Source organism: Cupressus sempervirens, chromosome 3, assembly GCF_028749045.1.
Source record: "Cupressus sempervirens isolate cs-2001-9-10 chromosome 3, ASM2874904v1, whole genome shotgun sequence".
Lineage (NCBI taxonomy): Eukaryota > Viridiplantae > Streptophyta > Pinopsida > Cupressales > Cupressaceae > Cupressus > Cupressus sempervirens.
In genome coordinates this window covers 90,817,107-90,889,195 of record NC_143120.1, presented here as the reverse complement: position 1 = coordinate 90,889,195, position 72,089 = coordinate 90,817,107, and the positions used below count along the sequence as shown (strand labels likewise).

General features: G+C 33.9%; 1 protein-coding gene across 1 annotated transcript; it reads right to left on the bottom strand.

Moving 5' to 3' along the window:
- Nucleotides 1–56,574: 56,574 nt before the first annotated feature.
- LOC149564923 (putative inactive purple acid phosphatase 16) lies at nt 56,575–59,766 on the bottom strand. Its single transcript, XM_089816247.1, has 5 exons — nt 59,496–59,766; nt 58,213–58,434; nt 57,421–57,703; nt 57,043–57,217; nt 56,575–56,799 (listed from the first exon to the last, which is right to left on the bottom strand). Exons 1-5 carry the CDS (start codon nt 59,764–59,766, stop codon nt 56,575–56,577), a joined length of 1,176 nt encoding a protein of 391 aa, XP_089672373.1.
- Nucleotides 59,767–72,089: the final 12,323 nt, after the last annotated feature.

The window sequence follows — 72,089 nt, the reverse complement described above, 5'->3', positions numbered from 1 at the left end:
CAAGTCACAGTCACTTGGTTAGGCAATCACAATGTTTACAAGAATCTTTTGGAGGTCTAAATGTGATAGATATTTCAAACCATGAGATGAATAATGGGAAGTGTTAGTCATGTTTCCATATGCGAGGGGAAGAAGTTCCAAAACAAGTTTTGCTAAGGTTTTGATTAGATCCTAGTCAGCATTGTCATTCCTACTGTGAAACCCTTGAATATAGGCACAAAATTTTCTTTTAGGTGTATGGAGAGCTTAGGAACCTAAGACCCACAAAATCCTTTAGGTTTTCCAAAAGGGCATTTGAATCCATAGTTTTTTCTCCACCTTTTTTAGAGAAGTTTTGTGTTATAGTCCAAAAACCCAAGGAGCAGGGCTAATTCAACTAGGCTTATTTTTTACAATTTAGGAGTAGATGAAAAGAGCTTGAGGAAAAATTGTGGGATTTGTCTCCAAAAACCTAGATAAGATCTAACACTTCATGTATGAGCCCCTCACTCCATTTAGTTGAGGAAATGAACAAGATGAACCAAGAATTGAAGTTGAAAAACTAGCTTGTAGAGGCATTTTGTGTATGATGAAGCAAAAATCCTTGGTGTAACTAGGTAGTGAGAATTTGGAGGATATGATGGAGGTCCTATAGAGGTTAGGGTACTAAATTTAACCCAAATAGGCTAAGAAAAAGCTTGAGAAAGTCTTGGAGAAGATATGGACTAAGCAAGTAAAATATCTAGTCTTACATCATTTATGAAAGGTAGTGGAATAGGATAGTTGGTCTAATCATGTTGTGATGTAGGAAATAGGGTACATCACACATGTATATTGATTATTATACCTCCCACATACACTAAGGAAGGAAAATGGACTTTCAAGTATAACTCTCAAAAGAACCCAAATAATATTAATGCAACCCAAATGAATTGAGGGGTGATAATGCTAGATCCAAGGTTCTATGAAAGATATATTTAAACGGTTTCATTCTTTCAATTTTCTTGTTGTATTATTATGGTTATTGTGTTCAATAGTATTTGTTATGGTGCTTCTTTTAATGTGTATTGATTTCTTATATGAAAAGGATTGATTAATTAAGATACAAATGAATGTAGAAGCATAAACAACAATCCAACACATGAAAGGATCAAATTTGAAACATGTATTGAAGTACTATGGAGTGAAAAAGAGAGTAATGTACTCACTTTGAGGATTAAAGAGTGAAGCCAATTCAGATCTTAAGAAATATTAATAGATTGCAAAAGAAACTAGATCTAGGCTAAATATGGGCACTCAAGACTTGAAACTATGGACCCTAAAATTTTGGAGGTCATAGGTCGAGGTTGAGGTCAAGCTACAGATTCAAGGCCAAACTAGGAAGGATCAAGGTCGAGGTTAACCTGGACCCAAATTGCACAAAATTTTGGGAAACCCAAAATTTGGTGGAAAGTAAAACCCTAGCTTCACAAATCAACAAATACAACTTTGAAAACATGTAGATATGCACTTGAATATCATAAAAAGGAAATATATTTGGGGGGAGTATCTTGCCTCTATCAAGCCCTAATTCAAGAATTAATCTTACATGTCCAATCTCTATGGAAGGATTTAGATCTATTATCCACAAAGATGTATGAATTCTTGTGTGTAGATGTATACTGTAGAATGATAATGTAGGATGTCTCCACAAATGCAATAGATCTACATGTGCCAAATCATGTAACCATGGATGTAAGTATTCTCCAATATTTGAATGGATGAATGAGGATGCAACGGTGATCAAGATCCCCTTCCCTAATAACCTACCCCAATATCTTCAATAAAGAAAGATGATAGATCTTGTGAGGGAAATACGTGAATGAGGGGCTCTAATTAATCCTTACATTCTTGGCTTGAACTCCTTAGATGGACCTTGAAAATTTTGTTACAAATGATGAGATGAATCTTGTTCTCAAATAACATGGGTGACTAGCTTATAGTTAGAATTGATTGATCTAGCAAATAAAGTGAGAAAATGTCCTTTTATACCAAATTTAAGATTGAATCTAGAAAGGGGGTCGACTACATTCGGATGGGAAATAATGGAAAACTCCAATGGAATCCCAAAATCTTGAGAAAACTCTCCTCGGGTATAATAGGAACTCAACCTATACCCCATGGTAGAAGGGATGATTTTGACCTCTACCAGGTTAAGGACCAACCTCATCCTTTTCCCACGTGGGTTTTATCCTTGAAATATACTCCAAGCTCTCAGGGGTAGAGAAAGAATAGTTGAGAATGGGTAGAAACTTGAGAAAATATAACATTACAAGCATAAATGCATCGATGTTATAGGAAATTGCCAAAAGGAGGGATAAAAGGTCTTACAAAGTTCAAGTGTACACATTTTATGATGATACACATGCAAGCTAGACATCAACTCTACTTTTGCTCCACTTTTTTTCATTATGGAGGATCAACACTTGATTCAACTTCAAGCAAGTGAAGAGAGACAAGAGTTAAAAGAAAAGTGGTTTGGAATGATACACCCTCTATTGATTTTAATTTGATATGTTTTTAGTTTATGCAAAAACACTAGGTAAAAAATATGCAATTGAACATTAATAAGCATAAACAAAGAGTGATAGATTTGATAAGACAATACAAAGCACAAATCTAGAAAGAAGAGTCTAAGAAGAATTTAAGAGAAAGAATGTTATTGTTCTCTAAATTTAAAATGTTTATTAAATAGAAAATATTTTATTAAGATATATAGGTAGAATGTCAAGATAAAATTTCTATATAAATTAGTTAAATACAAATTGTTTCAAATAAAAAAGTAGTGTTAATTTTTTATGCTAGAATTCTCATTCAAATACTAATGATGGAAAATTTCATGAATGTGAGACTAAGATTCATAAAATAAGTGTATACACCTAAAAACATTCATGTCAATTAATGTTAACAATTTTACAACTCCTCCCCCCTTCTAAAATGCTAATGTTGACCAGTCTCAAGGAATTCAGGTGACAACCATGTTCACTTTCTTGACTATTCATTTATTGCTATGCAACTTGAAAAGGATACGTAAAAAACATTAGTCATGTAATGCCTACCCCTAGCTGACTTTTCTTGTCATATTGTTAGATTCTTTTAGGCTTGTTTTATGTTTATGTTTATGATTATTGGTACTTGGTTATCAGATTAGATTAAATGTATTTCATACTTAGTTGAATTATGTGATGAGTTATTTAGTTATTTTAGGACTATTTCAATGATGATATACGTGTTCATTTAGTGACTTTCAATTATTTCATGATGTTAGTTAGATGAATGATTTTTATGCAGTTTCTATGGTCACTTATCCCATACTCGCATGTGTATGATGTTCTTGTTTGTTTTACTTTATGATTGATGTTCTTGATGTGGTTGAGGGAGTGAGTCATAGTCACCTACTAGTCGGGATCTACATGATGTACCACTCCCCACCATTGCCTATTTAGTTTAGATTATATATGTATGTACATGCGTAGATTTTATGCAAATTGCAGGTACTAGGTATCAACTTCTCTGAATTGTCAGGATGAGTTTACCCTATCACAATATCTCAATGGTATAGGTGGGGAGATAATTCTCGAGTCCAAACCTTAAGCCAATTGTCCTAGAAAGTAGGACAAGTATTTGAGTTGTTTACTTGTTTGAATTCATCAAATGATGTGAATTTGTGATTTTGATTCTGGAGTTTGATTATGTTCTTTGTCTTGCAGTTGGGTTTTCATATTTAGTCTTGTGGGTCTATGATGAGTTTCAATTATAATTAAATCATAATTAAAAGAAAATTTATTATTTAATTTAATGAAATTTTTATAAAGAAAATTCAATATTTAATTAATCAAGAAATTAATTAAATTTAAAATTTTTTATTAAAGTTCTAATGTTGGCGTATTTATATTTATTTAATTTAATAATGATTTATTTAGGAGTTTTATTTTATTAAATAAAATCTAAATAATATTATTAGTTAAATTAATAAATATTATATTTAAAAGTGTCTCATGATTTAATAAGAGAGAAGGCATTAATTGAATAAAGTTTATTTTAATTAAATTGCATAAAGCTTGTGCATGAAATGAAAATAATAAAATAATAAAAGAAAAGAGACTTTTTTGCGTGATTGCACAATCAGAACGCTGATTTGGGGGGAAAAACTCTTTATCAGGAAATTAGAGCTCATTTCTCCATAGACATGTTTGGAGAGAGCCGATTTTCGAGATGAGGGTTTTCAAAAGAGAAGGAAAACTCTTGCGTGTTTTGTACGTTTGTTGTTTAGCATCAGATCCAAGAAGGATCTCATGAGTTTTGTGTAGTAGTTCTTGATTTAAAAATATTTGTTTTCTCCATGTCTAAATGAAATTGTTTTCAGAATTTCAATTTGGGTTTGAAACCCTTGTTTCTGAATCTATTGTTCTTTATTTTTTATGACAACTATGAATGAATTTCATCTTTTTGAAACCCTTTTATTTTAACTTTTTTATAGGTAATGGGTCGAAGCCTAGATTATTTATTATTATTCTTAAGATTAATTTTTATTATGTGTTAATGTCGAGTAGATTCAACCCTAAGACCTCCCCGATGAGAGGCTCACAATTTACCATTGTGTCGTAGGCTCTTGCCTTTTTTGAAATCCTTGTGTTGAAATGTATTGTTCTTGAACATTTGTGAATGAATTTATCATCTGAAACCCTCGTTTGATTAATTTGGTAATTCATAGATTGAATCAATTTAGAAAATTATGTTCTGGATAGTTTTTGGAAAGTTTCCTTTTTTAGCAAGTTTTCATTTTTAGAAAGTTTCTATTTTTAGTAGGTTTTTGTTTTTGGAAAGTTTTCATTTTAGTAGGTTTCCATTTTTGGAAAGTTTCTTTTTTTAGTAGATTTCTGTTTTTGGAAAGTTTGCATTTTTAGCATGTTTCCATTTCAAGAAAGTTTCCATTGTTAGCAAGTTTCCATTTCGAGAAATTTTCCATTTTTAGCAGGTTTCCATTTTGAAAAGATTTTTTTGTTTTGGAAAGTTTTTGTTTTTAGCAAGTTTCCATTTTTGGAAATTTTCTATTTTTAGCAACTTTCCATTTTTGGAAACTTTATGTTTTTAATAGGTTTCCATTTTTGGAAAGTTTCTATTTTTAGCAAGTTTTAATTTTTGAAAGTTCCCTTTTTTAGCAGGTGTTCGTATTTAGCAAGTTTCTATTTTTGAAAAGTTTCCATTTTTAGCAATTTTTGTTTTGAGAAAGCTTCCATTTTTAGTAGGTTTCCATTTCGGGAAAGTTTTTCCAAAGTTTAATAAATATAAGTTATTTTGGTAATAATTGATAATTATTATTATTAATAATTTTAATAATTATTGTTAAAAAATTTAATTTAATTATTTGAAATTTTGTTTTATTACTTTATTATTTAAATATAATTTTAAAGTAAATTGAAAATAAAAAATAATAATTGGGAGAATTAATGTTTTCTTTTATAAACTTGGATGTGTTTATATAGTCCAGATATATGAAAATGATTTGTAATACTAGAGAAATTTTATTATTCAAAACCTTAGTAAATCTGATACTTTGGTAATGAAAACTAAAACCCTAGTTGCAATCGAAAGGCCCTATCAAACTATGATACTTAAAATGAAAATGAAAACTTGAAAACCTATAGTGAAAATTGAATTTATGTGTTTTCAAAACTAAATGAATTATGTAATTTACTTTTATATGTACTTTATGTGATGAGGGGTTTACTGACATTGGTTTTAGGTTTTGAGTTAGTACTTTGACTAGTCAAGATGTTTACCAGAGGCTTAGGAGTTTTTTTCAACGATGATGTTATTTATATGATCTTTTATACTTGACTATGGTAATGTGTCATGTGTGTTCTATGATGAGTTTCATCAGATGTTTTGTTGTGGTTTCCAGTTTCTTGTGTAAATTGAGGTGAATAGTATGACTTTCTAGTATAACTTTTGAGTCTTCGATTAGTTATTTTTTGGATTGCTTTCTAGTTGCTTGTTTAGGATTGAGGTGATTATGTAATTTGTTTTTGGTATGGCATGTGATGTCATGGGTTGGTATATGTGTACTTGATTTTGGATCAGTCTTGTTACGATGATTGTATTAGTGAAATTTGTTATTTTGATCAATGATAATTTAGTACTTTCTAGTTGCTTGTTTAAAAATTGATGTGTGGTTTATGATCGTATGAGGCCTTTTGCTTTTGTTGAGCTTAGGGTAGGTTATTTGTATGCCATGTTGGGAAGTGGCTTGCAATGGAGGCTGGAGCCCTAAAGAGGCTATTTAGGTAACCCATTGCAAGTTGTTTTAATAAGTGATAACATTTCATTAAATGGGTTTTAAATAAATTAATAAGATATTGGTACCAGATAAAGTCACTAAGGGGGCGGAGTCCTGAGGGACTGCCAGGGTAACCTTAGAGTTGACTCGTTAGTATGCCTTGTCTGTATGAAAGGATATTGATGCCACATAGAGACACTAGGGGGCCGAAGTCTAGCAAGGCTACCAGGGTTACCTTAGAGTTGGCTCATGTGATGACACTTGCTCACTTACATAGTAGATTTCCTATGTGTCTTGTTGCATTTATGATTAGATGATATCACTAAGGGGGCAGAGTCCTGAGGGACTACCAGGGTAACCTTAGAGTTGACTGGTTAGTATGCCTTATTTGTATGAAAGGCTATTGATGCCACATAGAGACACTAGGGGGCCGAAGTCCAGCGAGGCTGCTAGGGTTACCTTAGAGGTTTCTCATGTGATGACACTTGCTCACTTACATAGTAGATTTCCTATGTGTCTTGTTGCCTCTAGGATTAGATGATACTTATGTCTTGATACCCTTTGAGATAGTTTGCTTTCAGGTGTTTCCCTGACTTAGATGTTGGTTTTGACTTGTGGATTGATTTCCCATATGGGACTTGAGTTTATCTCCTCAACATAGTGGGAGTGGGCCATTAGGTTCCATGACGTCGTCTGGTAGTGCATTTTTCTTATACCGTTGAGATCTAACTATTGGATGTCATTGCTCGATGTATCTGTGTAGTTGATCCTTTCTTTCTGAACTTGTATTTCTATTAGATGATTATTCTCTATTGTATTGTACTTGATTATCAAAGATCTTATGAGATATCATATATTATTGATGATGTATATTCTTTGAGCATATCATATCGTATGACTTATACAATGGATGATTAAGCATTCTTTATTATTGCCAAGTGGCATCTTATATAATTGTATATTATTTAAATGGATCTATACTTGTAATAATTATATGATGTGGATTTTGGTTGTGTTAGATAAATAATATTATTAAACTTAAATGTGATTCTACATCATGGGACCCTTTAGAGATGTAATTTGTTTATTATGGTTGTATGTATATGAGTTATCACTTCCATTATTTTATCTCTTGTTGTTATTACTTTCTCTATATTATATTTGTTGTTTATTATCTTTCAAAAAAAATTGTTTGACAAACTTAGTGAAACTTTAGGGTTTCCTGGCAGGGTGTTACAAGTCATATTTTTAATATCCTTAAGTCTTCAGACTCCTTATATTCGCATTGATATTCTTAAGGAAATTTAAGATGTGACCTTGTGATTCATGCTTGTTCACATGATCACAAGCAGTTATTGCCTAAGTGTCAAAGGGGTGATGACGGTGCGACACAGTCTTCTTAGTAGTCAATGCAACTTCATAAGACAAAGTGCTAACATTTAAATGGAGGTTACAAGGTCTAAAATGATGAAGGCTTCTTGTGCACATGTTCACAAGGTTAAATACTAAACCCTAGTTGCAAGTTGCGAATAGGCGACAGGTGAATGTGTCATGGTAGCCCAAGCCAACTCCAGTCCTCTTCATCATATCATCATAGGGGTTAGTTTCAAAGGAGTCACTTATTGAGTGAAAGCAGATCAAATGAATCGACATCATTCCATCGAAATAAGCTTCAGAGTTAAGTTGCAAAGTTGTGAAGTCAACATCTCAGTTAGAATTTAATGCCTTCGCATCATCGCATGTAATTAAGAGGGAACCATGGTCAGAGTTGCAAAGTGGCGATTCCTTTTGTTCACACTTTCACATGGGTTTTGGAGCTAATCATGGTTTGGGTTACGAAGAAGTGATGCATATGGAGTACACCATCATAGGGTTAGCATTGGGATCAATGATTCAAGTTGTGATGGTTTGATGTTAGTCAATTTGATGGTTTCACTCATCCATCACGATTAGTGGAAAAGAGCAGAGGATAGTTGTGATGTTGCAATGCAACATCAAGCAGTTAAAGAGGCAATCTTCACACGATTGCAGGTATCAAAGATGCAATTAGGATTAAGGTCATGAAGACGCGAATGGAAATGCTAGGAGTTAAGGTTCTCAATGATCATAGGGTCGTAGAAATTTGATGCCAATTTGCGATAGGGCAACAAAGGCAAGATAGGCAATTTGCATCATCGTACACTTAGAAGACTGTTAGGTCTAAACTGTGACAACAGCGTGAAATGATCATTTTTGTGTTGTTGCAGTGTCACCATAGTTAAAGAGATAAAATGAAACAAGGTGCAATGCAATGATAAGCATGAAATATGAGGTGTCACAATTTCACATAGCCAAACAATTAAAGAGAAATGTAGGTTGAAAATTTGCGATCAGAGGCAGTCAGTAGGTCAACATACGATAGAGGACGGGCGAGGTGGAAAAATATTTCATGGACATTGGTCAACGTGGCAAGTTAGATGGTTGACTCCTTTTGACTTGATGATTTTGCTGACTTGGCATGTTTGTGGACATGGCATTGAGAAGTTCCTTAATGGCGAGTAGGTCCTTGATTGCTTACAACCACTTTATGAATGTTCCCCATGCCTGGTAAATGCAATTTCTTCCTCTTGCTACTTGCTTATCCGTCTACCCGATCAAAATGATTATGGTCATCATTTATGTCTCTTCCAGGCCAGTTTTGCACATAAAAGATTTGATTTCCTATATGAGAACATACATGTGATCATGGTTTCTTCTGCTTAGTAGTTATTGGTCTCCTCTATAATTCAACTCCACCCAGTTGGGGTTTGAACTCAATGTAGTATCAAAGTTATGCTTGAACTCTATAAAAGGTAATTGTAAATATTTATAAAGGGTTGTTCTATGTATTCTATGTTTACTTGCATTAGTCTTAGGCTTTGTAACTATATTATTTGCCTTCCATTAATAAAATAGCTCCCTTCTTTACCTCTTCTTACCATTCACTATTTGTGCATATATTTTGCCTTGTTTTGAATGTTTCTTTCTATTTTCTAAAGTTTGTATGTTGTGTCAAAATTGTTGATGATCATTGCATTGTGAACATGTATTTTCGTTCAGCATTTGATCAGTTCAAAACCCACATGTGAATTCTTGGAGAGTAGAATAGAGTAAAGACTAGTGTATCTGGACTTTTCATTGATGTGTTGTGCATCCCAGAGTAGAGTTGAAACCATCTCAATTAGGTGCATCACCCCCTTTTAGATTAGATTAGGTAGTTTAATTTCATGCATCTCCTTCTCCCTTTTCCTTCAAATAATAGTTAGGTGCATCATGATTGTAAGGAAGTTTCCCTTCTTCAGAGATTCAATCTTGGAGCACAAGTCCCAAACTTGAAGGTTGTTTCCATGTTACATGAGGTCGCTTGAGAATCATACCTCAAGCAAGGTTCCAAACTTTCATGTCAATAATTAATTACATACTTAAATATTTAATCAATGTTCTCCTTCTATTAACTTTAATAAATTTATTTATTTATTAAGTCAATTCACCTAGGGGTATGTGCAGGATCATGGTGTGCCAAAAAGTGGCGATGTGGAAAAAAATAGAGTTTGAACACGTCTAAAAGCGCTTCAACTTTTTTTCACCTATCTAGGTACAAAACCTAGAAAGTAAGGCCCAAGCCTTATCGAATATTCGATTTGAGATCGGATATTTGATATTAGATTCGATATGCGATACCGGCGGCATAAAAATTGGAGGGAAAAGGCACAAAAATTAGAGGGAAAAACGAATTTGTAAGTGATATAACTAATTTGAGTTATGAAATATGTAAAGATATAATATATAATATATAAAATAACGTAATGTAAAGATATAATATATAATCTATGAATATATAATAATATATTATGTTATTATTATTATTATTATCTATAAATATAATATATATTATTATTATATATTATTATTATTTTTACTATATTTTTATTAAATATAATAATGTAATATATTATATATATGTTATTAATACATATAATTATTATCATATAAAAATTGTAATCTATAATATATTATTAATATTATGACTTATCTTATTAATATATAAGACTATGTTATGTTATTATTATTATTATCTATAAATATTATATATATATATATATATATATATATATATATATATATATATATATATATAATTATTATTTTTACTATATTATTTCTATTGCAGTCGTTTATATGGGTTGAAAGGGCTCACAGGATGACCTATGACCCCTTTCGACACATTCAATGACGACATATGTCCCTAAGGGATCCTGGGACCCCTAGAGACATATTAGAATAGTTTATATGGGTCAAAGGGGGTCACAGGATGACCTATGAACCCTTTCAACATATTACAAGATGACATATGTCCCTAGAGGTCCACATATTATAATCATTCATATGGGTCGAAGGGGATCATAGGGTGACCTATGACCACCTTCAACACATTTCACGATGATATATGTCCTTAGGGGTCCTAAGACCTGTAGGGACATATTAGAATCATTCATATGGGTCGAAGGGGATCATAGGGTGAAATATGACCCCCTTTGACACATTCCACGATGACATATGTCCCTAAGCATCCTAAGACCCCTAGGGACATATTAGAATCTTTCATATGGTTTGAAGGGAGTCATAGGGTGAACTATGACCCCCTTCGACACATTACATGACGACATATGTCCCTAGGGGTCCTAGGACCCCTAGGGACATATTAGAATGCTTCATATGGGTCAAAGGGGCTCATAGGTTGACCTATGACCCCCTTTGACCCATTAAATGATGACATATGTCCCTAGGGGTCATAGGACCCCTAAGGACATATTAGAATCATTCTTATGGGTCAAAGGGGCTCATAGGGTGACCTATTACCCCCTTAAAACTATTACATGATGACATATCTCCCTAGGGGTCCTAGGACCCCTAAGGACATATTAGAATCGTTCTTATGGGTCAAATGGGGTCATAGGTTGACTTATGACCCCACTTCAACACATTACATGATGACATATGTCCATAGGGGTCCTAGGATCCCTAGGGACATATTAGAATGCTTCATATAGGTCTAAGGGTGTCATAGGTTGACCTATGACCCCCTTTGACCCATTAAATGATGACATATGTACCTAGGGGTCCTAGCACCCCTAGGGACATATTAGAATCATTTTTACTAGACAAAGCGGGTCATAGGTTGACCTATAACCTCCTCTGACCCATTACATGGCAACATATGTCCCTAGGGGTCCTAGGTCCCCTAGGGATATATTAGAATGCTTCATATGGGTCAAAGGGGGTCATAGGTCGACCTATGACCCCCTTTGACCCATTAAATGATGACATATATATCCCTAAGGGTCCTAGGGACATATTACAATCGGTCATATGGGTCAAAGGGGGTCATAGGTTGACCTACGACCCCCTTTTACCCATTACAAGATGACATATGTCCCCAAGGGTCCTAGGATCCCTCAGGACATATTAGAATCATTCGTATGGGTCAAAGGGGGTCATAGGTCCATTCAACCCATTACATGATGACATATGTCCCAAGGGCTCTTAAGATCCCTAGAGACATATTAGAATCGTTCATATGGGTCAAAGGGGGTCATAGGTTGACAAATGACCCCCTTTGACCCGTTAAATGATGACATATGTCCCTACGAGTCCTAGGACACCTAGGAACATATTAGAATCATTCTTATGGGTCAAAACCTTAACTCATTAAATTATGACATATGTCCCTAGGCATCCTAGAACCCCTATGGACATATTAGATTAGTTCTTATGGGTGACCCATTACATGATGACCTATGTCCCTAGGGGTCCTAAGACCCTTAGGGACCCCCCTTCGACCCATTACCTGATGACATATGTCCATAGGGGTTCTAGGACCCCTAAGGACATATTAGAATGCTTCATATGTGTCAAAGGGGGTCATAGGTTGACCTATGACCCCCTTCGACCCATTAAATGATGACATATCTCCCTAGGGGTCCTAGGACCCCTAAGGACATATTAGTTTCGTTCTTATGGTTCAAAGGGGGTCATAGGTTGACCTAAGAGCCCCTTCAACCCATTACATCATGACATATGTCCCTAGGGGTCCTAGGACCCCTAGCAACATCTTAGAATCGTTCATGACCCATTACATGATGACATATGTCCCTAGGGGTCCTAAGACCCCTTGAGACATATTAGAATCGTTCATATGAGTCAAAGGGGGTCATATGTTTACCTATGACCCCCTTCAACCAATTACATGACGACATATGTCCCTAGGGGTTCGAGGACCCCTAGGGACATATTAGAATTGTTCATATGGGTCAAAGGGGGTCATAAGTAGACCTATGACCCCCTTCGACCCATTAAATAATGACATATGTTCATAGGGGTCCTAGGACCCTTAGGGACATATTAAAATCATTCATATGGGTCAAAGGCAGTCATAGGTTGACCTATGACCCCGTTCGATCCATTACATGATGACATATGTCCTCAGGGGTCCTAGGATCCCTTGAGACATATTAGAATCATTTATATGGGTCAAAGGGGGTCATAGGTTGACCAGTGACACCCTTTGACCCATTAAATGATGACATATGTCCCTATTGATCCTAAGACCCCTAGGGACATATGTCATCATTTAATGGGTCAAAGGGGGTCATAGGTTGACCTATGACCCCCTTCAACCCATTAAATGATGACATATGTCCCTAGGGGTCCTAAGACCCCTATGGACATATTAGAATTGTTCTTATGGGTCAAAGGGGGTCATAGGTTGACCTATGACCCCCTTCGACCCATTACATGATGACATATGTCCCTAGGGATCCTAAGACCCCTAGGGACATATTATAATCTTTCTAATGGGTCACAACGGGTCATAGGGTGAGCTATGACCCCCTTTGACCCATAAGAACAATTCTAATATGTCCTTAGGTGTTCTACGACTCTTAGGGACATATGTCATGATGTAATGGGTTGAAAGGGGTAATAGGCTGACTTATGACCTCCTTTGACCCATAAGAATGATTCTAATATGTCCCTAGGGGTCCTAAGGTCCCTAGGGGTCCTAAGATCCCTAGGGACATATGTCGTCATGTAATGGGTTGAAGGGTGTCATAGGTCACCCTATAACACCCTTTGACCCATAAGAATGACTCTAATATGTCCCTAAGGGTCTTAGGATCCCTAGGGACATATGTCGTCATGTAAAAGGTCAAATGGGGTTATAAGTTAATCTATGACCCCCTTTGACCCATAAGAACGATTCTAATATGTCCCGAGGGGTCCTAGGACCCCTTTTGACATATGTCATCATGTAATGGGTCGAAAGGGGTCATAAGTCAACCTATGACCCCCTTTGACCCATAAGAAGCATTCTAATATGTCCCTAGGGTTCCTAGGACCTCTAGGGACATATGTCATCATGTAATGGGTCAAAGGGGGTCATAGGTTAGCCTATTACCCTCTTAGACCCATAAGAATGATTCTAATATGTCCCTAGGGTTTCGAGGACCCTTAGAAACATACGTCATCATGTAAAGGGTCAAAACGGGTCATAGGTCAACCTATGACCACCTTTGACCCATAAGAACGATTCTAATATTTTCTTAGCGATCTTAGGACTCCTAAGGACATATGTCATCATGTAATGCATCGAAGGGGGTCGTAGGTCAACCTATGAACCCCTTTGACCCATAAGAACAATTCTCATATGTCCTTAAGGGTCCTAGGGACATGCCATCATGTAATGGGTCAAAGGGGGTCATACGTCAACCTATGACACCCTTTGACCCATATGAACAATTTTAATATGTCCTTAGGGGTCCTAGGACCCTTAGGGACATATGTCATCATTTAATAGGTCGAAGGAGATCCTAGGCCAACCTATGACCGCCTTCGACCCATATGAACGATTCTAATATGTTCCTAGGGGTCCTAGGATGCCTAGGGACATATGCTGTCATGTAATGTGTTGAAACCTATGACCCCCTTTGACCCATAAGAAAGATTCTCATATGTCCCTAGGGGTCCCATGGATATATAATGTCATGTAATGGGTCGACCTATGACCCCCTTTGAACCATATGAACAATTCTAATATGTCCCTAGGGGTTCTTGGAGCCCTAAGGACAATGTTGTCATTTAATGGGTTGAAGGGGGTCATAGGTCAACCTATGACCCCCCATTGACCCATATGAAGAATTCTAATATGTCCCTAGGGGTCCTAGGACCCTTAGGGACATATATCATCATTTAATAGGTCGAAGGGGGTCATAGGTCCCTTTGACCCATATGAAAATTTGTAATATGTCCTTAGGTGTCCTATTGCCCCTAGGGACATATGTCATCATGCAATGGGTCGAAGGGGGTCATAGGTCAACCTATGACCCCCTTTGACCCATAAAAATTATTCTAATATGTCCCTAGGGGTCTTAAGATTCTTAGGGACATATGTCATCATGTAATGCATCGAAAGGTGTCATAGATCACCCTATGACGTCATATGACCCATAAGAACAATTCTGATATGTCCCTAGGGGTCCTAGGACCCCTAGGGACATATGTCATCATGTAAAGGGTCAAAAGGGGTCATAGGTTGACCTATGACCCCCTTTGACCCATAAGAATGATTCTAATATATTCTTAGGGGTCTTAGGACAAAGGGGGTCATAGGTCAACCTATGACCCCCTTTGACCCATAAGAAGCATTCTAATATGTCCCTAGGGATCTTAGGATCCCTACGGACATATGTCATCATGTAATGGGTCAAAGGGGGTCATAGGTCCCTTAGACCCATAAGAACGATTCTAATATGTCCCTAGGGTTTCGAGGACCTCCAGGGACATATGTCATCATGTAATGGGTCAAAGAGGGTCAAAGGTCAACCTATGACCACCTTTGATCCATAACAATGATTCTAATATTTTTTTAGGGTTTCTAGTACCCCTACGGACATATGTCATCATGTAATGCGTCAAAAGGGGTCATAGGTCAACCTATGACACCCTTTGACCCATAAGAATTATTCTCATATGTCCCTAGGGGTCCTAGGGACATATGTTGTCATGTAATGGGACAAAGCGGGTCATAGGTCAACCTATGACCCCCTTTGACCCATATGAACAATTCTAATATGTCCCTAGGTGTCCTAGGACCCCTAGGGACATATGTCATCATTTAATGCGTCAAAGGGGATCATAGGTCAACTTATGACCCCCTTCGACCCATATGAATGATTCTAATATGTCCCTAGGGGTCCTAGGACCCCTAGGGGCATATGTCATTATGTAATGTGTTGAAGGGGGTTATAGGTCAACCTATGACCCTATTTGACCAATAAGAATTATTCTCATATTTCTCTAAGGGTGCTAGGGACATATGTCATCATGTAATGGTCAAAGGGGATCATCGGTCAACCTATGACCCCCTTTGACCCATATGAACAATTCTAACATGTCCCTAGGGGTCCTAGGACCCCTAAGGACATATGTCGTCATTTATTGGATCGAAGGGGGTCATAGGTCAACCTATGACCCCCTTTGACCCATGATGAACAATTCAAATATGTCTCCAAAGATCCTAGGACCCTTAGGGATATATGTCATCATTTAATGGGTCAAAGGGGGTCATAGGTCAACCTATGACGGCCTTTGACCCATATGAAAAATTATAATATGTCCCTAGGTGTCCTATGACCCATAAGGACATATGTTGTCATGTAATGGGTCGAAGGGGGTCATAGGTTGACCTATGACTCCTTTTGACCCATAAGAATGATTCTAATATGTCTCTAGAGGTCCTAGGACCCTTAGGGACATATCTTATCATGTAATGGGTCAAAGGTTGTCATAGGTCACCTTATGACCCCTTTTGACCCATAAGAACGATTCTAATATGTCCCTAGGGTTCCTAGGACCCCTAGGGACATATTTCATTGTGTAAAGGGTCAAAGGGGGTCATAGGTTGACCTATGACCCCTTTTGACCCATAAGAATGATTATAATATGTCCATAGGGTTCCTAAGACCCCTTTGGACATATGTCGTCATGTAATTGGTCGAAAGGGGTCATAGGTCAACCTATGACCCCCTTTGACCCATAAGAACTATTCGAATATGTCCCTAGGGGTTCTAGGACCCCTAGGGACATATGTCATCATGTAATGGGTCAAAGGGGGTCATAGGTCAACCTATGACCCCCTTAGACACATAAGAATGATTATAATATGTCCCTCAGATTTCGAGGACCACTAGGGACATATGTCATCATGTAATGGATCGAAGCGGGTCATAGGTTGACCTATGACCACCTTTGACCCATAAGAATGATTATAATATTTCTTTAGGGGTCCTCTGACCCCTAGGGACATATGTTGTCATGTAATGTGTCGAAGGTGGTCATTGGTCAACCTATGACCCCCTTTGACCCATTAGAATGATTCTCATTTGTCCCTAGAGGTCCTAGGGACATATGTCATTATGTAATGGGTCAAAGGGGGTCATAGGTCAACCTATTACCCCCTTTGACCCATATAGACAATTCTAATATGTCGCTAGGGGTCCTAGGACCCCTAGGGACATATATCATCATTTAATGGGTTGAAAGGGATCATAGGACAACCTATAACCCCCTTTGACCCATATGAACGATTCTAATATGTCCCTAAGGGTCCTAGGACCCTTAGGGACATATGTGATCATGTAATGTGTCGAAGGGGGTCATAGGTCAACCTATGACCCCCTTTGACCCATAAGAACGATTCTCATATATGTCATCATGTAATGTGTCGAAGGGGGTCATAGGTCAACCTATGACCCCCTTTTACCCATAAAAATGATTCTCATGTCCCTAGGGGTCCTAGTGACATATGTTGTCATGTAATGGGTCCAAGACCTATGACCCCCTTTGACCCATATGAACAATTCTAATATGTCCCTAGGGGTTCTAAGAACCCTAGGGAGATATGTCATCATTTAATGGGTTAGACGGGGTCATAGGTCAACCTATGACCCCCTTTGACTGATATGAACAATTCTAATATGTCCCTAGGTGTCCTAAGACCCTAGGGACATATGTCATCATTTAATGTGTCAAAGGGGGTCATAGGTCAGCTTATGACCCTCTTTGACCCATATCAACAATTCTAATATGTCCCTACGAGTCCTAGGACCCCTAGGGACATATGTCATCATTTGATGGGTCGAAGGGGGTCATAGGTCACCCTATGACCCCCTTTGACCCATATGAACGATTATAATATGTCTCTAGGGGTCCTAGGACCCCTAAGGACATATGTCTTCATGTAATTCGTCGAAGGGGGTCATAGGTCAACCTATGACCCCCTTGGACCCATATGAATGATTCTAATATGTCCCTAGGAGTCCCAGGACTGCTAGGGACATATGTCATCATGTAATGTGTCGAAGGGGGTCATAGGTCAACCTATGACCCCCTTCAACCCATAAGAACGATTCTAATATGTCCGCAGGGGTCCTAGGACCCCTAAGGACATATGTCGTTATGTAATAGGTCAAAGGGGATCATAAGTCAACCTATGACCCCCTTCGACCCATATGAATGATTTTAATATGTCCCTAGGGGTGCTAGGACCCCTAGGGACATATGTCGTCATGTAATGGGTTGAAGCGAGTCATAGGTCAACCTATGACCACCTTTGACCTATAAGAATGATTTTAATACTTCCCTAGGGTTCTTATGACCCCTAGGGACATATGTCATCATGTAATGCATCGAAGGGGGTCATAGGTAAGCCTATGACCTTCTTTGACCAATAAGAACGATTCTCATATGTCCTTATCGATCTTAGGACATATGTCGTTATGTAATGGGTCAAAAGGGGTCATAAGTCAACCTATTACCCCCTTTGACCCATATAAATAATTCTAATATGTCCCTAGGGGTCCTAGGACTCCTAGGGACATATATCGACATTTAATGGGTTGAAGGGGATCATAGGTCAACCTATGACCCCCTTCGACCTATATGAACGATTTTAATATGTCCCTGGGGGTCCTAGGACCCTTAGGGACATATATCATCATGTAATGTGTTGAAGGGGGTCATAGGTCAACCTATGACCCCCTTTGAGCCATAAGAACGATTCTCATATGTCCCTAGGGGTCCTAGGGACATATGTCATCATTGAATGGGTTGAAAGGGGTCATAGGTCAACCTATGACCCCCTTTGACCCATATGAACAATTCTAATATGTCTCTAGGCATCCTAGGACCCCTAGGGACATATGTCATTATTTAATGTGTCGAAGAGGGTCATAGGTCAACTTATGACCCCCTTTGATCCATATGAACAATTCTAATATGTCCCTACGAGTGCTAGGACCCCTAGGGACATATGTCATCATTTAATGGGTTGAAAGGGGTCATAGGTCACCCTATGACCCACTTTGACCCATCTAATGATTCTAATATGTCCCTAGGGGTTCTAGGACCCCTAGAGACATATTTCTTCATGTAATGGGTCGAAGGGAGTCATAGGTCAACCTATGACCCCCTTTGACCCATACGAACGATTCTAATATGTCCCTAGGTGTCCCAGGACCCCTAGAGACATATGTCATCATGTAATGTGTCGAAGGGGGTCATAGGTCAACCTATGACTCCCTTCGACCTATAAAAATGATTCTAATATGTCATTAGGGGTCTTAGGACCCCTAGGGACATATGTCATTATGTAATGGGTCGAAGGGGATCATAAGTCAACCTATGACCCCCTTCGACCCATATGAATGATTCTAATATGTCCCTAGGGGTGCTAGGACCCCTAGGGACATATGTCGTCATGTGATGGGTCGAAGGGGGTCATAGGTCAACCTATGACACCCTTTGACCCATATGAACGATTCTAATATGTCCCTAGGTGTCCTATGACCCCTAGGGACATATGTCATCATTTAATGGGTCGAAACCCCCTTTGACCCATAAGAATGATTCTAATATGTCCCTAGGGGTCCTAGACCCCTAGGGACATACATCATCATTTAATTGGTCAAAGGGGGTCATAGGTCAACCTATGACCCCCTTTGACCGATAAGAATGATTCTAATATGCCCCTAGGTGTCTTAGGACCCCTAGGTACATCTGCCATCATGTAATGTGTCGAAGGGAGTCATAGGTCAACCTATGACCCCCTTCGACCCATAAGAACGATTCTAATATGTCACTAGGGGTCCTAGCATATGTCATTATGTAATGGGTTGAAGGGGGTCATAGGTCAACCTATGACCCCCTTTGACTCATATATATTAATAATATACATATATATTAATAACATACATACATACATATATACATGTATATATTACATTATTATATTTAGTAAAAATAATAATAATATAAATTGTATTTATAGATTATAATAAGAATAACATGGGCGGGGGCCCTAGCTTGGTTGGCTAAATCTTCCTTGTTGTAGGGGGTTGGTCACGGGTTCTAGTCTCCCCCATCCCTGTGGTACCGGTGGGCGTGTCACACCAGTGCTACCGGTCACGTTAAAAAGTTTACTCCACGCACTTTTTTAAAAAGATAATAAGAATAACATAATATATTAAATGTTATATCTTTACATTACATTATTATATATAGTATATTATAATACATATTTACATAGTAATATAACAAAAGTAATTTATAAATCATAAGCTATAACTTTTAAATTTGATTTTCCCTCCAAAATGGGTTGGGATTTCAAATTTCTCACCAAAATTCACCGAGCCATATCGGATATCTGATTAGGTTTGGTATTTACCAAGCCTACCCAGTCAACCCAAAAGACATGTTTGAAGAGGGTTTTAGTGATACTCAGACTTCGGGTAGCCGTCTGACAATGTTATTTTGATCGAAATTGAATGAAACGAAAAGAGTTTTTTAATATCGATCTCGAGATTACATTGATATAATTTCTATCAAATTTTGAGTTTGGTAAGTATTTATTAGTTAATTATCAATAAAGATTATTGTAAAGTGTTGATTGACATACTGATTGAAAAATAGCTATAACTTTTAAATGGTATAACATTTTTTAAATCTAAAAGTTGCGTCACATTCTATGCTTCGCCTAGTATAAAAAAAAATTAAATTAAATTAAATTTGGTAAAATTTTCTATTAGTTAAGGTGGTCAGACACGAGACTTTTTTTTTTCAAAAATTTTTTGGTAGAAAATTCATATTTAATTATTTATTTGGAATAAATTTACCGAAAGATATGCGTCACATCTGGGCATGAGTCTACTTTTCATATCTATAATTATATTTTAAAAATATTATCATTTGATTTTGATTAAGGTGGTCAGACATACACCTACTTTTTATTTTCGCCTTAAAATTTTTGTAGTATTGCATTAAAATTCAAACTTTTGACCAATCAATTATTTTTTTCTTCTGATAAGGCCTAGTAGTTTAGAAACTACATTCAATTTCCTACAAATTATTTTCTTACAACTTTTTGATATAAAGTCCATAACCACTTAAATTTTTTGATTCAAATTAACATAACCCTAATTTGCTATTTTTTCACTGCCACTTAAGGCCATAGTTTGGTACACCATGATCCTGCACATACCCCTAGGTTAGGTCCCACTATCATAAGTGTTGGAAATATTCTTAACTAGGCTAAGTTACTAAGAGGGGAGGGGTGAATCGGTAACTTCTAAAACTTCTACAATTTCAACTCTTAATCCAACAGTCCAATTAGCATTTAATCCTTCACATATAATATGATCTAATTGTATGCATAAGAAGTTGAAAACATGAAACCATTCATAACACTATGACACAAAGATTTGGTGACCCAAACACCTTCCAAATAGAAAGTAAAATTGGGTTGGGGATGATACCCACAAGCTTTAGTACTACAATATAAAGTTGGCCTATTAAGGCTTACATTGATCACTTTTGATTATCTTTCCTATTAGGAGCAATAAGGACTACTAGGTCCACCTTGTGAAAGGATTTACAAACATACAATGAAGTATGTACTTGGTAAAGAGATTTATAAAAGACTGTTAGGTCTACCTTGTTAAAGAATTTGACTGATCCACTTGTTAAGATGAAATAGTAGCTGATCTCTAATCTGCAACTTGGTTTGTTGAATGAGATTCCTTTAAGTGTATAAATCACCTTGTTGTGATAGATGAATCTTTGCTACTCCTTATACTATTGTAGCCTTTGTAATTCACACTTTCTTCTCTTCTCTTAAGATTACATATATATCATTTTCTTCACACATTGGATGTGATACACTATACATATAACAATCCAATTATAAAAATTACAAATTCAGCCATAATACAAGTTTACATAGATATTCCAAAGTCAACCCAAATGAAATCACTCAGGTTCTGATACTCAACATCCACTATCAATGCTCGACATTGTCATACACTTAGTAGATGTAGAAGCTCGGTCCATACTGATCACTTCCAAGTAGTCTTGAACTTGGTCTAAACTGGTTACTCAGTGAATATTGTGAAATTTTTCATATAAATTGAATCACTTGTTTACCACTACATGGATCGATAAATACTATCACCTCAAGCTCGATATAAACTGAGTCACTTGGTTAACACTGAGTAGCTTGATTAACACTAGACTTGCATCACATAAACTGCGAACTTGGTAAACACTACATAGCTTAATTTGTACTGGTAAACTCGACATACACTGAGATGTACTGTTTACATTACTGATCTTCATAGTAACTATAATTACTTGGTAAACACTGGAATTTGTCTAAAGGACTCAATATCTATTTACAGTCTAAATAAGTGTATGTCACTATTAAAAAACTTTACTGATATGTCAACAATAAGTCCATTAATTAGATCTATTAAGTGACTTATTTAATTACTTAATTACACACTCATTGATGTCACTAAGTCTCCTAATCCACATCATTGGTCCATGTCACATGATACCTCACATTTGCACAAATAATTAATTTTAATTAAATATATTTGTCATCTCTCATGTGTCCTATACCTAAAGGGTCAAAGAGGGTTATATATCTTCAAAGGAATGAGTCATAGGGATACTTGCCTTCACATGACTTGGTCCTTATGACACTTGCCCCTTTGTGACAAGGTCCTTTCTACCTCCCCTACATTCGAGTGGTTGGTCAAGTCACCTCACCTAGTCAATGGTAAGATGAATGACCTTTGTCTTCCATTTCCATCTCAAATACCTTTGTGTCAAGGTGAGAGGAACATGTCCCCTATTCTTCCTCTCACATCCCAACCAATCCCTCATTTCTCTCAACTCTCTCAACCAAGTCAATCCTAATCCTACTCTTATCCAACTTTATTTCTCCACCATTAGATGGTGCTGCCTAGGCTAGGGTCTCCCAAAACTTTATAAAAGGAACCTTCATCCCCATTTGCAAGCTAATTAGTAATCCTTGATAATTAAGCATTTTGAGAAATCTGGCATCTTAAGAACAATTATCAAGCATTTTAATAACTCAAAAGCATCTTATTATCATTTTAGTATTATCTCCATAACCTTGTTATGATAACCTCCTTAAGATCATAATTCCATCTACAATCTCTTGTCATTACATCTAGTTTTTAGAGCATTCTAAGATCATTTTCATATAATTGCATTGGAGTTCATAAGTGTCCAACACCTTGAAGAATCTTGAAGAAAGGAGCTAGTTCAAATTTGAGATCTCACCAAATCAAGAACTCAAGGCTAGAAGGACAATGGAAATAAGCTACAGTGGGTGGGTGAAGGTAAAATTGGTGTTTTGTTCATCGTTTCATTTGTAATTCTCATTGGGCATGCTTAATTAGATTATATTCCTTTTTTAATAGTCTATTATGAAATTATACTAATTTTTGGATACAATAAGTTCTTTAGATTTATAAAGGTTGGCTCTTCTTTTAATTTTTAAGTGTAACAAAAGAGAGCAAATCATTTAAAATAAAATTAAAACTACATATTTCTAAGGCGATGCCTCAATAATTGATATGATATCCCAATATTAAGAAGCATAACATAATTAAATAGGAGACATAATAGAACTAATGACTTTATGGAAGGTGGTAGAACATGATAGGTGGTCTAATCATGTTGTGATGTGGGAAATGGAGTACATCAAACATGTGTATTAATTATCCTACATCCCACATATATTAGGGAAGGATAAAGGACATTCAAGTATAACCCTTGAAAGAGCTCAAATAAGACTGACTTAGCCCAAATGAATCATGCAGCAATAATGCTAGATCTAAGGTTCTATCACATGTATACTTAAAAGGTCTCTTTCCTTCCCTTTTTGTGTTTACTGTGTTCAATATTATTTATTAAGATTGTTCTTTTAATGTGTATTAATTGCTTAGATGAAAATATTTACTAATTAAGATACAAATGAATGTAGAAGCATAAATAATAATCAAGTACATGAAAGGATCAAATCTAAAAAATTTATTGAAGTACTATGGAATGAAAACAAGAGAAATGTACTCACTTTGAGTGTTGAAGAGTGGAGCCACTTAAAATTTGAATAATTGTTATTAGACTATGTTAGAAACTAAAATTGGGCTAGCTATGAGCACTTGGGACCTCAAACTATGAACCCTAAAATTCTTTAGGTCACAAGTCAAGGCCAAACTGGAGGATCAAGGCTAACTAAGAAGGGTCAAGGTCAAGGTTAACTTGGACCAAACTAGACACAATTTATGGAATCCCAAAAAATGATGGAAAGTGAAATCATGGCTTCATGAATCAAAATCTAAAACTTTAAAAACACATAGATATGAATATAAGAAAAAGGAAATATGTTAGAGGGGGTGCTTTCCTCAGTCAATCCCCGATTTGTGAATTAACCTTACTTTCCAAATATCTACAGAAATGCTTAGATTTGTTATTCATAAAGATATATGAATGCTTATGTATAAATGTACGATGTAAACTGATAATGTATGATGTAAGATGTCTCCACAAATAAAATAGGTCTACATGTGCCAAATCATAGAACCATGGGTCTATGTATGCTCTAATGCTTGAATGGATGAATCAAGATGCAATGGTGATGAAGATCTCCTTCCTTGATGGCCTACCCAATATCTCTAATCAAGAAAGATGATAGGTCTCGAGAGGGAAATGCATGAACAATGACCTAAATGAAGGCCTCTAATCAATTTGTGCTTGGATCAAACTCCTTAGACACACCTTGAAAACTTACTTGCAAATGATGAGATGAACCTTGTTCTCAAATTGATAGCATGGGTGACTAGCTTATAGATAGAATTTATTGATCTCCCAAATAAAATGAGAAAAGTCCTTTTTTATACCAAATTAAATACCAAATCTGAAAGGGGATCGACTATACTCAAGTGGGAAAGAATGGAAAACCCTAAGGAATCCTAAAATCCTAAGAAAACTATCCTTGAGTAGAATTCAAACTCAAACTCTTCCATAGGGTAAGTGTTCAACTTGTGCTTTACCTAGGAGGATTTTATCCTCATAATGTCCTCTGGGCTCTTGGGATAGAGAAAGAATAGCCAGAAATGGGTAGAAACTTGAGAAAAGATAACATTATGAGCATAGATACATCCATGTTCTAGGAAATCACCAAAAGGGGGGCTAAAAGGTATTAAAAAGAAAGTGTACACTTTTTAATATGGTACACATGAAACTAGAGATCTAACCTACTTTTGTTCCATGTATCTTCATTAGGGAGGATCAACATTTGATTCAAATTCAAGCAAGTGAAGATAAGCAAAAGTTAAAAGCAAAGTGGTTTGGATTGATGCACCTTCTATTGATTTTGGTTTGATATGAATTTTGTTTATGCAAAAAGAGTTTTTAAAAGATATACAATTAAATATTAATAAACATAAACAAAGAGTTCTAGATTTGAAAAGACAATATAGAGCACAAATCTAGAAAGAAGAGTCAAAGAAGAATTTTCCCTGAAATTCAAGCTCAAAATGGTGGGGTTATTTTATTCTATGTCATCATCCTAATAGATGAAAAAATGATAAGCTTGGTGTCTAGAACCAAAATATCACTTTTATTTTTCTTTTAAAAAGTATCCAAAAAAGTGTTGCATTAGTTCACTAACAATAATGTGTGGGAGTTAGAAGAATTCTAGTCCTTGTTTTACAATTTAAATTTTCACATCACAGTCTACCTTCTCTAGGTCTGCAACACCTTATCCTTAGATATGTCAACCTACACATAAGAGTGAAACATTTGGTGTTTTTCATTAGATAGGGGCTTGCCTCAATCAATCATTGGGAGTATTTGACCTTTCCTACAATAACATTGTTTAAAATTCTATCATCTTAAAATTGAAGCACCTCATTTTAAGACCTTTTAGCCATTCTTAGTGTGGTTTTGGTCTCTCATTTTCCTTTCCAATCTAGCTCACATTTATATATAATCTCTCATCTTTCAATGTGGTCCTTTAGGTGTAGCATTATCATCTTTTTGGCCATATCTTCTAACGGATTCATTATTTTCTAATTATTTCTATGCCTCTAAGGCCTTCAAGACTTTTTTGTAAGTTTTCCCTCAAAAATAGGTTGACTTTCTTGAACTATTCTAGAATAGCTCAATTAGGTTGATCTCTTCCCTTAGGAGTTAGGGTAATGGGGCCTAAAGTGCTCGAGGTATCCAATTTTTTTCATTTTCTCCTAGGTTGGTACGCTTTATTTTTTACCCCAAAAAATATTATAAAAGGAGGCTTGGGGTATTCATTTAGACACCCATGAATTTAGTTACATCCATGAGAAATCAAGAGATCTCTAATATCTACAAGCAAGCGTACATGCATTTAAGCAACCATCTCCAAGCATTCATCAAGTTCAAGTGTTTCCTCCTTGCATCAAGCTTCTTCTGTAGTGCCTGCCCCTAGTCTACATTTTTCTAGTTTACATTTATGCTATTATTGCCAAACTCTTTTAGGCCAGTTTTATGTTTGATGATTAGTAGCATTATCTTGAGATTATTAGATATTGTTTCAGACTTAGTTGATATATGATGAGATTACTTGGTACTCTATACTTCATGTGTGCATGATGATTATTACAATGTTGTTAAATTATTGATGATGTTTAGTTAGATGGATTATCATATGTGTCTTCTTATGGATACTTACCCCATACTGCATGTGTATGGTGTGCGTGTTTGTTTTCTTTATGTATGGTGTTTATGATGTGGTTAAGGAAGGGAGTCGTAGTCACCTACTAGTTGGGCTCTACATGATGCACCACTTCCTGCCATTACCTGTTTAGCTTAATATATATTGTGTATGCACATGCGTGGATTTTATGCAAATTGTAGGTACCAGGTATCGACTTCTCTGAATTGCCAGGATGAGCGTACCCTATCGCATTATATCAATGGTAAGAGAGGGGAGATAAATTCTTAAGTCCAAATCCTAAACCTTTGAGCCATTCATCTTAATTGACAATTAGGACAAGTATCTGAGTCATGTACCTTCCAAATTCGTCAGATGACGTTAATTCATGTTTTTAAACCCTTAGTTGATTTTGTATGTGTTTTACTATGATGGGTTTTCGTATTTTACTTTATGAGTTTTTGGTGAATTTTCTGTTAATTAAGTCTAATTAATAAGATTTAAGTAATGATTCAATTTAATGGAAAATTATATGTTTTTTAATATTTTATTTAATTAATTGAGAAATTAATTATATAAAATAGTCAAATAAAAGAATTAAATTTGAGTATAAATCTATAAGTTTAAATTTGAACATGATAATATTTAGTTAATTAATTATATATATATAATATATATATGGAGTGCATTTTTAAATAAATGCTAAATAATATTATTATTTAAATTAATAGATAGTTATCAAGATTAATGTTCAAAAATAAATTTAGAAGTGGGAAAAGAAATTAATTTATTAAAAGTTTCATGATTACATAATACGTGCATGAGACTAAATTAAATAAATCAATTTTAAAAGAGGTCAAGTAAAAATTAAATAAAGTAATTTAATGGATTATTGTATGTGCATGGAAAAGATAAAAGAAAGACAAATAAAAGCTAATAAAGAGTTAAAAAGGTGTGAGCAAAGAGTTCTCTAAGGTGAACGCACAATTAGTGCCCCGATTTTAGGGAGAGAACTCCTTTTTACAATTTGGGGGTTCATTTTTCAAAGGGCTAGGAAATTTTGGAGAAGGAAGAAGTTTTCAAAGAAGGAGAAAGTTCTGAAAGGAGAATTGTTCTCTACAGATTTCTAGAGTCCAGGTAGACACTTGTGAAAATTTGCATAATTTAAATATGTTCTTTTAATTCCTGTTTTCTTCGTGTTTGCTAGATGATTGTCTGGATAATTCTAGTAAAGAATATATATTATGTTGTGAATTCTGGATATTGGAAAATTATTTTTTACATGGAATGTTTTAATTGTTCAATATAATTTCTCTCCAGTAGATTATAGTTTGAGAAAACTTACCCGGAAGGGTTGAATTTTATTGGAAAATCTTCTTAAAAATAATGATAAGGAAATAAAGAATGGGTACCTAGTATTCGTCTATCAGATTCATTTTTGAATTTTGGTAAAAGAATATATGTATGTACAATAAATGTATATTCATTTTTAAAAAAATTAGTTAAAACCAAATTCATTATCTTCAAAATTATTTAAAGAATTATTTTTTTTGGCAAGATATGTAGAAACTTTTTTTAAAAACATTGGTTTTAAAGTCCATTTAATATATATATATATTGGGAGGGGGGGTTTTACCCCACCCCATCCCCAAAGGACTGCGCTGGCGGCAGCCGTACTCGCTGTCGCAGGCCCTGCGACAGAGGGCAGCGTCGCACGACTTTTAATAAGCCCAACGATGTATAAAAATCGCTTTTCCTTGTTTTAGTTTTTTTTTTAAAAATATTTTATATAAAATTTAAATGTGATTTAGTTTATTCATAGTATATTATTAAATAATATGTATATATATATATATATTTATTAAGTATTATATATGTTATTTAATAATTATTTAATATTAATTAATATATGTTAATAAGTTTTTAAATTTTTAAATAATGATGAGTTTTTATAATGATTTAAAATCATGTTTTAATAAATAATAATAATTAAATTAATTAATTATTTTAAATTATGTGAATATTTAATTTAAGGCTTGATCAATGTGAAACAGTGGGAATCTTATCATTAATAAACTTAAAAGAAAAATATAATATTTACCTTAGTAAATTTAGGCATTGATTTTTAAATCATGGGATAAATATTTGTTTTTTACTTAAGCTAATACTTGAATTTATTATAAGGAAAATGATGGAAATATTTCTTCACTTGTTAGTGAACTCTGAAATAGAAATTGAAAACCAACATTTAACTTAACTATGTGCTTTCAATAAACTGAAAACATGTGCTTGTATCTTGTTTTCCTTATGCTATTTATGTTTGGGATTTTTGGGTTGACTAGATTGTTGACCAATTATAGGACGTCTACCAGAGGCTCATGGTTTTGTGAGTGTGGTATCATGTTGACTCGATCTTGATCATGATTGCTGAACCATGTATGTGATGGTATGCTTATGATGAGTATGTTTGTTTTGTTGGTTACTATGTTTCAGTATCTTTGTGGAATAGCGAGATGTATGCTATGAGATACCTAATTAACCATTCTGAGTCATTGATCGATATTGTGGGATTACTTTCCGATTGCTTGTTGAGAACCGATGGATATTGTGATTTATCTTGTTGCTTTCCAGTTGCTTGTAGAGAACTGATGTGATTACTATGATTATTTTTATGATGCTTCCCAGTCACTTGTATAGGATTGAGGTGATTTTGCTATGATTATGTGATTTGTGATTTCATGAGCTTAAGGTAGGTTATCTTTATGCAATGTCGGGAAGTGGCTTGCAATGGGGGCCAGGGACCCTAAGTGGTCCCCTGGGGGTAACCCATTGTAAGTTTTTTAATAAGTGATAACTTTACACTTAATACTAACTTAAATGAACCTAATAAGAGATAATTGTATGTTCTCACCCATACCTCAAGTGCTAATACAGACTAGGATGGGAGTAGAGAGAATGCTTGGTTATGACCTTGCCTTCTGTAGTATGCCTTGTTAGTGTGAGAGGATACTAGTGGCCGTAGGGATCACTAGGGACCTGGGAGTCCTAAGGGATTGCTCGAGTAACTCTGAGCATGATTTTTGCGATGACACTTTCCCACTTACATAGTAGATACCTACGTGTCTTTGTCTGCCTCTGGATCTAGATGTCAATTTATGTGTTGGAACCTTTGAGTTAGTATACTTTTATGATTTCTTTGACTTAGAGAGTTCTTTTGTTATGTGATTTGATATCCTATTTGGGACTTGAGACTATCTCCTCAGCGCGGTGGGAGTGGGCCATTTAGGTTCCACGCGGTCGGGTGGTAGTGCTTTTTCACTCTTACCATTGAGATCCGTCCGAGACACCGTGGCTGGAGTATTCTTGTTGGCATATACCTTCATTTCATTCATGGATCATTATGATGGATGGTTACATTTTATGTTGGATGTTGTATCATTTTATGATGGATGTTATATCTTTTGATGTATGGATGTATTATGTATGGTGGATGATTTCATTTATTTTATTGCACGTGTATCATGGATCCGAAGAGGATGATGTATATCTATTTTTACATATGTATATTCTTTTAAGCCTTTCATACCCTGTGATTTGTACAGTGGATGAATGAGCATTCTGAATTAATTTGCCAAGAGGCATTCAGAACAAATGTATATTAAATGGACATTGGACTTTTCATTATTCTTTCATATGGATGTAGTAATTGATTGAATTAGTTTTAGATTAGATTTAAATGTGATTCAACATCATGGGATCTTTAAGGAATGCAACCTATTATGTATGTTATTGCTTACACTATTATGTGTTTGATGTGAATGGTGTATCTTTCATGTTTCAAATTTTTTTTTTAAAAATGCTATCAAACTTAGTCAAACTTTAGGTTATTTCTTTTGGATCCCTTGGCGGGGCACTACATATTCCTTCAAGGTGGTAGTGGAGTTTGGATTTAAAGGATGAGATTTACTATTCCAAATTATTCAAGATCTACCATCTTTCATCATGACATGTCACACACATTCCTATACATGAAGTTTTGACTTCTTCAATTTCCTTTTGGTTTTGTTGAGTCAAGGCTATTACATTTTACATATTTGATCACATATCAAATTCAATTACATCTACAAAGGTAATTGTATCTTTCATTTGATGTATTTGATCCTACTACATGTTATAATTTCCTTTATCATTACATTTCCATTTCAAGATCGATTCTTCAAACTAGGAATTGACCAAGGCAAACCCTTGAACACCCAAAAACAAAAACAAAAAAAAAATTTACTTTGTGCATGAGAAGGTTAGCAAAATTGTGATTACAAATATGGAAATAAATCCTTGAGATCTTTCAAATAAAGTTAGGTTGATCTAGTTACAAGGTCTTGGGAATGTGGTGATTTGGTGGAATGGAATACAAACAATTTTCCTCCAAGTCGATTTGTTCTTGGAGCCTCAACGAGAAAAATCATTTCTGGGTTTTCTATTTCATGTGGGAATCCATAGTTGGAGTTTCAAAATAAGGTTGAGATCTACACTTTACAAAGCAAAAATATAGTTTCCTCTACACATTTCAAGGTGAGTACTCCATCATTTATTTTAGTTTTTAGTTTAAACACAATTGTGTATCTTAATTGGGTTGATTGCATACATTTAGCATTTAAATTCACACTCTTTTTCATGCTTTGTCAATTAGTTGAATTGTATAACTAAATTAATACATCACACATCGGAAAAAGAGCATTTCCTTGCATTTCATTCCTTTTCATAATTTAAATTTAGTATTGGTGTGCCTTCCTCCACTTATGTCTTGCTAATCTAATTCAAATTCAACAACGATTGTGCTTGAATATTCTCCTTCTCCTTACATTACATTTCAGTGTTACTGAAAAGTGGAAGCCTAGGTCTCATTTCTCCTCTTCAATGTTCCCCCAAAATAATTTGGTGAGCCTGACATCATGCCCCTCTCTTATTGGAGTTAGATTATTGCATTCTATTATGCATTCACCTTCACTAAACATTTTGTTGAACCTGACATGTCTCTGCTTTTTTATTTTGTATATAGATCTATTTTTTATGCTGTCATTTTCATTATTGGTATTTAGATCTCCTTTTAAATTTATATTGTTTGTATATATAGATTTCATTCCATGTACTTTCATTTTGAAAATACAAAAATATTGCATCATACATTCTTAATAGTCATTACATTTACTTTCAATGGGTTGGTTTTTATTTTTAAGCTTTCTTCATGATCTTCATGATGTTCCATTTCATGCATATGATGATGCTTCAATGTGCTCTTTTATTAAGGATAGTCTTTTTAAAGTTGATGTTGATAAACCTTTGGTAACTTGTGATAGACCTAACCTTGATAGTGCTACTATTTGGGATGAGTTCTTTGATAGGGATGTGGATTACTCTCTCCCTCATAAATCTTCTTTGAGCCATGAATTTTCCTCCCCTCATATGTTATTTATTCCATCTTTAGAAGATTCTACAATTTGGGATGAACCTTTATATAAGGATACAAATTCTGTTGATCTCAGATTGGTTTTGACAAGTGAGTGTCAACACACTTAAGTTATTTACTTAGTTCATGCTAAACTCGTAGTACATGCCAAGCACAACATGTATATATTAGACCATGCTGAGTCATAGTGAGTGTCAAGCCACTCATGTGCTGAGTTGCTCAAGTGTCGAGCAGATAGTATATGTCGAGTGACATAAGAGCTGAGTAAACAATAGATGCCAAGCAATACAGGTGTCGAATCATAGCAAAGAGATTAGTGTCTATCAAGCATTAGAGAATTCAAATGCTGAGTAAGACAATTTTGGCATATTTGTTTGTAAAGGCACAAAAAACTATTTAAACTATTTTTGAATCGACTTAAGATTTAATTTTGATATTTTGGACATAAGGACGAATCTCTAGTTGGATTCCCTATGCAATTACATGTAGCCAATCAGAAAATGGGAATGATTAAGCAGCAAAATGGATGAATCTTAGCCATAGATTCATACCTAACCCTAAGTCACTAAGTCTTCTTAAGGAGGACAAACCCTAAACTCTTTAGAGAGAGTGAGTGTGTAAGGAATTGAAGGAGTGAAGAGAGAAGTTTGCATGTACAAATAGAGCATTCATGGTGGTTTAGAAGTTATGAAGTGAAACTACATTGCAGAATCAGTTAGAGTAGAACAAAGGATAGAGACAAGGATACAACAAAGAGACATCTGATCAAGAAGGATCAAGAAGACATTGTTTAGAGGTCTTCTGTTATCAAGCAATGAAGTGCTAATCGCATGATCAAAATTGAGACATTCTAACAGGTGATTTCAGTCAAAATATCTTAACAGAGTAGTCTTAATAGGTTGTATGGAATCCTCTAACAAGGTGCTTACTTAGTTGTAAGTTAAAGTCATTTAGCAAGGCACACTTCTAACAGGGTGTTGAAATCCCCTGACAAGGTGAAACCTAACAGTCTTTGTAAGCCTTTAATAAGGTAGACCTTTCATAGAGTAGATCATGTTTCATGGTCAAAACATTGTAACCTTCATTGGATACACTTATTACTGCACTAGTGAAGATTTGTGGGTGTCATCCCCATCCCAGTTTTACTTTCTCATTGGAGGGTTTCTGGGTAATCTTATTTGGTGTCATATGTATATGATTGCTTATGTGTTTACATGATTTACATGTATATGCTTTACATGTTATCTCAGTTTACTCGTTGAATGTATGAGATGGATGTATGGTGAAAGTTTTATGGGTCCAAGTTTAAAGTATTGATTCACCCCCACTCGCCCACAAAAGTTTACCTTTCCTATTATAATTCTAACAATTGATATCAGAGTTTTATTCTCTGAAAGAGAATCTTTGCAGCTTTGAGGAAAGATCTTGAAATAGAAGTCTAAAAGTTGGGAAAGACTATTAAGAATCGAGGAATTGAAATACAACTCATTCTACATCAACTAGATGAAGCAAGAGAAGAACTAAAGTAATATTTGAAGAGAAGGAAGAAACTTGCTATTGCAAAGAATGACACACAATACAAAGAGATAGACACTACTAAGCTATTTGCAGATGGAGATTCCAATGAATTTGATGCAGCAGTTGTAGATTTAATGGAAAATAATAGAGCCCAAGATGAGGAAATCAGAAATCTCAAGTTAGAGCAAGAATCACAAGCTATATTGCTATGTGAGGTGATTGAACAGAAGAAGAAATCCATGGATGACAAAGCTATGATTGAACAAGACAAAAGAGTTTTGGCCAATAGACTAGAAGAGAAATCATAAGAATTGACCAAGATTTCCAACATGCAATTGGATACTCTAAGTCAAATGATGAATGCCAACTATGAGTTGAATGTCAAGGATATTGAGATAACTACATTGAAATTGTATAATGAACAATTGCAAAGTGACCTAAAGAGAGAAAAGTAATTTGTTGAAAGTTTCAACAAGCCAAATGAAGCCATCAAATACTTTGAGAAACTATTAAGATCCCCTAGATCCAACAACGATACATGTAAACTAGGATACACAAGTACTGAAGAAGGAGAATCATCCAAAAGTGCAGAAGAAAGGAACAAAAAAGGTAAGATCTCCAAACCCACTTGTCATAATTGTGGTAAGAAAGGACATACTGCTAATGTGTGTAGGAGTAAGAATGTAAATTAGAATGTCAAGCCTAAGAACACGGTTCATTGCCATAAGTGCAACAAACAAGGTCATTACGCACATGAATACAGAACCAGGACCATGCATACACAAAGATATGAAAGATATTGCTACAATTGTCAGAAGTATGGACATAGAGCTTTTGAGTGTAGATCCAAACCCATGTGATCATCCAACAAGAAAGAAAAGGTAAGGAACAATAGCAACTCTTATAACTGGGATTATAATACAAGGTATAGCTATCATTATTGTCAAGAATATGGACATGTTCCTGAGAATTGTATTAGGACACACTTTAGTGGCAACTACCAAAGGTGGTTGAGCCAAACCACATGTTTTAGCTGTTTGAAGATTGGTCACATCAGTAGGTATTGTCCAATTAGGTCAAAGGTACCAAGTTGTGAATATGTTCAAGACAAAGGCAAGCTAGATGTTGAACACGTCAGAGATGAAATGAACAAGACATGGAAGAGAAAGGATGATTGAAACACACTAAATGGAGAAGAGATCACTTCATCCAATGGGTCAGGTGATCACATCTCATCAAACTAGACAATCAAGGGGTATGTTGGACTGATACTTAAAGGTTATATCATACATCAGTTCCAAAAGGACTTAGCACTAAAAAGATTACATTAGCATGAATAAAGATGCAAGATGTTGTTAGAAATCCAAGATAAATATTTAATTTTTTCATGTTGTTGCTAAGTATGAAATATTTCCTATGCATGCTGAGTGAAATGCTAGAAGATGTCGAGCTTACAGACTAGCTAGTTGATGCTGAGCTTGTAGTTTTTGTCAAGTGATTGAAATGTCAATGGATGCTGAGTGAGCCTAAAATTGGTTGATCCTGTACCAACACTGACTAGGCTTAGTGAGGTGTTCATCAAAGGATGTGATGATATCCATGTGGCATGATGTTGTGGCTCATTTTCATGGTGTGCTTGCAAGGAAGATTGTGTTAATGTAAATTGATCACTCTAATGTGCACATGGAAAACCACATCACTTGGTGATGTGGTTCTACTAGTAACCTACATGGGATGTTGCATACAGAGGGGTGTGGCTTAAAAGGACAATAATTGAAAAGGTGGTCAATGACCTTTTTAAGGATGGCTAGAGCCTTTATGACCCCACTCACTAAGTTGAGTCAATGACCTTTTTAAGGTTTACAAGAAACACATGGGTAGGCCACACCCTCCTTTATTAAAGTGCTCAAGCCTCTATATTTTCAAAAAAAAAAATGCACTTAAAAAATGCATTCAATAAATTTTCTTCTTTTTTTCTTTTTCTTTTTTGGAAAAATACTTTCTACCTCGCTTTGTGTATGAAGCAACCATGGAAAAATAATGTTTCCACAAAGTTTCCTAAAAATGAAATGAATAAAATTTTATATCAAAGTTTGTTTCTTAAACCTTTTGGATGCAATGGCAAGATCCTTTTGGCATGAAAATGATCCATTTTCACATTTCCCTCTAGATATGAGCTACAAACATGAGCATGTAACTTATGCAAATGAACTCTAAATTGGATAAAACAAAAGCCAATCTTGACTTTATAGAGCCTTTTGGATGCAACCAAACAATTAAAAATTTAGTTTGAATCTTATAGAGAGCTACAATCACCAAAAATATATATATGCAGAAATAGAGATTACTGGATCTTCAAAAATCTTATTTGGTTTCCAGATCTTAGGAAACATAAGAGAAATAAAACAAGATTTTATAAGAACTTTGAAATCTAAACTTCTCAAAATAACTCTGATGCCATGTTAGAATTTGCCAAAAAATGGAAATAACACAAAATCCAATTGAAAATGTTAGATCAAAATTAGAAACAAAATTAGAAAAATAATATTTTTAGACAATCATGATTTTATATTCTTAGAGGAATAATGACATCAAGAAAAATATCTCTTATGCTATCCAATCTATCTCTAATATATCAAATACATGAGAGATAGCATGTTTATGTAGACAAGAGTTGGTAGGAGGCTTGGACAAGGTTCAAACAAGTGTCTCAACCTAGAGGAAGTAGAGTCTTGATGGAATCAACTACCTCCTCTCTACAAGGATAATCTTGGTTAGAAAGTATAGTCCACCAAGATTATTGGGGGAAGGGGGGGGTGGATTGAATCAAATATGTAGTTAAAACAACTCTCAACATCCTCATTATTTCTGAAACATGTAAACAATAGATTCAACAACAATAGAAAGATAACCATATATAGTAGCACCAGATTTGTTAACTAGGGTCACCCTTGATCAAAGGGAAAACCCTAATGAGAATGATGCCCACAAGATGATGTACTAATATAAATGTTCCTTTTGAAAGAATGGACCTTGTTAGGAGTCAATGAATTACATTCAATACATATGAGTCTTTGTTAGGAGACTTTGAATCCTTGTTAGGAGTTGAAAGGAAGACAAAAGTATCCATTGTCCAAACAACTTTAGTACTACCCTCACTGAATAATACAAGAGTACATCAACAATTATTCAACAACAACTTCCCTTGCCAAATATAGTTCCTTGTAAGCTCATTGTGCCTCAACTACACCAATCTCTTCTCTGATCCAAAAGATATTCACATGTAACTTCACATAATACATCAAATAGATGTGATAACATATCACACTTTACATCAGAGGAAAATATCTTTCTTTTATACCAAGTCCTAGAATAAATTATTGAGTCATCCTTGAGGCTTTCCCAATATACAATGATAATATATGACCAACTTAAGATATTACATTACAATATTACATCTTTTCACAATTACAAGTAATATGTCAATTCATAGTCTTCATCACTTTCTATTCACTGACCATTTGAATGTGTGTTATTAACCAAAGAATCTTCATCATATCTTCAACCTCTATCTCATCTCACTCAACTAGATTCCATCTCTTTTAGAAGATAAAATCCAAATGCTTACCAGAAATTCTATTTGAAATATACCTTCAACAAATCCTTCCCAACTCTATCTAATCTTCATATTTCTGTATATGCTCTTAATTGTAGCATCTAGACATACTCTAGAACATAATCCCAAGTGCACAAAAGCTTATCCTTAATCCTCAAATTGTGCAAAGCCAAACTATGTCTCCAACTCTGTCATTCTTCACAGAATATCTAGTATATTCACATCAATGACAAACTATGTCATGAATACAACACACAACCATTGAATCATGTCTCTAACACTGCTAGGATACTCCCCTATAGGAATACCATCAACATTCATGCCAACAATCTCCCCCTTTGGTATTGATGACAAATACGAAAAACATCTAAGCTCCATGAATACCAAATATGTCTATACTCCAACTGCACCCACATTCATGTTGTCCATAAATATCATTTATTTTGTAACCATCATGTGCAAGGAAGGTATTAATATCCCACATACATCAACATATTTTTATATCCTCTTCATCAATCAACATGAGTCTCTCCCTCAGGAACATCTTCCCCCAAAGGATAATATTCCATGTGTTAATCTCCCCAAACATGTTAGATAACTAGGGGAGTGAATAAGTTATATCCAATTATCTCATAGTCCCTTAAAACTTATCAAAACTATCAAAGGATCATAAAGATTAACAACAATAACTTCATTCACTTAGTATACTCATCCATCTTAATACTTAACTCATTCATCCACTTCCTTACAAACTTTTAACAAACTATTTTTGTATTATTGATTGGAAGTAAGTTTTCGATATCTTAACTATTATCAAGTTGAGGTAAACTATTAAAACTGTAAAGTATCTTGCAACACAAACAACATTCACACAATTTTGACACTAATATTTAATGTAGAAACCCTATTAAGAGAAAACCCATCTGGTACTGGAAACTCAAATATTTCACTCTTTTGAAGTGATCTTTGTTAGGAGACAACCTTATTAAAGGTTACATGCACTTTGCTAAAGTGACCTTGCTAGATGATTTCACTAAAAGATCATCTAGACCTTATCACTTCATGTCCTTGACTAAAAAGAGTAGCCTAATTTAAAGGACTTACAAACACCACTAATTGATGTTACCATATAGGGTTTCACAGACTTGTTATGTCCACTCATTAATTCTTGGATTTTTTGCTATAATGATTAAATAATAATATTATAAATTGATATGTAAAGAATAGAAATTACCTTTCCTTGTTTAGATCCATATTCTTGATCCTTCTCTGTCTTATCTATCTCTAGGATTTTCCTTCACTCTATACTCTAACTTGGCTATATAATTCCTTCTCTTTCTCCTTTCACTACTAGATTCATCTAGCTCAACAATCTCCTTTTTCTTTCTTCACCTTTGTACTTTGATCTCCTCTTAGAAATATGATCAAAAGAAAACTTAATAATATCAACCATTACCAACAAAAACAAATTTGAACCAACAACCTAAATTTTTCTTGTTCTTTTCCTTGAAATAGATTTCTCAATGCCTCCAAATCCTTCATCTTTTGTTGCTTAAAAAAAATTGTCGATCTTAATTTTACAACATAATTCCTTCATACAATGAATTTAGACATATAGAAAATAGAACTTTACGAAGAATTTTGTGTCTATCCTTATCCTTCTTCAATTTCCTTCATCTGATCCTTCTTGAATTTTCCTAGCCATAGATCTCTCAATAAAATTTGACTCTCGCTTTAGACCTTCTCAAAATTTTCATAATTCTATCAAAAGTCAGCTTCAGATTCCAATTTTCCAAACATTTTTTAGTTGGGTGTCACTCGATAAACATTACATTTACTTGGGCAACATATAACTCAATTAATACTAACTTTCTTGTGCAACATTATGTTTCACTTCTTCCTTTACCAATCTCTCGAGCAATACTTTAGTCACCTAGTAAATATAGTCTCCCTTCATTAACCTTGTGACTCAGTTAACCTTGTAATCTTCAATACTTCTCAACAATACATGATTGTAAAATAATAAAAACTAATATTACATAATCATTATCCATCTCATTAAAGTACCCATTGAATACCTTATATATCAACTCTTTCTTCATCATACTTTCTTGAAATCATCTGCATCAATCAAATGATATGGTACTTTCTTGAGTTAGCATAATGTCTATCCAACTAAGACTTTGACATCAATGACAATATAACAACAATATGAATCTCTTACATACATCAATAGCACCATCTCCTCATAATTTTCCACTATCAAATATAATATTAGTTGGGGCTAACAATATCCCCCTTTGGCATTGATGGCAACACATAATATAAGATTCTACATTAAAGAGCATTACATAAGATAATAAAATGTATGCTTTGTCAACAATACAACTTTGCAATTTTGGTTCTTCAAATTGTAACTCTGTAACTCGGTCTATATCTTCAGTAACAACAAAATCTTCAACATGTTCAACTTTACTCCCCCTTTTTCTATGATCTCATAGTTTAGTTTCATTCTTTTGTCATTTTCATCTCCGTCGCTTCAACTCTATAGCATTTCCCTTTTGATCCTTTGTAGTGACTTCTCCATTGAATTCTCTCCAAGATGAGTACCCTCCCCCTTTGAAAACAAAGCCAAAGGTCATTAAATTTTTTTATCATGAAACTTATAAAGCCTTGTAGTTATTTGTGTACCTTGCATGTACAGATTATACCAATTTCATCACAATTAACTTCATAAGTACTCCTAAAGTGTAAATCACTTCTACATTAACTCTAAAAGGATATTACAATTCATCCATAAATTGATGCAACATGTAACTTCTCCTATTAAATTTTGGATAGGGGAAGGACCCCAAGTTTACCTCTTAGATGCTCAAAAGAATTCTTAAGCAATGGCTGGGTAAATATATCAACAATTTGTTCTTTAGAATTTACATTCTCAAGCCTTACTTGCCTCTCTTGACCTTGTTCCCTGAAGTAATGATACTTGATTGATTATGTTTTGTCTGAGTGTGTACCACTGAGTTTTTTGATATATTTATAGCACTTGTATTATCACACAAAATAGGGAAAGAATCACTTACTTCTTCTTTCATTCATTTCAAATAGTTGTTTGATCCATACAACATTTGAACAATTAATTTCAACAACAACATATTCAGCTTCAACAATAAATTGTAAAATACAACTTTGCTTCTTGCTTATCCATGTTATCAACCTTTCTCCTAAAACGAAAAATCCTTCACTTGTTCTTTTTCTATCATCAACATTTCTAGCTCAATCAACATTAGTATGGATTTTAAGATTAAATTCATCCTTGTGTTTACACCATAGGCCATAATCTTTAGTTCCTTTAAGATATCTGAATATTCTTTTCACAACAGTCATATGAGTTTCCCTTGGATTAGATGAAAACCTTTCAACAATTCCAACAACTAAGGCAATGTTTGGTCTAATATGTACAACATATTGTAGCCTTCTAATCATAGATATGTATTGTGTCAGATCAAATTTACTAGTAGTGTCTTCCTTTGACAATTTCACTCTAGTCACCATAGGTGTACCAACTGGTTTAGATTCATCCATCCCAAAAGTTTTTAAAAATTTCTTTAGATACTTGGATTGAGTAAATTAGATGCCTTTCATTATTTGTTAAACTTGTAATCTAATGAAAAATTTAATATCTCCAAACATTGACATTTCAAATTTAGTACTCATTTGATCAACAAATATCTTACTCAACATATGATTTCCTCAAAATATTATATCAACAAAAAATATTTTAGCAGTCAACACTATATCTTGTGATTCATTCTTCAAATACAAATTATTGTTATCACTTGTTCTAGAAAACCCAAAAATTGATCAAATATGAGTCTAACCTTTCATAAGATGCTCTTGGGGCTTATTTCAGTCCATACAATGCTTTGTTCAACTTGTGGACCATGTCCTTGTTTTTAGGTTCATCAGATCCTTCAAGTTGTTCAATGTAGACTTCCTTTTCAAGTATTCAATTCAAAAATGCATGACTTACACTTATTTGATAAACTTTGAATTTCTTGTATTAGCGTAAGCTAGTATGTTCTTACACCTTCCAATCTTGCAACAGGTGAAAAAGTCTCACCATAGTCAATTCATTCTCGTGTATAGTCTTTGCAAACCAATTTAGTCTTGTTTCTTACCACTTATCCATTACCATTCAGTTTGTTTCTAAAAATCCACTTTGTTCCAATCATATTCTATCAATAGGTCTCAGTACAAGTGTTTAGGTATTGTTCTTCTCAATTTGATCAATCCACTCATTCATAGCATTAATCCAACATTCATCATCTAATGTAGCTTTTACTGATCTAGGCTCAAAGTTGTCTATTAAACATATACCTTCTCTTATATTGCTTCTTGTTTGTACTTCATCACTTCTATCTCCAATTATTTGTTTAGGTAAATGGTTCTTCCTCACATATTTGGCTAATATAGCTTCAGTTCTTCGATTCTCATTATTTTTGTCACTCAGTAGAAGTTTAGCTTCATGCTTGGGTTGTACTATCTAGTGCTTAGATGTGGCTCTCTATGACTTAGTAAACAATTTGGTGGCAATGACTCTGTATTGTAACTTAGGTAGAGTGTCACGTGCCTCATCATATACATAAAATAATTTTTTGTAATCTTTAGGTTCCTTCTTACTTTCTAGATCATTTATTTCTGTAAATTCATCAAATCTTGTGTTTGCAATTTCAATCATCTTGTTAGTAGCCTTGTTCAAAAACTTGTAAGTTTTTCTCTTAGATGAATATCCTAGGAATATACCTTCATCTCCTTTAACATCTAGTTATTCATTCCTATCATCCTTATGAATGTAACATCTACTTCAAAAACTTAGATTCAGTGTATGACCATATCATAGCTCATAGGGTGTCTTGTTTGTTCCTTTCTTTAATTGAACTTGGTTGAGAGTCTATACAAAAGCATTAATTGCTTCACTCCAAAATATTTGAGGGACCTCCTTCCCAATCATCAATGTCCTTGCACAATCCATGATAGATGTATTTCTCCTTTCAACAAAGTCATTCTATTGTGGTGTCCTAGGTGCAAATAAATGCCTTTTGATACCATTCCTAGCACAAAAGTTAGTGAATTTATTAGACATAAATTCACCACCTCTATTAGTTCTTAAACATTTCAATGATATACTAGTTTCCTTTTTAACTCTTTCTTTATACCACTTAAACATATCAAAATCATGTGATTTCAATTTCATGAACATTACAGTCATCATCCTTGAAGAATTATCAACAAATAATATAAAGTATCTATCACCATAGTAACTCTCAATTCCAATTGGATCACATAAATCAATATGCACTAGTTCTAGAATATCATTTGAAGTGTGTGGCTTTGTAGAAAAACTTGACTTTGTCATCTACCTAAGTGGACATTCTTTGCACATACCATTTTTCAAGTTTTTGCAGATTTGGTAAGCTTCTTACTCTATTCTTTCTACTGATTTTCACCATATTTTTAAAGTTTACATGGTACACAATTTTATACCATAACCATACATCTTAAATTCTAGAAAATAAACATGTCTTAATTGTAGGATCAAGGTAGAATAAGTTGTCTTTTGATTATATTCATGTTCCAATCAGTTTACTTTCACCATTAAAGATTTTGACCTTCCTTTTCTCAAATTCCAACTTGTGACCTAAGTTATTGAGCTAAAAAACACCCAAAATATTATATTTAACTCCTTGAACCCAATATGCATCATCACATCTAATCTCATCATTCACCATTAGTGTTCCTTTACCTTTCACTGAGTATGGAACATCACTACCAAACTTAACTATTTCACCATCATCAATTTCTTCAAAATTTTCAAATTTACTTAGATTACCAGTCATATGATGTGAACAACCACTATCAATAATCCATGAATAATTCTCATTAATATGTGAAATAAGGGCAGTTTCATTCTCACACCTTTCACCATTTGGATCTTCTTTGATTGCAAGATAGACCATCTCAACTACTTCTTTGTCATCATGAGAACCTTTCATGGTGTGCTCTTCCTTAGCAATGTAACATGACTTCTAGCCTTTGTCTTTGCAATCCCTATTCTTCCTATACTTAAAATCTTTCTTGTCATTTCTATCAAACTTTCCTTTTTTAGGACATTTAGCAGAAAAGTGACAAACATTATACATTTGAAACAAATCAAGGAAAGTTTACCTTTGTATTTACCTTTACCTCTTGATAACCTTCTTGTAAGAAATGCTTCAATCTCATCTAGACCTTCTTCAATTTTAGACTCACTTTCTTCTTTTGTTTTCTTCTCTTTCTTTGGATTTCTTATGGTTGGTGAAGACTTAAAAGCATTTCCATTGCAACCATATTGTTATCATAATTTCTCAACTCAAATATAGTCAATTGACCAACTAGACCATTAAGTGTCAGATCATTTCCAGGAATATCTATTACTTGTTGCATAACTGAAACTTTGATAGCATAAATAGGAAAACGAGTTCTCAAAACTTTACTTACAATTTTAGAATCCAAGATGGATCCTCGAACAACTTTAGTTGCACTCACAACATCTTTTATTTGGTTTACATATTGCACAACATTTTCACTTTCTTTCATTCTCATATCGTCATATTTGCTCTTCTTACATTGTCATCTCCTCCATAAAAAAGCTTCAATTTATCCCATATTTTCTTAGCATTGGCATAGTTCTTGACATCATCAAACTCAACATCATTGAGAGCAGATGCAATATCAATCATCATACTATTATGATTCCTTTTATCATTCATTTTTTCCATAGTCAAGGGACCAACAGGCATCACATATTCATTATCCAACCAATGTGTGACATTATCTCCAATACCTAAAAGATACATAGCCTCATTTGGTCTTGCTATGAGTAACATTTCTCTTTGTTCAGCTTTGGTGGCTCTCTCTTATACATCCTGATCTTTATCTCCAGTTCCTTTAAACTTATTTCTTCAAGCATTCTTCTCTGATATGAAATTTTTAGATAACTAAGAGGGGGCAGTGGGGGTGAATCTATTATATCCAATTATCTCACAATCTCTCCAAACTTATCAACACCATCAAAGCATCATAAATATTAACAACAATAAATTCATTTACTTGGTATACACATTTATATTAATACTTAACTCATTCATCCACTTCCTTACAAACTATTAAAAAATTGTTCCTTGTATTATCATCTGTCATTAAATTTTTAGTAATTACCTAGTTACATTTTAGTTAATATTGAGTTGTAGTAAATTGTTAAAACTCATGTAAACTAGCTTCCAACACAAATAACATTCACACAATTTTGGTACCACTATTTAATATAGAAACCATGTTAATGAAAAACCACTTGGGATTGGAAACCCACAAATTTATTTCTTCTGAAGTGATCTCTTCTAGGAGACAACCTTGTTAAAGGATACATGTACTTTGTTAAAGGGACCTTGTTAGAGGATTTCACCAAAAGATCATCTAGACCTTATCATTCCTTATTCTTGACTAAAAAGAGTGGCCTAATTTAAAGGACTTACAAACACCACTAATTGATGTTACCATATAGGATTTCACAGACTTGTTAGGTTCACTTGGTAATTCTAAGATTTTATGCTAAAATGGTTAAATATTAATAGTATAAAATGATATGTTAAGAATAGTAACTACATTTTCTTTTTTACATCTTCATTCTTTCTCTTTCTCTATCTGATCTCTCTCTCGTGGATCTTCCTTCACTTTGTAATCTAACTTGGTTTTATAAATCCTTCTCTTTCTCCTTTCACTACTCAGCTCACTTGGCTCAACAATCTCATTTTTCTTTCTTCACCTTCACACTTTGATATCCTCTTAGCAATATATTCACAAGAAAACTCAATAATATCAACTAGTAGGAATATTAACAACTTTGAACCAACAACATAAATTTGTCTTGTTCTTTTCCTTAAATAGATTTCTAACTACTTCTAGATCCTCCCATCTTTTGTCACTTAAACAACATCGTCGATCTTAATTTTACAATAAAATTCCTTCATGCAATGAATTTATACACATAGATAGAACTTTACATAGAATTTTCTGTCCATCCTTATTCCTCTTCAATTTCCTTCATCAAATCCTTCTTGAATTTTCTTAGCCATGGATCTTGCAAAAAACTTTGACTCTCACTTTAAACCTTCTCAAACTTTCTATAATTCCACCAAAAGTTGGCCTCAGATTTCAATTTCCAAACTTTTTCATTTGGGTGTCTCTGAACAAACATTACATTTACTCAGATGACATATAACTTGGTTAATACTAACTTTCTTAGGCAACACTATGTTTCCCTTCTTCCTTTACCAACTGCTTGAGCAATACTATAGTCACTCGGTGAATACAATCTCCCTTCATTAACCTTATAACTCGATTAACCTTGTAATCTTCAATACTTCTCAACGATACATGACTATAAAAAAATCAAACCAATATTTAATAATAATTATCCAACTTATTCAAGTACCCATGGAATACCTTACATATCAACTTTGTCTTCATCACACTTTCTTCAAATCTCCTTCATCAATCAAATTCAATATAGTACTTTCTTAAGTTAGCATAATATCTAGCCAGCTAAGACTTTAAAATCAATGTCAATACAACAATTGATATGACTCTCTTGCATACATTCATAGCACCATCTCCTAACATTTTGCCACTATCAATTACAATATCAATTGGGGATTAAAAAATATACATATCAAAGGATTTTTTCATGTGCTACTCTCCCCCATTGACATTAATAACAAAGGTATCATTATATCAATTTTCTATGTATGATCTACAATAAGCTCAAGTATCCAAAGACACTATTAAATATCAATTACCCAAAGTCCTTCATGAGACAGCTCAAACATAGATACTCCCGCAAAGGAGAAGCATCAAGCATCCAGACTAGATAAAGAAATAGTGCTCTGTTACCACTAGATTGATGCAATCTCTTCATCAACTACTCAAGAGTAAGTTGGGGCATAAACCAAAGCATACCTCTCAAATAATCAAATGTGTCATTTGCCAAAGGTTTTGTAAATATGTCTTCTATTTTCTCCTTTATGCTAGCATACTCCAGTCTGATCTCTTTCACTACAACTTTCTCTCTTAAAAAGTGATAGTTAATAGATATATGCTTTCCCTTTGAATGTAATATAAGATTCTTTGACATACTTACAATGCTTGTGTTATCACAATATATAATAACATGCTCTATAAACTCAATCCCAATGTCTTTTAGTATTTTCTTCATCGAAATAATCTGATTACAATTTTTTTCCTACTACTGCATAATCTACTTTTGTCGTACTCTATGAAATAGAATCTTGTTTCTTTCTTAGCCTAGAAACCAATCTTTCTCCCAAGAAAAATGCTCCACCACTGGTGTTTTTTTTTTTTTCATCTATGCTTCCTTTCCTAATCTTCATGAGTGTATGTGAAATCATTTGATCTATCATACCATAATCCATGATTAGATGCCCCTTTCAAATATCTAAAAAATCTTTTTATTGTTGCATAATGTGTCTCTTTAGGATCTGCCTGAAACCTTGCCACAATTCCAACTACACTAGCTAGATTAGGTCTAGTATGTGTGAAATATTACAATCCACCAATCATAGATATGTATTTTTTTTGTTCAATAGTAGGGGATTCATCTTTGCTAGATATTTTGCATCCAACTATCATAGGTGTTCTAACAGGTTTAAAACTTTCCAAACTAAATTTCTTCTTTAAGATACTTAGTGTGATGTGAAAATATTGTCATTATTATATACAATCTGCAATCCCAAGAAATATTTCATCTTACCAATCATACTCATCTCAAAAAGATCTTCATCTCTTCTAAAAATACCTTGCTTGCTTCATCATTTCCTCCAAAACTAATGTCATCCATAAATACTTCAACAATCAATAAGTCATTGTCATTTTTTATAAAATACAAATTATTATTAGCATTACCTTTCACAAATCCCAAACTTGTCAAATACTTATCCAATCTTGCATACCAAACTCTAGGTGCTTGTTTCAATCCATGCAATGTCTTCTTTAATTTGCATACCATATCATCTTTGTCTTTCAAAGGAAAACCATTTGGTTGCTCAATGTATACTTCCTATTATACTTCTCCATATAGAAAAGATGATTTGACACCCATTTGATAAATTGTGAAATTCTTGTTAGCTGCATACATCAAAAACATTCTTACTACTTTTAATCTAGCAAAATGTGCAAAACTTTCTTCAAAGTCAATTACTTTTTATTGTGAATAACTTTTACATATAGGTATTGCTTTTTTTCTTAAAAAATCACCTTGTTCATTCATCTTGTTTATGAATACCCATTTAGTTCCAAAAACATTCTTATCCTTAGGTCTAGGAACCAATTCTCATTGTTTTTTCTTTTCAATATTCTCTAGTTCTCCTTTCATATCTTTATTCCAATTATCATCCATATAAGCTTCATAAACCTTTTTAGGTACAACTTGAGAAATCAAAGACACTTCTTCTCGTATTTGTTTCTTGTCATCAATCCTTTGTCTCTGCTTCCAATGATATGTTCAATAGGGTGATTCTTTATCAAATTTGGTTAGGTGTCACTGTCTCAACTTTGATTTTTGTTCTAGGTTCTTCTCTCTTTTCTTTTCTCTATACTTCTCTCTGAATTTCAATCTACAAATTAGTGTTAGTCTTATAAATTAATTTATACTCAACATTCTCTATGTTAGGCCTTGGATTAGTCTCTTGATTAGAATTATAATAAGAATCATTTCCTAAATTCTAAACTTTTCATCAACTCTCACATTAGCATTCTCAACAATAGTCTTAGCTCTATGATTAAAACATCTATATGCCTTTCTTTTCAATGAATATCCAAGAAACATACCTTCATCACTTCTTGAATCAAACTTTCCAATATACCATCTCTTTTAATGTAGCATTTACTCCCAAAGATTATGAAGTACTTAACAGATGGTGCATGTCTAAACCAAAGTTCATAAGGTGTCTTACCAATGTCTTGTCGGATTTGTACTCTATTCATAGTGTATATTATTATATTTACTACTTCTTTCCAAAATATCTTAGATAATGATAGCCCTTATTTTTAGTATACCACAAATTTTGAAAATTTATTATGAAAACTTATTAAAGAAGAGTCGTACTATTAGGGTTTTGTGTTTCACTTTATTTTCAATTTCTAGAAGAAAACCTAACCTAGTTATTTTTTCCCTAGAAAAATAATGAGATATCCTATGGCCATGTCTTTACCCTTTTTGTGAAAAGATTCAATCGCACTTACCCTAGGTTTTTATTTCAAACGGGAGATTATGTGTCATTCAAACTATGTGTTACAATCTTATGATCAAGGTCTTGGAGTCTATTTGTAAGAGTAAATTTTGAGTCTCCCAATCTTAAGATATATTGTGCATTCATAACATCATAGAAGTTCAATGTGAGATATTTGACCTTATGACTCCCTTTGTATCGTATTATCTTACGTCTTTGTTGGCAGGGTTTGAAGTCAATGTCACAATGTTATGACAAGCTATGATTGTAATAGAAAATTGTGAAGTAGTCAATGACACGATAAAAGGAACAATTGTAAGATTGTAAGGTAAAAAATGTTAAGGCTAGGTGGTAGTTTAGTGTCAGAGTGAGTTGGCATACGGGTGGTTCCTGATTGGTTAAAAGCACAGACAAAGGTCACAATGTTACAATTTTACTTGGATCATTGATCAAATGTGAATCTATGGATGTCGCTTACCTACATTTTGAAAATGTTTGAGCTTTAGCTAAAATGGGAAAGCAAAAGGCTGACATATGTATCAATGGGTCCAAGGTCAAGGTTTTAGTTGCCACTAAAATATGTTCCATCACAAGGTCGATTGAGTTAAGTAAAACTTGAGCTTAAAGTGGTGAGGCTGTGATGCCCTTGTCACGTGGTCACAAGGGTCAAGGTTGAGTTAAGTTGTCAAGTTGAAAGTGGTGATCAAGGTTAAGATGTGCAGTTGTTTGCATGATCACAGATCAATTTAGTCAAAGATACAATAAAGCTATGAAGCCAACCCCTATTCTAAAGTTGGAAAAATATTGCAGAGACAAGTCAACACCGAACAACCAAGAAAGAGGAGCATTAGTGCTTGAGCTTCAAGACATGATGAGGATCCGATCTTTAGGTGGAGTGTGGCGATAGAAAATTTAGATCAAATTTGATGCACTAGGTAGCCCACCAAGAAAAAATAAGTGTCTTAAAAGTTTTTTGGAGAATTGAGGACCCTGACGACAGAGGCAATTGGTGATCTTGACAGTCAAGGCAATAGAGGACGAGTAGAATTGAATGTAAAACTCCTGAGGTAGATATTTCCATATTGATTTTGTAGTTGTTGTCCTAATTTTGATATGAAGGATGTTAAATGCAATATCTTTGTGATCTTTGTATGGTTTTCTCTTTCAACTAGATTTTGACAAGTGTCCTCCCATCTATAGCTTGTTGCAATCCTATATAAGGATTTCTAGGATGTGGAGTTAGGATCAAATATCTGTAGATTTTTTAATTCTGTCATTTTTACAATTTGTCTAGTTTTATTAATTGTATGAATGCATTTAATCTTGTAAACTTGAAGATATAGTGAATGCGAGTGGCCTAGTTGTCAAGTTTTGAGTTATACTCCAAGTCCATATCAATATTGTATTCATTTTCAAAGGAAGTTAATACAAAAGGAAACTTTGCATATTTGTGTACCTGAGTTTTGTCTCCTTCTTGGTGTATCTATGATCTTCATATTGAAATGAATAATGTTCTTTTAGTTTAATGCAATTTGGATAAATTGTATATCTCTTATTGTTTGCTTTGATTAAAAGAATTAAGTTATTGCTTTTAGTAAGTGATAGGGTTTTGGATATATCAAAAGGATATGATAAGAATGAAGTTCAAATTTCACTATTGACATTTTAATTGTAAGTCAGTTAAATATGTCTAAGGTCATTGTTTGACTCTATATAATAGTGGATAAGGCACTAATCTATTAATTTTAGTTGCAAGTTGATGGTTCTTATAATTGAAAAATACATATATCAATCAAAAGATCAAATTTCCATTTTATTTACTAAAGAACAAAAGCATTGGTTAGCCCTTGTTTGTAATAGCCCTCCTTTGGTTATAATTAGCTATTGTAATTAGAAATTTCATTACAAATCTAAGAATAATTTCTAACCATGTCTATTATAAGGGATACATTTAAAAGAAGAAGTATAAATGAGCAAGTGTGTGAAGATAAAATCCAATAACCCATTACATTCACATCCCTGAGGTGTACCTGCCTTGGCCCTGCAGAGCCTAAAGTGTAGACAATCTAGTGTACTCTATTGATGTTGGTTCAGAGCTAAGATTAATCTTATTGAGTATAGGACCTAGCTAATCCATAGGCTTATTTTCATCTTGTGCACCCTAATATTGGGTTTAGTGTACCTGGTACTCCAAAAAAAACCAACAGATACATTATTTAATATATTTGTTTCTGGATTTGATTGTGTAGAGATTTTTACCATCAATGTTTCGAATCACACTACATGATCCATCATCAGGATGAAAATAGAGCAAGAGATGTAAAACAAAATGAGTTGCAGAAGTTGACTGACCCAAAAGATAAAGGTACCAAGAGGAAGAGAGATTGCACGCTAACCAAAGGAGGAAAGAAGGTTGGACAAGGAACCAACAAGGGCACACTCCACACACAACAAGAAAGAAAGAACATAAAATCAAAAAAAAAAAAAAAAAAAAGATACATTATTTTCAAGCATCATTGCTCTTGTTGCCTCTATTACTAATTTGTTCCTCCTTTCTGCTATCCCATTATGTTTAGGCGTCTTAGGGGCTGAAAGTTGTCTTTATATACCATTATCTTCACACAAAATATTAAACTAATTTGAAGTAAACTCTACTCCTCTATCTGATATCAAACATCTAATCTTCAAACTAGATTCATTCTCAACTCTACTCTTAAATATATTGAATTTTTAAAAAGCTTCAGACTTTTCTCTACGAAATGCTACCCACATAATTCTAGTGAAATCATCAACAAGAATCATAACATACCTTTTACCATAGAATGCTCTTGCCTTTGTAGGACCACTCAAATCTGTGTGCACAATCTCCAATTACATTGAAGTGGTAAATTTCTTTCTTGGAAATGAACTTTTCTTCTAGTTTTCCATTAGACATTCCTTACATACCATGTTAGTAGGTTTCACAATCTTAGGCAAATCTCTAACTAAAAATGTAGTACTGAACTTCACAATGTTATCAAAGTCGATATGACAAAAGATCTTATGTCATAACCAACTATCATCCACCTTATCAACTAAACATGTAATCTTAGTAGGATTCAACTAAAATACATTACCTCTAGTCCTTGTACGAGTACTAATAAATGTGTCATCTTTATCTTTCATAATGCAAATCTTCTCTGTAAAGTGTAGTTGATGTCCCTTGTCTAGTAGTTGTCCAACACTCAAAATATTATGTTTCAAATTATCCACAAAATAAAGATCATCAATGTTAGTCTTTCCACTAAGTGTAATAGATCCTTTTCCTTTTAAATCACAAGCTACATTATTTCTAACTTTAATTACTCCTCCATCATAGCTATTGAATTCAACAAATTTATTCATAGCTCCAGTCATGTGATGAGAACAACCACTATCTATAATCCAATTAGATTTCTTCTGTTCAACTTGTGATACTAATGCTTTTTCTTCTCTAACTTCTTCGTTTTCATATATTTCTTCCTTAATAGCATCAAATCCTATTTCATCACCACTTTCACTTAAGAAATCTTCCAATTTAGTATTAAACTCATCCTCTTTAGAAAAAAAAATAGGAATCCTCAAGCATTTTTTATTTATAGGGATTTCTAGACTTCATTACTCTCTTAGGACACTTTGAAGAATAATGACTATATTCATTACAAGTCCAACACTTAAATATTTTGTTACCTTTAGGTTCTCTCTTCATAAGTAGGACAAGTCATTCATCAATCTTTTTTCTTCTTCTACTCTTGTTCGACTACTACTGGCATAATCTCCACTTGTACTTGCACTCGTTGTCAACATAGGTCTATCACGTAATGCATTGAAAGCAGTCTCCACTCTAAGAAATTCTCCACTCTGTCTCATCCACATTCTAGCTGATTGTAATCTCCCAAGAAGAGTCTCTCTCATAAATCAAATGTGTAGGGAATAACTTGTTCAATCATATGTGTTGTTTGTTTATTTACAAGTGTTAAATTCTTCAATATCTTCCTTACAACTTCATCTTCTAATTTCTCTCCACCACAAGTCCTAATTCCTATAACAATTTCTATTATTCTATCAAAATAACATCTTACATATTCATCTTCCATTATCTTAACATCTTTAAATAAGAATATCCAATTATTTAATCTAACCTTCTGAGCATGTTTATCACCTTCAAATGTACTTTACAAAGCTTCCCAAACTTCATGAGAAAGTCTTAAAGATTTTACCTTACCAAATTTACTTTCAAAAAGAGCTGACAATAGTGCTTTTATAGAAAACGTATTGTACATAAATGTGTCTTTCTAAGTTTCATTACAAACTTCAAGCTTCTTCTTTAATTACATCCTTTTGATTTGTAGTAATCAACTAGTAACCCAGACCCATGCATATCAAATGTGTCTTCATCTTTTCTTTCCAACTATCCTAGTTAACTCCATCAAACTTCAAACTTTCTTTCCTAAAGTGTACCATAGATCTCCTTAAGTTGTTAAGTTTTTCCTTCAAGGAGTTGATGCTCTAATACCACTTGTTAGAAAGTATAGTCCAGCAAGATGACTTCAGGGGGGTGAATTAGTTATGCAATTAAAATAACAATCAATATCCTTATTAATTATAAAATATGTAAACAATAGATGGAACAACCTTACAAAGATAACCATACACAATAACACCAACTTTGTTAACTAGGAAAACCCTTGATAAGAAGGAAAACCCTGATGACAATGATGCCCACAAGATGATGTACTAATGTAAATATTCCTTGTGAAAGGATGGACCTTGTTAGGATCCAATGAAATACATTTAGTACATATGAGTCCTTGCTAGGAGACTTTGAATTCCTATTAGGAGATCTACCAACCCTATTAGTAACTGTGCCAACCCTATTAGGAGCTGAAAGGAAGACAGAAGGACCCATTGTCCAAATAGCTTCAGTAATTTCCTCTCTGAATAATACAAGTGTACATCAATAACTATCCAACAAAAACTTCTCTTGCCAAATACAGTTTCTTGTAAGCTCATTGTACCTCAACTACACCAATCTCTTCTTTGATCCAAAAGATATTCACATGTAAGTTCACAGAATACATCAAATAGATATAATCACATATCACACTTTACATCCAAGGAAAACATATTTCCTTTATACCAAGTACTAGAATAAATTGTTGAGTCAACCTTAAGGATTTCCCAATCTACAATGATAATATGGGACCAACTTAAGATATTACATTACACATTACATTACAATATTACATCTTTTCATAATTAGAAGTAATTTGTTAGCTCACAATCTTCATAGTTTTCCACTTGCTAAACATATGAATGCGCATGATTAACCAAAGCATCTTCAAATCTCTATCTCTGCTCGCTCAACCAGATTCCATCTCTATTAGGAGATAAAAATCCAAACATTAGTACCCACTTCGGAGAAATGTTGTCTAAAAGTTCCCTTCACTAAATCCTTCATAACTCTGTCCAACCTTCATATTTCCATATGTGCTCTTAACTGTATCATCTAAACATAATCTAGAACATTATCCCAAGTGCACATAAGATGATCTTTAATTTTTGAACTGTGTGAAGCCAAACTTTATCTATTGCTTTGCTAGTCTTCAACAAAATAACCAATATGTTGACATCAATGATAAACTATGTCATGAATGCAACACACAACCACTGAATCATGTCTCCAACATTGCTGGGATACTCCTCCATTGAAATACCATCAACATTCATGCTAACAGTCTAAGGTGGACTTAATCATATCTTAGGAGTAATTGGAGTCAAAGTATGGCTTCAACAATATCCTCTTGATAATAATATTTTAAATAAATCATTCATCATAATAAATAAGTTCACCTAAATAAACTTTATAGAAGAGTGAAATAGAAAAGAACCATATACTCTAACAATCTGATTGTGTTAGTGTTTTTAGCATCAAAACCAAAAGCTTACGTTTGCATTTTAATGAGGTGAGGCCATAATAATGGTTCACACTTTTTTATTACGGATGAAAAGTGGGAAAATCATTTTCTAGGGGCTTTGAATGAAGCCCCCTAGGGTTTCATTCAAAGTTGTGGCCCTAGGGGCTTCATTTGAAGCTCCTTGTGCCAACTGACATGCATAGATTTTGGGAATTCGTTTATATTTCAGGACACATGTTTTCTAACATTAATAATTCTTTAAGAGTTACATAAAAATTTTATTCAAAATGTCAACACAAAAGTTTACACAACAGATATTAAAGATCAAGTAGGAGCCATATAATGATTAAGAAAATCTTAACTTCAAAATAAAACAATTACTAACTCTGCAAAATAGTTATATGATAGAGGACCTCTACTCACTAATCAAAGAAAGTTGAATATTCCTAGAATAAGTCTAGAGCATGAATCAAATGGTTCATGGATTGGATTTTAAGATGGGATCAATTGAAGAACCTCATTATTGAAATGAACTTGGTTTATGCTTATTGGCAAAGTCTAGATGTTTTGATAACAAAATTAAGTAGAAAATCAAAATTAGAGAGACAAATGCTAAGAACATTTTCCATGAAGAAATAGGATAACTGTTTCTTAAGTAGATAAAAAAATTTCAATCAATATTAGGTAGCTAGTAAAGTTTTTTATTAGGAAAACAGGTTTTACAGGGATCCTGAAACCCAAAGTTTTACAGCAGAAAACAACTTAAAGCAGAAAAGACAGAAAAAAAGCTACCTCAAAAGGCCAGAAACAAAAAGGCCCGAAGCCTGAGAAACAAAGGCCAAGAACAGAGCCTGGCGGGCAGACTAGTGTCCCTTCTTTTCCATTGCCTGCAGGGTTTCTGCAGCGTCACTTTCCTTCTGGTTGGCCTCTTCCTCTTGGATCATGGGGAGGAAATGCATCTGGTCCCCCTGACTTTCCTGGATACCAGTCTCTTTTTGAGGATCTTCCCGGCTGGTTCTGTGCTCTGTACTCTGCTCCACGTTCCCCACAAGACCGGCATTGGTCAGATAGTCCCCCAGATTAACAATGTTTTCATTCAAGGTATGGAGGGTGTCCACAATCTGTTTAGTCACAATCTGGTGGACATAATCCAGCCTTTGGACCTTCTGCTCGAGCCGGGTGATTCTGTCCTCCTGATTGTCTCTAGGGTCCTGGGGTAGCTAGTAAAGTTAAAATATGTCACCTAAGAAATATGTCAATGAACAACATAAGGGTTAGAGAAAATATGCATACATCAAAAAACAAATTGTCTTATTAAAAAAGAGCAAATTGTTTAACACTTCTAATTGCCAAATTTTAATATTTAATGCATGATTAAAAAAATGGATTTGGTGACGAAGGACAACTTTTATGTTTTGAGCATCTTTTGGTAGAGATTGGAGAATTTGGAAGAAAAAGCAATGCAAATTGATATTCTTTTTCTCGCTCAATAATAGTTTATAATAGATAATAAATCTTAATCAATAAAATTGTAAATTTTAAAGATATTTTTGTTAAAATTTGTATCTATTCTTTAATCAAGATTGATATTTTTTTAATATGAAAATTTATGACATGTCATTAGCTTAAAAAATTTTATTAATAACAAGTTAACTACAAACCATTAACTATATATTCATTATATAATATTATATTTGTTACATAGAACAATACTTTTATAGGAGACAAATAAAAAACCTAAGTTAATTATCATCATAATTGGAAATTACATTTTCTTAAAAATTTCCACTCCCTAGAACACAATATATTTTCAATGGTCTCTACACATTTTTAAAGTTATGAAGATAGATTAGTAAAAATGGCATGTGAATGCTATCACTGTGTATTTTCAATGGTTTCCACACTTTTTTTTACACTAATGAAGACGGGAGTAAGAAAAATGGTGTGTGGTCAAAGGACTCTTGGTCTATGGGTGAAGTTGAAAGACTCACAAAGAGTTCATCAGGGACCCAATATCTAGAAAAGATGAGGTTGGGACGAAAAATGTTGAACCTCCATTAAAAAAGATACAAAATATTATTACAATACATTTTAATTATCTCTACATTTTAAAAAATGTTATTACAGTGTATTTTCAATTATCTTTATATTTTTCCCAGTTATAAAGACAGGATGAGTAAAAATGGCATGTGAACTTTACTTGAATGGTATTTTGTTTAAAGAATAACCAATCCAAATGTAAGAACTCAATAGCCCTTGGCTAAAATTTATTAGCAAGAGCTAGTGTGATAGGACTGTGGGTTGTCCCATCCTCCATTCTAATCCATGATTTCAGCTCGAAAGGTTCTTCATAAAGCTCCAACATCCTTGCCCCTCTTCCCCAAGTGCCATAACCACCATATCCAGTATGACGAGCGTAACAAAGCCACAAACTCTTTAATGGGCAGCACCAGTCCAAGCCATGATTGTGACCCACAAATACAGCCTGCATATATCACTAGACATAAGAGCTCTCTCCATGCATTACTTGAAGCAGAAAATAGTCTGTTGGCCATTTACTTCATGTATAATAAAAAAGAGAAAAATTGAAGTAGAAAAGAAGTAAAAGCTAAAAGTACAATCCATAAAATACATTGCATATCATCACCATGTGGAAGTTTCCCCTTTTCCACAGTGAATTCGGTGCAGTAACAAATATCGAAATGATATAAATCAAGATCTTATATACCTTAACAGATTGTCTGTTTGTCAAGATATTCATAATCCCCCATTCAGCTACTTGAGAAGCGACTGGCTCCAGATTTATTGAGCCAACACAAGGATACTCTATTGGGCTGCTCGGCTCAGGAGCGATTTTTTGGTAGGCTTGACTCGGTATATGCCATAACACAATTTCGGGTATCCTGCAATCAAAACCAGGTATATCTTACATTACTGTTTTGCATATTTTCAATACTAAAAAAGGGTTCCAATTAGGGGAATTACAATCTATATTTTGTTAATGCAAATATCAATATCTCAGACGAGTGAGTTGAGTAGTGTTAAGAGAAGCATAAACTTTGTGCATTTTGTACGATTAGACCTACTTCTGATGTTTTGCTTTTACCTTTGTCTGGGATTTCTTTGGGCACTTGCATGACGAAACCATCTTGCTTGACTATTTGAGATTACTTCAGGGTAAGAACCACCACCTGAATCTAGCAAGTATAACAAGGCTGCCGGTGATTTAGGATTCTTATAAGAAGCAATCTCAAGCACATAGTTTGAGACACTGGGCCAAAGACTTTCAGGTCCGTATGAAGAGTATGATAGATTATGCTGTGCATCTGTATCAAGTAACTCCATGCGGGTTGTTCCTTGGAAATAACAGCCACCCATTTGGTCACTTCCTGGGGCAGAACAGGGAAATCTAAGTTAAAATCTCTTGCTTCTTTTTATAGATTTATGAGCCTAACTCACCTTGCAATTCTAGCTAATAGGAAAGTCTCCACACAAAAAACAATGGTGAAACTCGTGATTAGTTAATATTTTGTCCAGTACTCGGTTTGAGACATCTTGCATACTTGACATTTGGCAGGGAACCAGTGTATTGCAAGATATTTATTTCTTACAAATTGGTAGGCAAACTGATGCCCAAAAAATTAGGTAAAAGTTTCAACAATATAAAAGATTCAATCGACATAAATAGTTTCTGGATTTCATTCGCATGGTCAAATCTAGAAACATTTGAGTCAAAGATGATTAATTCATTGTTTAAACCTTTCTCTCAGATGAGTCTTAAAGTCGATCCAAATGCAAAAAATAATATAAAGATAAAATTTGAAGGACCTTAAAACTGATAAAATGGGGATATATAACCAATCATTAATATTATAGTGGCCATGAAAGTTGGTAGTACCAGTTGCCAAGGAGGAATCAGGGCACTCAATGCTGGGTATTCCCGAGCTTCCAAACCATTCGTCTGGCCATTCAAATGCTGCATCATCATGGTTACCAAATACTGAAGCCCACGGTATGTTCATACTCCTAGTAGGCAAAATGGCTTGCTCCCAGTATTTGGTTGCATTCTTGATGAGAATATTGTTTGCTGTGATAACATCTCCAAGATACACTACAAAATCTGGGTTGCCAATTATTACAATTTAGATTATTTATTCATTTTTCAAGCATCAATGAACTTGTGATAAGCACATAATCAAGTAACAAGATCTTTTTATCAGCTTTCAAATCTATAACTGCAATGGATTTGTAAATTACTAGATACACCAAGAATACAAGACCCACATTATGAAGAGGCAAATTTAATGCTAATATGTTTTGATTTACATAAATCATGAGTTCAATATTCACTGAGCACTGTCATCTAATTAAGTGCTAGACAAAGGCAAAAATGAGTTCAATATTCAAACAACACCTTCAGGGAATCCAAACCAAAAATTATGAGATAATGCATGTTCTTTCAAATCTAGTCCAATCATTAAGTCCTATAAAGTTTTGTATAAATCACAAGTATGAATAAAAACGATCAAAAACTCAATTAGGCTAACAGAAGCCACATTTTGAAAGGCTCCATGAATTTGTAAATAAGCCAACTATACTGAAATGCGCAATCACTGCTAGTGCAAATATGTTTCTTATTCGGTTTTGAATCCATCGGTGCCATCAACAATGAATCAATACTAGATAAGTAATTGGCATAAATATTCAAACTATCAAAAATTCAATTAGGGTAACTTTTGTTTTACTATTTGCTGGTTTTGAATAAGAGAAGAAACACTACAACCAAATCTCATACAAGGCAAAAGCACAAAACCTGGAGAGTTCAATTGCCATTAGCAGATATAAAATCATTCTCTTTCATTTTCTTTCAAAACATAAGCAACATGAGTAGAATGAAATATTACAGCACCCATAATAGCTGCAATACTCAATCCTTCCATATGTTGGAGAAAATTCACTTAAAAGATTGTTTCAAGAGTAATAGCTCTAATGGAACTGCTCATAAGCCACAGATTTACAGTCTAACTAGTTTTGAACATTTCTGCAATCATCAAGGCAAAATTGAATGGGTTTTTGTTCAGATTTTGTCAATTACTGCCAAAATTGTAGGTTTTATCAAACTCATAAAAGAAAACATTAAGTGCGGGATAACAATGAGTCTGAATTGGAGAAAAACAACACCTGGATTTTCAGAGTGTAGAACACTGAACATGACTCTAGTAGAATTGTGGTCTTGCAGGGGACCCCAGTCTGTGGAACCACTTTCTCCATAATGCAAATCTGCAAATATTGCAATTCTAAAGCTTGAATTAGCAGAAGTAAAACCCAACTTTTTTGGAACGTGTACATCTGCTCCGAAAACAAGTGTTGCATGAAAATAAATGAACAAAATCAGAATGCAATTTTTATGTCTGTGAGCCATCTGCTTCAAAGAACTAGCAGTTCTTGTCATGGCTGAAATTGAGTAGATTGAATGCTTAAAACTCATAACTTTGTTAATTTTGGTGGTCAAACTTAAACATCTTTGATATCGCATTTGGACAAGACGGTTTAGCCATATCTGAGTAGAATCTCGTTTGCCTATGAACATACAATGGTCATCAGACAAAAAGTGTCATATCATTCTTAAGAGGCCAGAAGTTAATTTGCTCTTTTTCATTAATTTAATTTACAATAATTGGAAATAAAATTTATAATAATCTCTTGATTTTGAATCAAATTAACCACGAGAGTGTTCTAAAAACATTAAAGTGAAAAGAAACAGAGTGTGATTTTAAATCAAATTAACCACGAGAGTGTTCTAAAAACATTAAAATGAAAAGAAACACATTGTAATTTTATTACTTTTTGTTATTGTAGCTGGTTATTCATAGTACTCTAAGATGTGTGTTTGGCCCAAAATCTGAGCTATTATAGGTATCTAGAAAATTCTTCCATTTATGTGTTGAATAAGGATAAAATCGTGTGCGTTCTTATGACTTTGAGTATGATAGTATTTGTATTGTTATGATTCTTTTCTTTTGGTCATCCTACAATTAATTCAATTATTGTTCAAAACCTATACCAAGATCTAAACAAAAAGGTAACATTCACTCTTGGGGGCTTCTCTTGAAATTTAGGGAAAATTCAAGACTTTTAGTAACCAAGTTTGATCTAAGAATTAACTTATTGAAAGATCTTTTGTTGTCACAAAGCATTTCACCTAATGCAAAGCTCAAAGCTCTACAATCTTGTGCAACAAGGGACTACTCTCTGGTTATGGGTATCATATTCAAGAGTAGACCTCCAAAATAAGTTGATTCCCCTTATGATCACCTAAAAGCTAAGATTTGACTAAGAAAAGGGAGGACAAATAATAACCAGAGGGTGATCCACCTAAATGTCTTGAATTTTCAAAAAATCCTAATAGCTATTTGAATTCATAATGAAGCTTGAATAAAAATCTATATTTTCTCACAACTCAAATAAATGGCTCAATGCACCAGCTTTATATGAAGGTTCAAGTTTTCAACATTCATAAAAAGATAAATAGATATTTCTATAGTTTGAGTTGTTGAATCCTTATTACACAACCTATAACCTACATTACATGAACTAGCCTAATACAAACAACAAAAACTAACCCTAATCCAATTTAACTCTAATCCAATTACCCACCATTAATTTTACCAAATTTCAGAAGCAAGAAGATCATTTTTTATCTAAAATGAAGGAGTCTATATTGTTACAGAATCTAAAAATAAATGAACTCTTGATACACATATATCTCTATTTACAGTCTAAAAATATCGCAAAGATGAAAGAACTACAAGAAAATTACAAAAGCCTAATATTTTCAAACAACTATTTTCTAGTTGTCTTTACAAATAGGACTGACATAATTTTTTTGAGGGAGGCCTATATTTTATAGCCATGTGGGTTTGTTTGTCAAACCCTACCATTTGGGATTAGTTCAGGGGGAGAGATTCCTTCGAAGGTTAAATCATAGGCATACCATCTTAAAAAGGAAGCACCCATTATAGGTGATTTTTTGGACCATGGATACATTCGTGCTCAATGAGCTCTTTCTCCCACACAGTTCATTTTCTCCTGCTTTGATTTGTGTAGTTTCTAAGACCTCATGTTTAATCCTTCTCAAGATAACCTAGGTAAGGTTGACCAAGTCAACCTCTACCCTGGGTACTTTTGGTTATGATGTCATTTTTGTCTTTGGGACTTAAATTGGGAAATTGGGTGACCCCATCGGCTTCCTTTGTTTTTGTGCCCAAAAACTAGTGTAAAAGGAAACGTGGGTACCTCATTTTCCCATCCAACGATATTCATTAGCAATCACAAGACATACATTTTGTGCATAAGGATACTCAATCTAGTATATTTCAAGGCATTATCAAGCATTTATCAAGTAAACAAGGTGTTTCCAAAGATTTAAGTATCCTTGGTGAGCATTTCCTCTTCAAGATCTAGCATTTTATTGGCCATCAAGGGAGGAGATCTACATTATGGCATTCATATTCTTCTTCTACTTTGGTGCACATTTACATTTTTGGATCCATGATTTAGTTTTTGTAGATGCTTTGCATTACTACTAGAGATTTCTTACATTCTTCAATGCAAATGCAACATTTATAATATTTAAAGATTCTAAAATCTTTATTAACTAGGGTTTCATCAAATAAGGTGAGTATTTAATTTTTTCTTGCTTCTTTACATCCTTCATATTTCATTTCCTTTCAAGGTTAATTCCTAAACATGGGCTTGACTGAGCTAAGCCCCCCACCCCTTCCCAACAAAAATCATTTTTTCTTGTATGTACGAGCAAGGTATCAAAATTGTAAATTCAGATCTAGAAAGTATCAATTGTGCAAACTTTCAAAAAAATTTGGGATTACTTTCTCTTTGTGTTCTAGGAACATATTTTTCATCCTACAAAGCTATAGATAAGTTTTCATTTGGTGAACCTACATAAGGAGATCTAGCATTTTTAGGGCTTTATGGGTTTTCTATTTTGATTGCAAATCTGCAGTCAGAATCTTAGTCATACTTTCAAATCCATGATTTTCATAACCAAAAAAGTATTTTCCTTTGCATATTCAAAGGTCAATTTTCCACACTTATTTTTATCTCTTTGCATAGATCTATTCACATATTTTAACTAGGTTGATTGTACACATATAACGCCTAGATCTATTTTACTCTTGTCATTAATCAATTGGTTCAATTCATATTCACATTATACATTTAAATTTAATTAACATTGCATGAAAGAGGACTTTCTTGTGTACTTCCTTAGTATAATTTGATTTTAGTATTGGTATACATTTATCCTATTTGAGTTTTGCTAATATAACTTGAATTACATTGAGAGATTTATTTAGGAGCCCCTCTTTCTCTTGTATTGAATGTTAGTGAAAAGTAGAAGTCTTATATTTTTACATCTCGTTTAACCACTTCAATTTTTTACCATTAAATATTTTGGTTAACCCAACTTTTTCCCCTTTCTTTTTGGAGTTAGACTATTTCTTTTGCATTGTGTGTTAATCTTTGGTGAGTCAAACATGTCTCCTCTTTATTACTTTAGGGTTAGATTTCTTCTCTTTGCATTCCTCTCTTTGTGTGAATTGTGGAATTAGATTTAACTACCTTGTGAAGTTCAATCTCTTTATCATTCTATGCTCCTTGTTACATTTATATTCATTACATCTTTATTGTGGATAGATCTTATCAGAGTCTCATTTTATGATCTCCCCTTTTATGAGCTTTATCACATTAAGTTCAACCTACAGTATTCTCGTTAGGAGAAGTCATAGACTCATGGGGTTTTTTTATCATGATTACCTTTTCCTTCCTAGGACCCATGATGATACCAACATTTTTGCTCATTATCTTAGTCCTATCATGGAGAATAACTCTTCTCACTCTTCCCACAATGAAGACAAAGTCTTAGGAGTTCCACCTTCCTATGTTGACAAGCTTTCTCTTGAATTTGATAAGTTGGAAAATTGGCTTGTACAAGAGAATCAAAATCCTAATAGTGGTTCATCTATTGAGACTATTAAGATGCTTATTAATCATGATGACAATAATGTTTCCATTTTGTGTGGTATATCTCACCTTATTAATAATCATGTTAAGTCTTTGATAGAATGCTCTCAAGAGTTAGGATACACTCCTCATTCCATAATTGTTGAACCTTTTATTCTCATTTCAACTTCAATTCCTAGCATTCCCACTTATGCACTACCTCTCATGATGAATTCTATATAAGTCTCTAATCCTCTAAGTATTGATCTTCCTAACCCCACACTTCCTACAAGTATTTCTCCTATTTCTATAACTTCTTCATTTCCTTCATATAATGTTGTGCCTTTCACTTATTCCAATCCTCTTCTCGCTCCTTCCAATCCTCCACCAACATCTTTGCAAATTTTCTCAACTTCCTACAATAACATGGCTAACACATGGATTGTGGAAACATGATAATGTTAATTTCTAACACATCCAATGTGTCTATGCCTACTATTGTATTTTCTATCCTATTGTTAGTAGCTTGGTTCAAACCATCACCACTTTGCAACAAAAATTTGTTGATTTATTCAATCTAAGTACAACATCCCTACATGTGATATTAATAGTCCCCTTTCTTTAGACATACTTTTTAATGTTATTCCACAATATGTTTAGATGCCTCACCTTAGGACCTATCATGGCAAGAGTGATCTTGTGATTCATGTTAGGACTTTCCAAACTCTATGCAGTGATTTTGCTCATGACTATAGGCTCATTGCTAAGTTGTTTACATTCACTTTTAGGGACAAAGGTTTGAAATGGTATTTCTGTTGACCCCCTTATTTTATTGATTCCTTTCAAAAAAATTCCAACACAATCGTTCAACAATTTTAGAACAACATTGGTCTTCAAATTTCTTTAACCGATTTGATGCATTATAAACAAAATGTTAAAGAAAAATTTAGCGACTTTATTGGTATATTCAAACATTTGTATACTCAAATATGTTACCCTATTCCTGATAATAATATTTAGTGAATTTTTATTCCTAATTTGTAAAAAAGACATCAGAGATAAGACAATTTCCTAGTTGTTTCTATTAAGCATTCATTTTGCATGATGACAACGCCATAAATTCTTACAAATGTCTCTTGAAAGGGTAAAAGCATAGATCTATGTCACCATTTAGGATACCAAAACCTATTTTGGTCAAATCTTATTTCTCTATCAAAACTCAATATTTTTCAAAAACTAAAAATACCCTTTTATAGACCTCAGATTCAATATCATCATTATATAAATTTTTGAGTATTTTGATTAGTTATAATATATTATAATTTATAAATATTATAAGTTGATATTTCAACATTTTAGAAGATGTTCCCTCAAAAAAGGAAAAAAATTGTAAATCATATTAAAAAAATTAAAAATAATATTTATCTCTAGAGGAGAGTGTCTTCTTCATGAATATGTAAAATTTTTTCAAAAAGGTGTAGATTTGATAGGGAAGTTTTGACGAGACGAAAAATCTATTGGATTTGATAAGGTTTAGCTTGAGTACTTATAACAAAGAAAATATACATGAAAAATGATTATTTCTTTTTTAGTTCCCTAGCTATACATGTCATCTATAAGATATTTTAAAATCAGAACAAAAAAAGATGATTTTCATATACTTGTGTGACTGGACCTACACCCTATGTTTTTTACAATTAAAAAATGGACTTCAAAATTTTAAAAATGAATAAATTCATAGTCAAATTAATTATAAAAATTATAGGCATAGAAATCATCCAATTCTACACATTTCATCAGTTTACATCATCTTCAAATTTTAAACAAAAATACCATTTTTTTTGTCATCGATGTCGAACTATCACATTCTGTTATTCTGTTTCTTTATAAAAAGTGACACAAGTTTGTGCTTTTACCTAAAAAGTTGATCGAATAACCAACTCTAAGATTCTAGAAGGTTATTTTTCAAGCGATTGGGTAGCTCAATTGAAGATAATTTTTTATGTTCACAAGGAGGCCTTTTCTAGTATCTACAAAGTCTGCACTACTTGGAAAACTTGATCACAAACCAATATTATTTTTTGTATTTATAGATTTTATGATGATTGCAAATTTTCTAACCATACAACTATATGAATTCCTATTCTAACCTAGTGTTTGAAAAGAAAATTACTAAGACGATGTGACAAGATATTACAGTAAATTGCTGAAAAGAAAATTACTGAGATACGGTGACAAGATATTAAAGTAAATTGCTGAAAATCAAATTCCTAAATAGACATGTCATAGTAACAATGTGCCTATGAATTAAGTTTTCAAAAGGATCAAGAAGAAAACCAATGAAATTAGAAGCAAAGTGTCCTTCACTCCACTCATATAATCGCCAAAGGAACTAATGAAAATCGAATAATTTTTCACAATTCATCAAATTGTGCAACCACCGAATGATGTTTCTAAATATGAGAACTCAACCTTCTCCATGTGTTTCCATTAGTTAAACTACCGTCAAACTTACAAAAATTTCATTTTAGTGCATGAAAATGCCCAAAAATTGAAACTGGTAGTTAACTGTTGGCACAAGTGGAAGTTGTCAAAAATTGTCACACCTGTGAAGTTGTGGAGTTGCACACATGTGGAGGTGAAAATTGTACCTTCTTCAAAACTTCAAATTGTGAACCTACAAAGTTGTGCATCTACGAATCTTGAACTTCAAAATTACAAACTTTCATACTTGTGCACTTTTGCACTTGTACACTTTCATACCTTGAGGATGTGCCCAAGATCCCAAAGTGAGCAAAATGCCCAAAAAATCAAAAGTTCCCAAATTTGAAAATGGTTTCTAGGTTTTTCTCAACAAGGGTCTAGGAGTATTGCTAGGTATTTATTACTCAATTTTATTTTGTATGCCCTCCTTATAGTCAAAAATTGGCATGGACTCCAACTCCCTATGCCTCTTCAATCTCAACTCCTAAGGGTGTGTGTTGAATCCTCAAGTCATATCAACTTTTCCAACCTTCCTGCCCTGAGGAGTTTTCTTTATCAAGTATTTGTCTTACACTATCTTATCAACTTCTTGTTTGTGTTGTTTGTACCAATTAAGTGTCGTGTAGTAAGAGATGTTTTTGTATTGATCAACAGTGGGAAGGTGGAGAATGTTAGGAAGTAAAGTCCACCAAGATAACTGAGGGGCGGGATAAGTTATCCAATTAAAACAACTCTCAATATCCTTATTAATTTTGAAACATGTAAATAATAGATGAAACAACCATAGAAAGGTAACCATTCACAATAACACTATATATGTTAACTAAGGAAATCCTTGATCAAATGGAAAACCCCGACAAAGATGGTACCCACAAGATGATGTACTAATATAAATGTTTCTTATAAAAAGACGAACCTTGTTAGAAGTCAATGAAATACAATAAATATATACGAGTTCCAATTAGGAGACTTTAAATCCCTATTAGGAGATTCCAACGATGTTAGGAGTTGATGGGAAGACATATGAACTCACTATCCAAATTAACAACTCTAGTACTATCCTCATTAAATAATATAATTATTGTAAAACCCTTATCAATAAGGATCTTGTTTGTAATGTGTTCTAGATATTGAATTAGAAATATAGAGTATCTCCACAATTTGCAACAAATCTACCATAATCCCATCATGCTACCATGGATGTAACTATTCATTAATGTAGAAGATAACGAATGCTTCAATGTAGATCTCCTCCCTTGATGGCTATCAATAAGGTAGAGCTTTAAGAGAAAATTCCCACAAAGGATCCTTCAATGCTAGATAGAAATCTCCTTGCTTGAATGCTTGAAAATGCTTGATTATCTTGAATACTTGAACTCCTTGAATGCAAAAGGCAGAAACCTTGACTTGAGAGAAAGAACTTGAGATAACTTGAGACTGAGATATAAAAATAAAGTCTCCAAGCCTTCTTATATGAGTTTTTGGGTGGGAAAGGAATAAAAGTTGATTAGATAGTAAAATAAAACAAATTAGACCCCCAAGGCCTTTTGGGCTCCAAGCCTTGAAATCATTGGGGGCTCAGTCAACCTGGTCAACCTAGTCCAAAATAAGTCAACATAAGTCAACCTAGTCCTAGAGATCAAGTCTAGGGTGCCATAGAAGGAAGAGGCAGTCACAAGAAGAAATAAGGTAGAAAGTGGAAGAAGATAAGGAAAAGAGGACATCTAGCATGAGTACATCCATGGTCCAAGAAAAGTATTATGGAAAGGGTTCTAAAACATCTTAAATGGCAAGTGCAACCATTTTAAGATGCTACATTCAACCCCCACTTTAGCGGAATTATGAGTTTTCTCAAACTCATAGTAAAGTTGATCAAGAGCAAAGAGATAATCTTATCATGATCTAGGAGGAAAATAAATCATCAAGCCCCCAAGAGACTTGAGTCTTTTTCATGTCCAAAATTATAATAAGAGAGATAAGAACTACAAAGGGGTGTAGTTACTCATCCAATAAGATTTTTGTGCCTTATTATAAACCAAAACAAGAAAGGGGAAAGACAAGAAAGAGGGGGAAAGGTCTCCACAAAAGGGGATATTATTGAACTTTTTAGCAAGTGTGTGCAACATGCTAGTCAACCCATCAAAGATGAACCATATGGTCTAGCAAGTGTGCGTGGCATGCTAGTCAGTCCATCAAAGGATTCAACTTCAAGAGAATTCCATCTCCAAAAAAGAAGAATTGAAAGTGGCCCAGGCATAAGGATGTGTGTGGCCTTAAGGGATCAAAAACAAGATCAAGCTTCCCAAACTATTAGTAGTTAAAAGAAGGGTCCAAAATTAAGGATCGAGCCTCTCAAACTATTAATAATTTAGAGAAAGATCTAAAAGAGACCAAGCCCCCAAGAACAATCAATAGTTCTAAGAAACTAGAAGGAAATAAAAGGAGAGAGGTAAACATGAAATAGAAATGCATAGATTTGAGAATAACTTAGAAATCATACCAAGTTCTTAAGGCTGAAGTACTCCAAGCTATACACAAAATCTATATTTGTACTTCATTTTCAAAAGATGAATGAAGTGTATGTCCCCACATTAAAGATATTGTAAACACCTTAATGGGAGCAATTGTTGTAATAGAAATGTACATGCATCCACTAAAGAACATTTGCACTATGAGATGCCCCCAAGAAGAGAAACATATCAAGGGAAATGAGCATGTAAAAAAATAAGAGAACACTAAGGGATCTACTAACACTAGGGTTAGTAATATCATATGATAATATATAATATTATATCAAGTATGAAATATCATTATTCGCCAAAGGAAGTAGAACTATGACACAATGGAGGAAAAGACACATAAGAGTTACAAAGAAGAATCCTTTTAAGCCAATAACATGGAGACCAAAAAGAATTGGTCTTACCATATCATAAGCAACTAAAAAGACTATACAAGATCACTGGTAAAAATAATAGCACAAGTACAACATAACATATAACAATATTAAAAGAAAGAGATACAAATCGAAGAATGTATACAACAATCTGATCACTTTATCCTTGTGTGCTCAACAAACCAACAAGGGCCATCTAAAGAAATCAAATAAAAACATATAACAAAAACATAATACAGGAGAAAAAAAAACATAAGAACATGAAGACTACCATGGTAAATGAAGTCCACATCAAGCCTTCTATATGCCCCCCTGTTGGAAATACTCAAGACTAGCTAGGTTACTGAGAGGGGAGGGGTGAATCAATAACCTCAAAAACTTTTAAATCAATTTAGCACTTAATCATATAAACCATTCATCATTCATTCATCTAATCTATTGCATGCATGAGAAAAGATAAACATTATAACACATAAACATAGTATTTTGGTGACCCATAAACCTTCCAAATAGAAAGTAAAACTAGAGTGAGGATGATACCCACAAAATTTTACTACTGCAGTAAAAAGTTGGCCTGTTAGGGTTTACATTGACCACTTCTGATGATCTGCCCTGTTAAGAGCAATTTGGACTACTAGGTCCACCTTGTTAGAGGTTTTACAAACATATAATGAAGTATGCACTCTATTATGAGATTTATACAAAGACTGTTAAGTCTACCCTATAAAAGGATTTAGAAAATTGATTCACCTACCAAGATGAAATAGTAGATCTGACTTAAAACTTAATTTCTGAAAAGATCTTGAAGTATAGATCACCTCTTGTGACTGATATGTTTTTGTTGCACCTTGTAGGCCTTGTTGAATACTTTGTTCTGATGTTGATTCGTATTTACTCTTCAGACCTTAAATATCCATTCCTTAACATTCCATGACAATGATAGTATTTTCAAATGATACAATATATTACATATATGCCATTCCAATAATTACAATTGCAAGGTTAGCTAAAACATAAGTAAACAAAATATTATTGAGTCGGCCAATCAGTAAAAACTGGAGCTCTTCAAACTAACTTGGTGACCTTCTGATACTCAGCATCCACTGCATTACTCGGCATCGTCATGCACTCGGTAGAAGTAGAAGCTCGATCCATACTAATCACATGACGTAGCTTGGAACTCTGTAACCATTGGAGACTCAGTAGATATAGTGTCACTCAGTAAATACTGAATCCTTCATTTACCTTGTTGTCACTCGATAAACACTACACATCCATTACTCGGTAGAAACTAGCTGCATATCACACAAACTAATGACTTGGTAGATACTGTGAGGTGACCATTATCTATTTAGTAAACACTGTTGGATTGCACATAAACTTGGTAGCCTTAGGAATTCTCAGTGTGAACTGCTTAATTGTTGAACTTACAAGGTAACCACTAAATGCTCGATATAAACTGTGGACTGAGTGATGAGCTCGGTAAGCACTCAGAATCAAATAAGTGTTGTCACTAATGAAAAATACAACATAATGCCAACAACGCCCCCCCCCAACCATCTTGGTCTAAAATTCTAGGGGAGGATGAAGACTCACAAGAGGAAACAACATCCATCATAATAGAAATCACAGCCAGTTATAAGCAAGGACATGGAGAGTCACTATTCTCATTACTAGGAGTGATTGTGATTTACATAGAAATCATGTTAGGAAAATCATTGTCCATATCAATTAATTTTTCAATACTACTAACATGCTCCTCATCTAAAGTATATTTCATGTCAAGATTAATAGAATCTGAAATATGAAGAGAATCATCATGTTTATCCATATGTATAGGGTTACCTTGTTTAGCTTCCTCCAAAGACTCACACATGGTTTGATCAAAAAGAAGGTAAATGTTGAGACAAAGATCTAGGTTGAGAAGTGTTTCCTTGGTTCCAATGCCCTATAGATTATGCTAAATTTCATCTTCTTGAGTCAAAAAAAGTTCAAGCGTGCCCAAAATTCAAGCTTTAAAAGAGTCTATAATTTATTGCCTTTTTAATAATTTTATGGTCTTGATGCCTATGAATTTTCTCTAGCTCCGTCATGCACTTTGGATTTTTGAAATCTAATTCCTGAGTCAAAAGTTATCTCGTGTTAACAAAAGCCTTCAAAATACATTTTTTCATTTGACACATTAACCTCCAAAAACCAAGAGGTTAAGAAATGTGCTCAAAACACATAACTACATTCTAATTCTTAACCTCTCTAACTAAAAAGAAGGTTAAGAAAAGCATTCCAAAAATGTGTTTTGTCCACTAAATATTGTTAGTTTTTGGTGACTGATCAAGAAAGTATTGTACATACTTCATGAATTATTTGAAAAAAAATGTTGGGCCCTATTTTATCAAGATTTTGGGCCGACGTGTAATTATTAGTTATAACCCTAAAGTGGTAAAAATACTTGTATAAAAGGACTTAGAGTTAGGGATTGTTTCATAAGGTGATGCAAAAATTGGTTCTTGCATCAATATTGAGCTGTAAGGGATTATGGATTGTAATCAAATTGTAATCATTGGATCGTAAAAATATTGGACTTGTTATTTGGTGGACATAGCCCATGATTTGGGTCAACCACGTTAAATCTTGGTGTCTTGTGTTCTTTTTTGTGTGATCTATTATTTTTTGATATTGTTTATATTTTCATGTAGCTTTTATTTCTATCTATGGTTTAATCCTAACAATTGGTATCAGAGTGAGGTTGTTTTTTCAGTTATCCTCTGCAAGAAAGTTTCATGATTGAGTGGGAGTCTCACAGTTGAGTGGGAGTGATGGCAGATGAGGGTAAGCTGAGGCTTGACAAGTTTAATGGGCAAAAATTTTAGTTATGGAAGATGCAAATGGAAGACTATCTATATCGAAAGGATTTATGGAAGCTGTTGGAAGGCAAAACCAAGAATCAGGGATCTATGTCAAATGATGAATGGGATATTTTAGACAAAAAGGCACTTAGAAGCATTCGATCATGCCTAGCACCATCAGTGGCATTTAATATTAGAAAAAACAAAGATGACATAAGAATTGATGCAAACCTTAGCAAATTGAATGAAAAGCCCTCTGCTTCAAACAAGGTATTTCTCATGAAGCGTTTATTTAATATGAAAATGGCAGAAGGTGGATCTATTGCAGATCATTTAAATGAGTTTAATACTATTACTAGCCAATTTTCTTCTGTGGGTATCAATTTTGATGAAAAAAATAGGGCTCTCTTGATTTTGTGTTCTTTGCTAGAAAGTTGGAATGACTTGGTAATGGTTGTGAGTAATTATGTTCCTAGATCTAGTACCCTAAAATATGATGATGTGATCGGTGTTGTTTTGAGTGAGGAAACT

Bases quoted from the DNA above. Each gene is read 5' to 3' on its own strand.
- LOC149564923 (XM_089816247.1), bottom strand. From the start codon at position 59,766: ATGACAAGAACTGCTAGTTCTTTGAAGCAGATGGCTCACAGACATAAA. The intron at 57,704-58,212 runs GTACTACCAACT...GTTCTGCCCCAG, and splicing joins TGATTCCTCCTTGGCAACTG to GAAGTGACCAAATGGGTGGC. The intron at 57,218-57,420 runs GTAAAAGCAAAA...TTTTGATTGCAG, and splicing joins CAAAGAAATCCCAGACAAAG to GATACCCGAAATTGTGTTAT.